Here is a 72,089-nt window from a genome sequence, read left to right as displayed (position 1 = left end):
TATATACACCAATTTCGAGCTTATACACCTGTAACCAATCATCCTGTATAATGAGATAGATATATGTTCGCGATTTTACGTCATACACAGAAGTAATACAAACATACACCCACAAGACGTTCAAAGCAATTGTCAAAACACTTGTTATCACAAGTTCATTGATATATTTTTTTTATTTACATTAAAGCCAATAATTCTTTTCGTTAGATATATTACGAACGTGTGTTTGTATAGGACGGTGTGATAGGGTGACGATTCGATGAAAAGTTTGTATTAGATTCTTATACGTCTGGGATCATTGCACACCGAACTGAATACTAAGTACCATTTACCTTACATTTTTAGTAGTTTCATTTAATAAATACTTCCTAAACAACCTTGCGAGCAGTGGTAATCCAGGACTGGGACTCGAGATCATAGATCACGGGTTCATTACAATCTTATATGATTCACACTTTACGCATTAATTATACAAGAATTCCACTGCTCACAAAAAAGTTGCGTGACGGTGGTGTTTAGCGTCTTCCATATACCCTAGTTTCTCTGTGATCGCCCTGCCTGCCAATCGTGGCGATTATGGTATATCTGAAGAAAAAGGAATTATTTTTTTATATATGAGCAGCCCAAGGTAATCAGCTCAAGCCGGGTCTCCGCCCATAGCCGAGGAGTTTAAAGCCTTCGCCCAATATCTTTCTAAAATAAACCTCTAAGAGGTATTTTGGCCACCAAAATCCGCGCAGCCTTTGGTCCACCGGAGCGTTTTAAATCTACCTTCCCATATCCACGTTACTTTACACAACCCAACATCTGGCTCCATAATCGCTGAGTAGTCCTGGCTTCACATACAACATCATAAGCACATTCATTACATTACAACTCACACGAGTATGGCCTGACTTCGTGCGGAAGTCTTCTGTGAACTAGTGGAATGAACTTTTTTTTTTATTTTTAGTTTCACTTTCTGTGAACTCATTTCGACGAAGCTGGAACAGCCTGCAACGCTTATCAGCGCCGACTACAACAGAAAGAAAGAGAGATAGAGATAGTCTATTTATAATGTTGGTTTTTTGGTCTTTGGTTTAATTTTTTAATTGTTTTGTATTTGTATGTCATTGTAGGTGTAATAAATGTTTGTCTAATCTTATTTTATATTTTTAAGATGGACCCTTCATACCCCTATCTATTGAGGGATAGGGACTTTGTTTTATTTAATATTTTTTTCATGTAATATTTTTATTTTGAATGAAAGAAACAGTACGACAGATAAGATGATACAGAAGAAAGAGAAGAATGATAATAATAAAAAATATGAATAAATTACTAGAAATAAAAAGTCCCTGTCTCACACGAGACAGGGGAACGAGAGGTCCCCAACAGCGGGGACCACAAAAAAAAAATATTTTTATTTTCGCGCTCTTCTATCGTTCCTCCTATGATCTATCATTCCTATATTTTCTTTCTTTCTACAATTCATTTTTCTTTCCCTTTCATTCGATACCATTCTTTCTTCTCCTTATACCTTAACTATTAAAATTTCTTTGTTTTTATTCTATATCATATTTTTGATCTATTCTAGGTATACATTTTTATATGTATTATTTTATTTAATTGCCTATTTTCACACTTTTAGCTATAATAAAGACAAACATAGTATGTATCGAATACGAGCCCTCGACCTGTCATAAGTCTTGCTCAGCTAGCAGTAGACGAAGGCGGAACCAATTTTCGTCGAAAAGCAATAATTCGCACGCATCACAGTGTTTACAAGGGCGGCCTGTGAAATTAATAGCATGACACACCATCTTAAGTATCAAATGTCAATTACAGTATTGGATATCTATTTTGTTTTATCTGAAATAACACAGAGCTTTGTTATGGTTATTATCACTTATAATTCTGACAATTACATTTACTAACATTACATTCACATAACAGCTAATATTCGCTGGTGTTTATTTTAATTTTATTTTAATTTATGGAAGATAAACAGTAACAAAAGGCAGTAAAAATCACAAAGTTATAAATATAAAATTAGTTACAATTGTTACCTTATAACTATCTCACTAAGAACATATTATAAATCAAAATCAAACAATAATAAAACAAAACAAAAACATTACAAAACAGGGATCAATAATCCAGCGCATTCTGCAGAACAGATAGTAATAATTACGAGTCACTGTAAGCTGTCATATTCCAATGAGGTTTAAATTGTATTGTATATATATAATAATTTCGAATGTGATTATCTTTTAAAAGATACAAGAGGGCAAGAGAATATACCAATATCACTAATATATGAATCGTGGAAGCTAAATAAATAAGATGATTGTATGATGAATCAGATGAAAAATCCTTGCACAGCAGAGAGAAAAGACTCCACTAACCTTTTCGACAGTCACCCTGAAAAGGTGGAAGACCAGACTCATTGGCAGCAGCGAGGTACGACGTGACGTGATGGGCGTTGCTCGTTCTTTTCAGCAGTAAGGAAATAACACACGGATATCAAGGATTTCGCGAATGATTAGTCAGGATAGTTTACAATACAATCACTTTTAGCACTTTTCTACGAAACGTTTTCAACGATGCTATGGCACTGGGAACCACAAGACAACTGTCTCCAATCCAAAACGACAGCTGTCGTATAAAAAATAGTGAAGCTGTTTTATATTTTCCTTGCCACTAAACATTGGGCAAAGGAATGAACAATAATAAAATATATTTGTTGAGATTCTAGAAATGTAACTAAGGGGTGAATTGTAAGCCAGAGGAATGCGAGATATTGTGAAGAAAAGTAGAGAAATGACAGACAGACAGAGTCTGAAATTGTGACAGAAAAAAAGGAGAGTACAAAAACTGTAAAAACCCCTCTTCCTCCCAAGATAGGGCTGAACGAGAGGATCTCAACGGGGGCAATAAAACTTTTAATCATATCAATATCGATATCAATTAATGAAAGGAAAACCGTATGAAAAATTCAACGATTACAGACAATGATAAATAAATAAATCATCATACAGTAAGAAGAAGCGTTTTCTAAATACGAATTATTATATATTAAAATTAATTATTTCTTATATCTATCATGTATTAAAACAGCTCGTCTGTGTCTATTGTAAAATACAACACAGCAACCCAATTTACTGCAAATTTAATGAATTGTCACATTGCAAAATTTTTACCTTACAATTAACCAAAGAATATTAGACAAATATTGATTTATTTTATATTTAAACTAAAATAGGTGATCTTCGCCTCGTTAAATGCTTGTTGAACAAAACGATGCATTTTTTCTGTGAACTGAACTTTCTGTGATCGAAACGTAAAATGAATTTGTTAATAAAATGTAAATTCTTTATTTATTCTTCCAAATCAATTTTCATACTCTTAAAAATCCGCGCCTGATAAAACGCATTTCGCCAACGCTTTTTACAGTCCTAAAAACAGTCGCAATAGCCTTTTTCCGGTACAGCCTTCAAGACCTTCTTCGATTCGGTTTTTATCTCGTCATTCATGTCAAAACGACATTCCTGCATCGGCCTGTTGAGTTTGCTGATTAGCCAGAAGTAGAAGAAGAAGAATATGGTGGTTGTTGAACGTTAACAGTCGAGTTTTTTTAATGGAATAAGGCGTTACCTTGCGGAAGTCCATCCTAAGTAAGAAAAGGACCGATATTTAGCCACTTCCGCACATGCAGTCGTAGTCGTGTAACAAAGTGCACCGCCCGCAAGCCCGCCGATAAATGCGTTTGCGGCAAACAATGCGAATCCAACAACTGCCACCACCAAATCACTCAACACGTGTTTCACCCCTCTACGGGGCATCTTCAGGAGTTATGTTACACCGCTGACTTCATGGGCTTGGACACAAAATATTCTTCAAAATAGATTGGGCTGATCCAAATGAAATTCTAACTTTTAATAAACATACGTCTAGCAAATGTTATAGACACTCCTACTAACCTAGGAACAAATAATTACCTGTACTTACTTTTTAATCACTAGAGACATTAAGATTAATTATTATTTACTATCGTCCCATCAGACTTTGCTAGCAGTTTTTAGTCTGATTTCCAAACTAAGAAATAATTTTACATAAAATATTAAATTTTTCAAAAATCAATTACCTGCCTACTTAATGCCTGTTTTAAATGACAATTTCACTTTAATTTTTGTTCACTGTAGTATATTTCCATACAACACTTTTTGTTGGAAATAAATACTAATGAACTATTTATGTAGGCTTTCATTATGACATAGCCTTGTCAAAGCCAAGAAACCTTCTTAAATAACGAATGTTTATGTTCCATACTGTATACTAATGATCTGAATGCAAATAAAAAAAACCCTAGAACAAGTTCGACAGCATTGGATTTCGCTTCCGGGCCTGACTGCGTTTCACACGCCGCATGTCATACACACAACATCTGGCGAGAAAATATAAAAAGTCTTTTCTCGCCGGAGGCTGTAGAATCATATGGACTTTTGAAAAAGTGTATCAAATCCTATCTATATTAATAGAAATATAACAACTTCTAGCACAGCAACATGTATTGATAATATATTTACAATCTTAGAACTAAACTACAAATATTATTAACAAAATTTAGTTTAGACCGATTATTGAATATGTGCAACGTAAAACCTATCATTGGGCGATCTTTTAGGAAGGTCTATGCTTTGCAGAGGGAGTCTATCGGCTGACATGAATGAATGAATTTTTGTATGAATGTATGAATAAAGTAATTATTTTATGTACAAATAAAGTAATAAATGTATGAATGATGTAAGACTTCTGTGCACAAAAGCAGATTTGCCTGAGAGACCTCGTGACTTTTATGCACTCTATACTACACATGTTAAATAATGGCGCGACTCAAAAGAGCACTAGCGCCATCTATCGTAAACATTCTGTATCATAATATTCTGTACATTATCTAAAATTCTGATTATAGATTAAAAAAAATAACTTTATGCTACATAACACACGCAGAACAGGTACCCGCTGGAGCCTTAAAGTAGAGATTAAGATCATAGACCGGCAAGCGCAGAGTAGGACGTTCTTGCACAACATGGACATACAACCTTGTGAAGATAATCGGAAGTTAAAATTGGAAGCGGTCTAGACACAGGCAGCTTTCAACCTGTCTTATTTAAAATCTATGAGTGAGGCCTATGTCCAGCGGTGGACATCCTATGGCTAAAATGATGATGATGTAGTCTGTGATGTTCTTTCTACTTTTACTTTCCCGTAACCGTGAATAACTGAAGCGACAGAGAATGTTTTATCTTGTAAAAAAATAATTTTAGGTAAACCATATACTCAGGTTTTAATTGTCGTGTTAGTTTTAGGCCATATATAGCTTTTCGTCATGTTTATCACTTCCTTAACTGAATAAGACATTCCTATTAAAATGTGTCTGATGAACGAGAGCGTAGTAAAAAACACTCGAATAATTAACATTAATTAGATTTGTTTAATGAACACTTGCGTCGGTGTTTATAAACACTGAGCGAAACTTCCAGAAAATTATAATTTCCACTGAAATAGTATTCGTAGCAACATAATTAAAACATTCGTTGAAATATTTGTGACCGACCAGCCGCCATCGAAGCGGAAAATCCACTTCGACGAGAATTCGTTCTGCTTAATTTTTAATTACATCATATTTGAAATTATTTTCTCTCGTTTGTGCCCTTGTAGTGTTTTCTAAAAATATTTTTTTAAAAAAATATTTACCCAAATTCTAAATTTAACTAAGCGATAAATTTACTAGTTCATTTAAATATCACCTAACGTTTATTCTGAAAACAAAAACCTTTTTTGACATTCCCGTTGAAGATCTCAAGAACTACTCTGAAATTCTTTTCTTAATTTACACAAGTGATCATTATGTCAGCCAATACACGCGGACTGCAAGGCATAAGCTTTCCTGAAACATCACCACAAAGACCGGTCTAATACTACTCGCATCCAACCACATCCCGTAGTTTAATATAGTTTCTTAAGCAATTACATGTACTCCATAAAATATTTATAAAACTATTTTTGAACAGGAGAAATGTTTTTACATTTTTTTCTTTTTAAAAAATCGAAATTTATAACACGATACATTTTTAAATGTTATAAGGAATCTATAATATATACTAGCTGATCGCGGAAACGTTGCTTTGCAAAAAAATAAAGTTTTTTAACAAATAAAAATAAGGGTTGACCGTAGAGGGGTGAAAATTTAGGGCTGTATGTATTTTTGTATGCTGTATCATCAAAAATAAAAACAAAAAAAATTGTATAAAAAATAAAATAAAAAATTTAGGGGTAGACCACCCTATCACTATACTCCTATCACTTAGGGGTATATAAAATAGATAGTAGCCGATTCTCAGATCTAATGTATACGCGTATAAAATTTGGTAAAAATCGGTCAAGACGTTTCCGAGGAGTACGGTAACTAACATTGTGACATGGAAATTTTATATATTAGATAACCTTTTTAGATCTGTAGATTTATTTTTAAAGTAATTTTTTAGCTTTTTTTTTCTTTTCAACCGATGGACACTAGGTGCAAGGCATAAACCTCCTCCGAATATCGCCACGATGACTTGCCCTGTCCGCATTATTACCCATTCTCCCTTTTAACCTTTATAAGCCTTTATTTCAACGTTATCCTCTGAACATCTTATGTAATATGTAATAGCATATCTAGATATAAAAAACCAGTATGTTATACTCAATCAATATAATTAAAACAGTTTATTTTTATACAAACATATCATGGTACACTTGCTTAAAAAGAGACAGACGATTGAAGAGTGCCTTCTCACATTACTACGGGTACGAAACAATGAGTATGTGAAGTAAGAAAAGGACCAATATTTAGCCACATACGCATTTATCAGCGGGCTGGCGGGCGGTGCATTTTATTGCACGACTACTACTGCATGTGCGGAAGTGGCTAAATATTGGTCCTTTTCTTACTTAGGATGGACTTCCGCGAAGTAACGCCTGATTCCATTAAATAATGAGTATGTGGTCTTCTGTGGTCATACCTATACGCCTTGTTGCATTGTACTCAAAGGCGAAAGACAAATTTGTGTTACTAGTCATGATCTGTGGTACAGGAACGTGTTTCTCTACTTCTAGCCTGGTTTGGAAGCTTCCAGTTCAGACATAGAGAGGGTTTCTTATATCTCTATGATATCGAATTAGGAATGAGATCTCTTGACGAGAGAAAAAAACCTGACATAGTCCAGATGAATAGCATGGTAAAATGATACTGGAAACGAACATAGTAGAAAAGATGACTGCAGGTATCTTATATTCCTGGAGTGGAAAACATGGACAAAGTGGACAGATAATCTTGCGAAGAAAAACCCTCAATGCAATCTGATTCCAACCAAAGCGGAAAATCTTTTGGGCGAGTCTATATCCATCATTGGTTATAAGGTAATACCGTGTTTATTACAAAGCCTTAGTTATTAAAATCTTTCACAGTTTCATGCTTAGAACACTAAATAAGACCACAAAAGACCAATAAATTCAGACTTTACAAGGTTTGTTGACATAATTAAAACCAGGAGAATATCTAATCTAATAGGGATCTCTTCCTTGTTTACAATAAATTTTTTTTGCTTGATTAGAAAACTAAAAACTAGTTACACTATAATAGGAGATTTACACAACAAAAAGAGTCATTTCAAGTTTTTAACGTTATTCAGATTGTGAGGACGTGTAAAAGGATCATAATCCTACATAGAGGAGAGTTACTCAATAAACTTTACAGCATATACAGGATGTGCAACAAAGTGTTACAAGATACATATAGATATATACACATATACTTATATATACATGCATATATATAAATAAGTAAAAAAAATTGAGAAATCAAAAAATCTTTCATGTATTTGCGCCTTAATTCACATGGATTGACACTTTCAACCTATTAGGAAAAGGGAGCGGCCTAGGATTTTTCTGTTGAAAAGATGGGACATGTATAAATATAGAACTAACAAGCTTGGAACAATCATACATGATATCTACCAACTCCTTACGCTTTATGAGGCAATAAATATTCAATTACTAAAGGAATCCGTATAAAACAAATTAAGAACACAGGTATATTATGACATACCTGTGAAGCCTTCTGCTCGCACACAAACCCAATTTATTGCAATTATACATTCCATTGATGTCGGTGATTGCTTCACAAGAAAGTACCTTTCACAAACGCCAACGTACGACGCAATGTATAGGGCGCATTATTGAATAATTTATGAAGGTTGTTTCGTACATTCCTGGTCACTTCGGCTGACGTGGCTTTGACGCGGTAAGTGGTTATTTTTCATCAAGGGAATTATATGACCGATGGTAAAAGCTTTGCCGTGTCGCGGGCCGGTCCCGTCGTATTATACGATTAATACTTGAGCCGTTTCAATCAAAGATTTACTCGTTTCCTTCTCATTTATAAAGGATTCGGATTATAACGTCGCTTATAATTACGAAATTTTAAAAAAAGAACTTCGAATTCGTACGGCCATGAATTCTAATTTCGAAATCCTACTTTAAATTATCTATTTAGTAGTTTTACATTAAAATTTTTATAGAGATCACTTGTACAACTAACGACTAATGTAGCCGAAAGATTCTTGAATTGGTGACTGGCTAATCAGAAAAGAGGAGAACTGCAGAAAGATTAGTTCCTCGGGTTGGCGGGCGGTGCACTTTGTTGCACGACTACGACTGCATGTGCTAAATATTGGTCCTTTTCTTACTTAAAACTAGTAGACAAAGATCTAAATTGAAATACATACTAAATAGGCTATATTACCAAAAAATAACAAAACTTTCGTAGTTCCTAAAACATAATGAACAAAACATATATTATTAAATTTGAATACTTTTATAAAACTTATAATATGTTCTTTTTTATTATAGACGATAACATATAGAATCAATAGAGGAATCTCATATTCTTCTATACCATTATTAAATAAATAAAAACTAGCAAAAAACAGTTTTTTCTATCACAAGATATGTGACTACAAAGTCACATCGCAATGGTCACTTTAAGCCTGTAAACGCGGCGTGGGTCACACATATACATACAGTCAAGGTCGCGAAATCACTGGGCGCTGGTAGCCCAAGAGGCATCTATCAGCTGACCAATTTTTTACCATAACTGTTAATTACATTGGAACAATGCAATAAGTATATAATAATATCAGATTCATTCATTTACATGTCAGCATTCCGCCCACTATACAGCATGCCTGCCCTAAAGTTCGTCATGTGACTCTACTGTACTGTTTCGATGATGCTGGTACCGTTAGCCTTAAGGCTTTTACAAGTTCGTCTGACGTGAGTTCACGGAGCAGTAGAGTCCGTAAACAAACTGAAACATTCGTATTTCAGAGCCTAACGTCACGCGACTTTCCTCAACCTCGATAATGTCGGGGATCCACATAGTGGGAGAACCAGCATTCCGACTCAAATGGTCGGAAAAAAATTCGAGTTACGCCCGTGATTGATACCTCTGTGAATCTCTTCATTCAATATCATTTACAACTGATAATACATAATATTAAAATAGTTAGTAACATAAATAATAAATTCGTTAAAATATCTTTTATTTGAAATTGAGATTAATCTTGTTATATCTATAACTGAAATTAATGAAATCAAACTTGATCATAACTTTTGATTACCGTCACATTTTCAGTTTCGTGACTAACTTCGAAATTTATGACCTGAAAATTTATTTCTATTGATTAAACCTTTTTAAATTTATCAGTTTTCTTAATCAATTGGTAATAGCATAGCAATACAATTTTTAAAGATAGAACACAGATGTTTTCTAACTATTCTTAAATATACTGGATGATTTGTTATAGGTGTTTAAAGGAATAAACGTATAACACATTTGTCAACAAAAATCATTAAAGCTTTTATATGTATATTTAATCCTGTTGAAAGTGATCACATTGAAAGATATTAAATCAATTTATTTTTTCTATTGCACTGCAACAGGCAAGTGACTTCTGTTATTACAAAGTCTGCTTAGGTAGATAGTGAGCAATAATTAAATTTTATTTAAGTTATTTATTATTTCTGAAACTATTGATTTTTGTTTTTGGCACTTTGGCATTGACTCTGTTTGGCACTAATCGGTGTACGTAACTCCTGAAGATGCCCCGTGGAGGGGTGAAACACGTGTTGAGTGGTTTGGCGGTGGCGGTTGTGTGATTCGCATTGTTTGCCGCATACGCATTTATCAGCGGGCTGGCGGGCGGTGCACTTTATTGCACGACTACCACTGCATGTGCGGAAGTGGCTATTGATTTTTGTATAAGGTGTACCATGCATTAATTGACAGCAAATGAACTATGTGTTCACTTATTTTAAGTTTTAAAAACCAATAACCTGATACATTACAAAGTAAAACAATAGAGCAGCGGTTGTCCAGTGGAGGACTTAGACTTACATTCATAAGGCGCAGGTTCGATTCCCGGAAATACAATATTCACACTTTGTGTATTAATTATATGGGATTTCATTGCTCATAAACAAGTTTTCAGAGGATAAGCAACTTTTTTCTCTGTATACCATATAATACCACACTACGGTCAAACGATATATCCTCCCTATTGATATGTTTGGGAGAAGACTATTCATTGCAATAGGCGTCGATAGCTTACGGAAGGCTCACCAACGGTCTTATGCAGGTGATCACTGGGTACGGTTGCTTCGGTGATTACCTATGTAGGTTGGATGCGAGGCGACGGTGAACTGCTTCCACTGCGGTGGGGCCGCCCAGGATCCCGCCTCGCATACGCTCGCGGACTGCCCGGCGTGGCAGTCAAAGCGGCGGATCCTGGCGGACGAGATCGGACAGGACCTTTCCTTGCCAGCAGTCGTGTCGATGTCGCGATGCTGAGCTGGTCATCGGCATGGAGGGCCCTGGACTCTTTCTGCGAGACTGTCATGGTCCAGAAGGAGATGGCTGAACGGGATCGGCGGGGACAGATATCGCTCGGAGACGACGCCGTCAGCGCAAGGACGCGCCTCGCTACGACCCCACCGTTGAATGGTGTTCCCCTACCATAAACCTAGGGTCCCTAAACTCCCACTCGCTTCGGCGACTCTGAGGCGGACGATGGTTCGACGTGGTCTCGAACCATCGTGATAGCACCACGAGGGTCTGGGGGTAATGTGAACCATAAACGCATACCCCTGGACGGGCTATCTAAAATTGCACGGAGCGAGGGAAGACCGCGTGGAGATACCGTGATCCCCCGTATAGAGCAGTGGGCGATCACCGGGGGGGTTTTAGTGGGTAGGAATCCCACATACCCCTGTTCTCCCTCCAAAGGCAGGGCATCTTGAACGTCCGGAAGATTTCACTCCCGAAACCAAAAAAAAGCGTCGATAGCCTACAACGACGACAATGACGCAAATAGGACAAATATCCACTAGGTGGATAGGTGATGTTGTTAAGGTGCTAGTAAGACGCTAGATTTAGATTGCTTTCAATAGGTCCTACTGGAAATCTATGGGAGAGACCTATGTCCAGCTGTGGACGTAATGCGGTAATAGTGTATTGTTATAATAATTATTGTCGACACAATTAGTAACCCCCCCCCCCCCACTAACTAGGTACGACGACGTAGTAAGGTCGCGGGAAGTCGGTGGATTTCGGCGCAAGACCAATTGTTGTGACGGTGTGACGGTGTTGGACGGAGGACTGTGACTTGAAGTTGGTGTGTACCGGATGACATGGTGAAGATGAAGAACTGGTAGTGAATTACATCTAAGCATCTAAATCCAACCATACCAATAGCATAACATGCAAAAGTTAATTATTAAAAGATTAAATAATAAATACTCACCTACTCCACTGGCTTAGTGACCCAAAGTGAGTCTTGGCCTCCGAAACGAGAGACTTCCACTTTCCTCTATCTTGCGCCATCGTCTGTCATTGGTTGACATTCAATTCGCGCAAATCTGCCTCAACGCGATCGATCCAGCGATAGCTGGGTCTACCCACTTGTCTTCGACCCCTCGGTTTTTCCAGGTACGCTACCTTCACCCTCCGATCTGATCCCATTCGCTCCAAGTGACCAAACCAGCGGATTCGTTGAGCTTTATATTCGCCAATGATATTTGGCTGTGGTACTAAAGTCTCAATTTCGGCATTCTTTCGGAGCCTCCAAGATCTTTCTCGCTGGTCCCAAGATCTTCCGCTGGATTTTGCGTTCCGTCACTAGCAGTTTTTGTTCTTCTTTCAAAGTTAACTGTTACGAAACCGAAGAGAGAAATAAAATAAATAATATTAATTTTATTTGTACGATGTTCCAATATCGAGTAAAAATGGAGATTCTTCTCGTGGTTCTCCGACGGCCCTCAAGCGACCGCAGAGTGCGGCATAGTCGAGGGATACCGCAGGAATTGCCGACCACAAATCGATATTATAATATTATGTTTACAATTTCTTAGTCCGTCGTTGAAAATTCCACTTACATATCAACGTGGATTAAAATATACGATAAAAATAAGTGTATACATTACATTATATATCTGACATATGATTACATTTTCCTTGAATATCTAATAATAAATGAAAAAAAAAACTAAAATAATATAATAATAGGAGTTTAATATTGACATGTTTGGTATGAAATCACTATAAAATAAAATACCGTAATTTGTTCAATGATTATTTTTTTTATAAGACGCTCACTGCCCATATGGTATTTGTAGATTCCGGGGGTACGATATGACAAAACAATTTGTTTGAAGTTATGCAGCTAGCTAATCTAGTTTTTGTCTCTTTGTGCAGTTTTATCGAAATTTAAACGAACTAAAAATTTACACTGGGTGATCGTACCTCAATTACAACGAAGACGCACATACGTTGAGGAACTGTGCCTGTGTAGGTGTAAAATATAGTGAATGAGGTGTAATGTAAGTTGTGCGAAGCGAGGACTACTCGTCTCCATAGCTCAGGGGTTAGACTGGTCTTGTAACAGAGCGCAGAGTGCGCCTATACTATAACCTTTTTTAAAGTAGTAAAGTTCGAAGGCTCCCGGAGAAGCCTTGGCTCGGACCACCACATGGTACTATTTTACCGGAAATGGAGATCGCTTCATTGAACGTCCCATGGAGTGACTAATGGCCTCATGATTGTTTTAACATAACATTATGTATGATTGTTGTAGGTATTAAGACTTTAAAATGGAAAATATATAGCTAGTTTCTGAGAAAAAGTCTAAAAGCTATCAACCACCCTGTATGTGCCAACTCAAGTATAGTCTTTCTTCACGGCTGTGTCCACACTCTGATGAAACGAACGAAAGTACCACGTAAAGCCTATTGAATTGGCAAGCTGTGGCAATGGTCAAGCCACGTAGCGCGCAGAAGAGATGACCCCTGGGGCATTTATTGTCTGGAGTTCAGACCATGAACTTACAAGTGCAAGGCGGAACATCCACTCACAAGAAGAACTTTTGTTAAAAAAGATTTTGTTAACGTTATCGGAAGACACTAGAAGCAGGCCTTTTCAAACGTATAAAGAAAATTTGTAAAACATAAGGTTGACCGGAAAGTAATGTCGCTTTCTTAAGTTAAATTCACACGACTACATTTTTAACGAGTTTTTATTTATAACAATATATTTGCCTTCGTTATCAACAAACCTTTGCCATCTAGTTTACAAATTTTAATACCGTAGCGGTAAAAATCAATAGATTTATCTATATAATATGTCGGCAGAAATGATATTACTTTTCAGTCCTATAGATTATTAAGAAAATTCATCTGGAATGTTCTAGACTTCTCTAATCAGGACTCCAAGCTTTATATAAAATTAAAAAAAATAGTAAATTTATGTTTTAGGATGATTCTTGCGATAAATAAATGAAAAGTTTACACTGCTACAATTTTTCATAACATATCATTCTGTTGTTTTGCCTCAGATTGACTAACCTTGTGTCAATAAAATAAAGAAATATTTCTCAGTCCGTCCGGTCACGCACTCCCTAACCCAATTGTCGCATAGAGATGCAGGTCACTCGTAAATATCACGCGTACGTGTATAGATACTCTCAAATGTACATATTTCCGATTCAATAAAATACCAGAAATTTTCAGAATCAAAGGTCAGTATGAATTTTCTTTGTGTTATGTCAACATGTCACTACTAAAAATTAAATGTAGATTAATGTACAAGATGATTAGATGCGGCAAAAGGTTTAAGGAACTATTATAAATCATTTGTACGAATTCAACTTAAACTTTTCAGATTTATTACACATATATTCATAAAGTGATCACTTTGAAATATATCACCTTAATTTATTATTTTTTCTATAAGAACTCGACATAGGGTCTACAATAATAGATAGTAAATAATGATTAATTTTATATGTATTAATCTAAAATATCTTTAAAATACTACAATGTTTGAATACGAAAGTCTTTAAAAAAATTTGTGTTGTACGATGGGCCATATAAGTAGGTTCAAGGTTACTAAGAAAGCATTAGAGTGGGCTATACTTGAAGTTTTATTGCGAGATCGAATCAGAAATCAAAAAGATCCACAGAAGAACAAAGATCACTGACTTAGCTCAAAAAATTTCTTGTCTGAAAAGGCAGTGGGCACGCACATCGCTCGCGCAACCGATGGTCGTTGGAGCAGAAAGTTTCTCAAGTAGCGACCTCGAGCCGGTAGACGTGACGTAGTTAGGGCGTGATTGGGCCCCGGCTAGGTAGACCGGCTACATAGTTAAGGTAGCAAAGTCGCTGAATGCAGGCAGTAGAGGACTTGTCACCGTTACGACCTTTGGTAAAAGCCTACGCGTTTCAGCAGACGTCCATCGACTGGAAAGAAGAAGAATCTGAACTTTGAAAACACATTTTCTATTTTCTTATTGATTTTTAATAGCTTGTAATGTACATTTAATAATATAACCAAGCACTCTATTTGTAAAAATAAATCATAATTTTAATTATTGTAAGTAAAATTTCAAAACAGAATATTTCAGGTTGCGAACACAAACCAGATATCTAAATGATTTGGTTGTAATATAGGACCCCAGCCCGTATCTATATAAAGGCCGTCGATCGACGAAAGCTTTTAACAGATGAGATCAGACACCTTGTGTCGACTCGACGCCCGCCAAGGTGTATTCAATAGGATATTGGCAGGGTTTGCGTATGTCCATTATTGCTTATAAATTATTTCTTCCACTTCACAAACTTCTGTAACATTGGAGAACTAAAATTATACAGAGAACTGATATCAGTATTTTGAAATGTAATATCCGTAGTTGTTGGTTGAATATTCTTGCGATATTTGTAAAACCCGATCAGTGGTAGCATAGCGATAGGACGTAGGAAAGAGACTTAGACGTGGGTCGTTTTTGTATGATTCACACTTTGTGCATTAATTACATAAGATGTCCTCTGCTTACAAATAAGTTTCCAGAAGATGAACAACAGCGTCCTCTGCACACTACAATAGCAGTGCAATCACAATGTAAATTATATTGCAGGGGTGGCCAAACTACGGCTCGCGTGCCACATGCAGTTCTTTGAACGATTACTTTTAGCCCCGATTGATTGTTGAATTATTTCAATATTAAAATTTATACTATCCATGTCAACTTCTGATAAATCGAAACAAATTACTGATGTGAATAATTAATATTCCACCATAGAATTATCGTAATTCATGTACTTTACTTACATTAAATAACTGAAATCTTAAGTGTTATTGGAGTGCTGTCATATACGTGTTGTTTAAATAACTTCAATTAGTGTGATTGTTATTAAAAAGGTTCTTTTACGCATTTTAAATGCGTATTCAACTGGGGCTCGCAAAAAATTTCAAATCTCAGCCAACACTAGACCACCATTCACACTCACTGTTGAAATTAATAAACGTGGGCTTCCACGGATTTAGATACCTTATAGATGACTTATTTCCGCTCCCTTGTACGAAATCACTTCCATAAAATAACCTGAAATCGAGAGGCAAATTTTACATAAATATACGGATATGTGCGCGATCTGTACTCGATAGATTCAAAAACCATATATCCAATCATTAGGTATACTTCCGGAAGGATTTTTGAGATATCAAAACCGCCTTTTTGTTAGGATTTTGAATAAGATACATGACCTAGTTAAATATAAAATAGAATAATTACTCTTCTATGGCCAACTGTGTAGGGCATCATAATAAGACGTTTCAGCCCAAAGACTCCTAATTCCAGACATAGTCTTCCCCCAAAGATATCTACAGCTGAATATACTCATCACAATACACTCTTATGTAATGTCTTTTAAATATCTTGTATTAATTTAAGAAGTTCATTAAACAAAAACTTGTAAGAAAGTTCAATTACAGTGTAAAGGATTTTTTAATAATAATAGAATTTGAGAATGATCTAATTACAGTATTAACAATATCGTAAAAGTGATCACAAAAAACGCGACTGAGTTTACTGTGGGCTCTTCTCATATCAGGGCGCGAAGTTTATTAAAAAAAACTAATCAGAAAGTTCAATTACAGTGTAAAGAATTTTTTTTAATGATAATAGAGTTTGAGAATCATCTAACTACAGTAATAACGACACCGTAAAAGTGATCACAAAAAATCCGACTGAGTTTACTATGGGCTCTTCTTATATCGGAGCACGTTTGGAACTCTCGTTGTTTTAAGTTGGAGGATGTCACTAAGGGTAGTTCAAAACAATCTTCACTCTAAATTATCTTATGTCCTATATGATTAAATAAATAAATTAATAAAAATCTTGACTCCCCCTCAAAGGACAGGGTCTTTTGAACAGACGATTTTATTATTAAAGTCCTTAAAGTCCTTTCTTAAATATTGTAGTTAATTCCAATAATAGTGCTACTATCGTTCTATATAACTACTTTTGAATGTTACAAAAATACTTTGTAACAACGGGTATACTTTGAGCACCTCAACAAGTATTGTACAACTTTTAAGGCTTAGCCCGTAATCTTACCGGGTCGATGGCTCCCTGTTAACTGACCGGGTACATTTTAATGATACCGAAAGAAATTATTGACGTCGAATTTATGAAGGAAAATAATAAATTTTACTTCGACCTCAACTGTTCTGTCTTACATTGTGGTCGACACATGATTTCATAAATTATTACTATTATTTAAGATACAGGTGTAGATATAGTAAAGCGTGTTTGTATATGGATACAGTCGCTTACCAGTCCAATTAAGCCCTGCATACCACAAGCATTACAGTATTTTAACTGCCGGAGATCACAGCACAGTTTGCGATAAATAGATATAAAATATTTTTATATGTATATATCTACATTTATTTACATCGTCTTACATATATATCTACTTAAAAACTTACGAAAGAAGCCTTCCGAGCTATTTAAGGCTAAGAGTCGCGAAACTTCTTGAGAAATCGGTTTAAAGAAATTAATATTCTTCTCACAATATATTTGTGATAAAAATTTACAAGTTTACAATTATTATAATAAAAAAGACATCCATATATATTACATTTACAAGGTACCGTGAAAAACTGGCTGTGCCAAAGTTTCGAATGCAAAGAAAAAGTAAAATGCCGCAAAATGTTACTGGACTACCATTTACAAAATTCAAAACGCATAATGAAAATAAATTGTCGAAAACAGCTTATTATTCAATACAAAAGTGTGAATTATATAATATTGTATCCCAGGAATCGAACACGCGACCTACGATCTAAAGCAGAGTTCCCCAAACTTTTTTATGTTGTAGACCCCTTGCCATGTTTTTCCGTATTGGGTAGACCCCCTACTTACCTGATATGGATTTCCTGTAAATTTCTAACTGTAGTGAAGTTTAGTGTTAAAAACTTGTAGTATGTAGTAGTAAAAACACATGTTAATTTATACATTTATTAATTGAATTTAAATTAAAACTACTCAAAATAAAATTTTGTATCTGTTATGTTAAATATACGTAACATTAAATAAACATAAAATAAACTATAAATAAAATAACATAAGCAATAAGTCAATATTTTTAGTGAGAAGGATGAACCTGATGCTTCAATAATAAATTATCAACATTTGGCGTCAATTTTGTAAGGGTTAATCTTAAATCTCCTCGGCTAATGATGTCCAGTCTGTGGACCCCCATTTTCATTTTCACAGTATCAACTGTGCTACCAATTTTCAAAGGTATAATGAAAATATATTTTATTAATATCATTCTTTTAGAAAGTACTCGTTCCGTTAAAAACGTCTTGTGTCGTAAATATTTTGCCTCTGACTTGTCGAATAAATACAATAAATTTTTACAAAAGATTTTAACAATAAACAACTTGTAAGCTTTTGTGATGACGTGTAACTCTCTTTCACCTTCATACAATGGTTTCAAAACTTTCTATTGTATAAACTCAGTGAATTATTAAACTTGTGTCATAGTTACTAAAATTAAATATATAATAAAGAAATAATAAAATTAAATTAGCCGTGGTAGTATTTTAAAATAAAAGAGTGTGCAATATTGAATCTCCTTATATTTGACAGACAGTAAAAATGTCTTCGACGATCTCACACACTGCCGTCCAAAGCTGCAAACAGAATAATCACACTACACATCTCTACACGGGTAGAGCTGTTTCCTACATGCAGCATCATCGTGCTACTGGACTGCAAGCGGCCATTTTGATTTTGATTAGTTGTCGGATCCTTTCGCTCCGTGAACTCAGTTCCGATGAAGCCGTAAAAGCCTCCGGACTAACAGCATCGACATCAACAGAAACAATAATAGTCGGTGATACAAATACCACCGATTCAAGCGATAACTCAGAAATAATACTGTGTCTATATTCTATTGGTTTTGGACAATATTAGCCTTTTAGGGCTTTGGCTTTGGCTTATAAATTTAAAAAAATCTTCTGTAGTTACGACGCCTGACGTAATATATTGACTAATTGATATCTACTCGATTGTCGGAAGAGAACTTTTACTTCAGCACGCGGATCCGAAATTCGAAAGCCAGTAAATTAAACAAATTCATTGTTTGATGCAACGTCTTACGTTTTGTATTAACAAATGGATATCTAATCGATTGTCGGAAGAAAACCTTTACTTCGACACACGGATCTGAAATTCGAGAGCCAATAAATTTAAATAATCATCGTTTGATGCGATGTCTGACGTTTATTATTGACTAATTGATATCTACTCGATTGTCGGAAAAAAACCTTTACTCCGGCACGCGGATCCGAAATTGGAAAGCCAGTAAGTTAAAAAAAATTATCGTTTGATACGCTGTCTAACGTTTATTATTGACTAATTGATATCTACTCGATTGTCGAGTATTGTCCAGGCTCAAAATCCAAAATCCGTGAGTCAAAGAATTAAAAAAAAATCAAAGTTTGATGTGACGTCTGACTTTTATTATTGACTAATTGATATTACTACTCGATTGTCGGAAGAGAACTTTTTCTCCGGGCTCAAGATTTAAAAAAAATTAAAGTTTGACCAATGATTTAAAAAAATTAAAGTTTGATGTGAAGTCTGACGTATTGTATTGACTAATTGATATCTACTATATTGTCGGAAGTGAAGACCTTTTAGCTGAATCGACTTCAGAGTTAGAAGAGGATCGGTTTTAAACCCACTAACAAACATGTTGTAACAAGTTAATTCGTATACCTTTATTGATATTTATTTAAACAATCAAATAACTAGTTAAATTACTTAAAAATATATTTAAATTGATCATATAATGAAGAATAAATTTAATAAAAAATACAGATTATATGTTATGATGTGTACCTATATTGTGAACGAACCGAAATGTTTCCGGACGGCTTCACGTTGAGATAGTTTTATAAAATCTAAAAGCGCGACGGGTAAAGTTTCCGTACCTTAATACTGTACATTTTGCCGCAAGCCGGGGAATGTTTTAACAGTATTTGCGGTATCGACGAACGCTCGGCCGAGTAATAAATTTTTCAAGAGAACGTTCGTTTAAAAGGCAATAATATATGTACATTTATTTCGAAGTTTTTTTTTTTTTTTTAATTTTGTAGACGTTTTTTCAGCCCATAAATGCCAACTGCGAGATATAGGCCTTCCAAAAGGTGTCTATAGAGGGATATACCATAATTACCATACTTGACACTCTGCTGCACATCTAGAAATTTATTCGTGAACAGTGGAAATCCTATTTATTTAATGCACAAAGTGTGAATTATTTAAGATTGTATCTAAGGTATCGAACCTGTTACCTACGATCGCAAGTATCAGATTTTTATTGACGTAACTTTACATTACACAATTTTATTTACGTAATAATTACACAGGTCAGAAGTGATTATCATCGTGACTATCATCTTTTAGCCATAGAACGTTCACAGCTAGATATAGGCTTCCCCTTCATATTGTCAATAGGTTTAATTGAAAGTGATCACGGTTTCCAACACGCGGTGGTGGTAATATCACTTCACACGAACTCGTGTGTGTGTTACACGGACGAGACTCTAATTCAATCGCAAGATTCGTCGATGGAGCGAATACGGCAACTATCTCAATGATACTGGCTACAATCTGTGGATAACAATATGAAGTAGGAAGAAGGAAGTGATCGCACGTACCGTAATTTTAAAAACTGCACATTGTTAGGGCGTCGTTAAGAATAAACAAGACAGCAATGTTTTTTTTTTAAATAAATTAAGGTTTACTTCAATTTAGTTTTAAATAGTTTACGGTTTATGTTAAGAAATTAGGAGACGTGGTAAACAAGGTAAGACGCATAAATCTGTAAAATTGAATGTAATTGTAAAAACAAAGGCATGGAAGCTAACATCTATATATTGAGTCTAAGTAAGAAAAGGACCAATATTTAACCACTTACGCACATGCGGTAGTAGTCGTGCAACAAAGTGCACCACCCGTCAGCCCGCTGATAAATGCGAATGCGGCAAACAATGCGAATCACACAACTGCCATCGGCGGTGCACGGTGCACTTTATTGCACGACTACCACTGCATGTGCGGAAGTGGCTAAATATTGGTCCTTTTCTTACTTAGGATGGACTTCTGCAAGGTAAAGCCTGATTCCATTAAACATTAAGTCTACTTTATAACAAACAAAAGAAGTTGAAAACTGCCTGCGTTTAGCGCCTTTCGTGTACCCGTGGACATCCTTTAGTGGACTGGCCTGTTGGTGATCTCTGTTTATGGTATATTAACATTCTAATAAGGATTTAATGTCAATATATCTATCGTTAAAAGAAAGTTAAAGGAATATTTTTTGAAGTGTGTAACGGAATTACACTAAATAAATATCCCATCTTCTTTCTTCCATCGGATAGCATTCGTACAATTCTCGGTTGAAATTCCTTTCACCTGCATTAAGGACTTTGCTAATATTTTTATAGTGCTAACAGTCAACTAATTATAACGCAGAAGAGTTCAAGACATGAATGAAAAGGTTTATTCTAGGCAAGCATGTACTATCGTAGATAACGTCATCGCTTAAGATCAGGCGAGAATGAGGTCAAATGATTTACCTATAGAAAAAAAAAATCTAGTAAAATCAAATATTTACTTGTACAAAAGAACGAATTTACTTCTACATGTTGTATGTACAGGTTGCTTTATGCATAAGAAATCTCTTTACATCCATATAGTAAGTTTGCTTTGATATTGATTCAAATGTACATACAAAGTTGTTCAAATAGAGAGATGTACGGTTAATGGAAATCCGGGAACACACTAATTCAAAGCTCTCAATCAATCTGCACGGCGTCTGCAGGTGAGGTACTCTTAAATAGACAAAATAATATGTCAAACGAACACTAGCGTCTACGCTCTGACTGATCAACAAGATATTCCATCGCAAGATCGCAGCGCATGCTATTTGTACCAATATCTTGTATTTACATAGTACACCAAACTTTATATAACGCGGTTCGTATATAAAATAATACACGAATCTTTTTTATAAATATATATTAAGAAAGCGCCTATAGAAACTTATCTATACAGAAACAAAAACACAATGAAAGTAACCTTTAAAAGTTTTTTCGTCAAGTCTGAAAGAAACGTGAAAACTTCTTATCAAGAAGCTTTGTATTATTTATACTAATTTTGTCCATTTTTTTGGTAACAAGAATAATATGTTTTCCTTTTATAAATACTTTTGTAATATGAATTTTATTACTAATAATTTTAAACCGTTTTTGTGTTCCACACATCGCCGCCCCAACCGAATAAAACGATTAGTTGGAAAAACTTTTCAAGAAACACATAAGACAATATTAATTATGTCTCAAAAATTGATACAAATACAGTACCCGGCCATAAATATTGCACATCGATCTATGGAAAGAGACTATCGGCTAATATCGGCTTTATAGAGCACTATCTCTGTCCCACGCTACCTATGTGACGTTTTGTCAGTCGTTGTATTTCGTGCGATAGGGATAACGCTCTACGAAGCCGAAATTAACCAATTGTCTCTTTCCATAGGTCGATGTGCAATATTTATCGCCGGGTGCTTTATAATTATAATCTCTGTATAGTTTGAAACCTAATTATTTCTATTCTTAGCATGCCGAATAAGTGTAAACTTGTTACTCATATCGTGTAACCTTTTTATACTTGTTTGTACTTCACCTTTTTTATTTAAAATTAATAACTTAGCCTATATCCATTATTTTTAGCCAGAAAATTGTAGAAAAAATTGACAAGGTATATTGAAACTCATAGATTGCAAATATTAAATTATAAAAACTCGATAAAAATGTGATTTTGCGATTGTGATTTTATTCGAAGGAGGCGGCGATGGGTGGAACACTGTAAACAAATTTATAAAATTTTTGGTAAAAATTTTAATAATGAAAAAGTTATCTGCAAAACTGAAATGTGTCCTCGTGGTCAGTTATATATCGTACCTTCTAACAGTCTCGTTTCAAGCAGTTATAAGTTATTTCATTATCCGAATTTGTACAAATTCAACCTGTCCGTCAGTGCAGTTTGAAACGTAAACGCCTGAAGGGATGAATTAATTTGAATTCAGCTAATTTCGTGAACGTAAATTAAATTTTTAAGTTGAAATTCGTGCAGCGATTCCGGAAGCCGACGTCTAACGCCAAAGAACGCTCGCTGTGGATGGCAGATACAAAAAGATTAAACGGCTTCTTTGCCCTTCACTGCTCGTGTGGCTGCAAACAATGGAAATTGCTTAACTAAAATTATCATTATTATAAATTAACTTGTTTATTATAACTACAATGCTTTTTGTACTTTGTTTGATGGCAGTATTAGTATAATTTATATTAATTAAATTTAATAAAAAATCTTACATGTAGTTTAAATAACTTATACTTTTTTAGAACAGTGATTCTCAAAGTGGTCTATATCGACCCCAAGGGGTCTATGACAACCTGCAAGGGGTCTACGTTAGCGAAAAAAAAATTAGGGGTCCATGAAATGAAAATGGGGGTCCATGATAGTAGATCTCAACACATACATTGATAGTACCTATTTACTTACATCATACTATCTTATAATATCAAAACATTTAAATTATTAATAAAAGCACCTATGAAGTAAAGAAATTATTGCTTATGTTATTTTATTTATAGTTTATTTTATGTTACGTATATTTTACATAACAGATACCAAAATTTTATTTTTAGCCGTTTAAATTCAATCAATAAATGTATAAATCAACATATGTTTTTACTTTAAGTTTTTAACACTAAACTTCACTACAGTTAGAAATTTACTACTACTTAATATATGAAGTATATATAAAAACATATGTATATATAAATATAGTACCGAGATTTTATTCGTGTCGGAATCAACTTTGGTCGGAATTATTTGTATAAACAAAACAACATAGCATATTAAAGATCATTTTATTTAGTGATTAAATGTGGAATAGATAAATTATTCTGATCGATGCAGCTGTCAAACCAAATTAGATATCTGCAGCGTTCGAACTGACAAACGCGCGAAGTTTAGAGTGAACTGTCAGAAGCATTAAAAAATGTAATAGTCGTCATATTTTTTTAATTATTCAAGTTCGTAAGAGATATTCACAAAGTATTATAAAATTTATAAAAAGTGAATAAATAAATCCAATAAATCGATACAGTCGTTCTATGGTAATTTTTATTATTTATAGGTGTAAAAGCTTTAAAAGGGTATACATGTATATATATATATATGTATAAGTGTAAATATATATATATATATATATAGATATGTGTGTGTGTGTGTAAAAAATGGTCGCGTCACGGTTGCGTGATTGAACTCCTCCGAAACGGCTCAACCGATTTTCGTGAAACTTAGCGCGCATATCGGCCAGGATGGAGAATCGGAAAACATCTATTTTTCATCCCCCTAAATGTTAAAGGTGGTCCACCCTAAATTTTTTATTATTTTAAGACAAAATTTTTGGTTTTTATTTTTTATAATACATTATATAAAAGTACATTATATACAACCCTAAATTTTCATCCCTCTACAATCAACCCGTATTTTTTATTTGTTTTTTAATGTTTTCTAGAAATAACATACATGGAAAATTAACGTTTGCGGGATGAGCTAGTATATATATATATATATATATATATATATAATATGTCAGCAGAAAGCTTTACACCCCTAAATAACAATAGCCAACCAACCTGTATAAAGTGATCACTCTTAAATATACATATACGTACAATATACACTTTTTTACTTTTTTTAAATGGCAGCCCAATAGTAGTAAACAATAATTAATTTGAATGTACAGAATACATAATTTTTAAAACAATTTTATTTACATATATTATGACGTAATTTATAAATCCTCTGCGTACCACATATCACACTGAATCGTCAACCCGCTTGCCAAGCGTAGCGAATATTATATATCTCCAAATATATCTTTGGATGAGATATAAAAAGAAAGGTAATATATGAAAAGTATTTAAAAATACATAACTGTAAGGTTAATGAAATATTTCCTCGTAATGCACTACAACCACAATATTTAGTTTTAAATGATACTCGCATGTTCGAATTCAAATTAGAACGTGAATTTGAATTCGGAAGCCGTCTTATGCTATCGTCTTCTTTGCATCAGGGCTGACATTTGAGCAGAAAATTCGTGTTGGTGGCGTCGTGTGGTAGTTTCCAACTTATCCTTAAATGCATATATAACTGGTGAAATGTAGCAGCTGGTGAACGCAACCGACACAAAGAGTGTGCGTCGGTGCGTGAGACGACACCTAGCTAGTGAACGCGACCGAGGATTCTTCTCCCGGACAATGATGTAAACTGCTGTGGCTGGTGCGTGGGCGCATTGGAATGTTCGTCATAAAAACAAAGATCCGCTGAAACAAATAGCACGCTTCTACGACCCCACGCCACTTGAGATGAGATGTTTCTCGTGTTTATATTTTTTGGTTAAAATTTTTTTTTATATTTATGGACGTTAACTTGCAACGTTACAACATCTAAAGATCCGATATAACTTTATAACGTAGCAATAATTTTTTCGCAAAGTACCACAATCGCTAATTGTCTGAAATAAAAAAATTCAACCTAAAGTAATTTATTACAGACCTGTGCGAGCTACTTGCCGGAGTCAAACGGATTGCATTCGCTTCGTTGCGTCGTCTGCAACTCCCTTACCACGCGGCTACGTCTAATTACGTTTATTTACCTTTTTATCGACTTTAGATTAAAGAAATATTCCAACGATGGATAAAAATCATAGTTTAACCTTTTTAAATGATTTTAATATTCATTACGGCTTCAGTAATATCGAGAAGTAATTACAAAACGTTCTTTAAGATGATACTTCTTTATTTGTTTGTGTATATATGTACGGTATTACAATATTTCTCTTCTTTTCAACCAATGGATGCCCTGTGCATGGCATTGGTCTTCCTCAAAAATCGCTACGATGACTGGTCCTTCGCTGCAGGCAGTTTCTAATTGAGCAGGCGTTACTTTGCAGAAATCTTAAGTAAGAAAGAGACTAATATATAGCTACTTCCTCTATGCAGCAGTAGTCGTGCAATGAAGTACACCGCCGACTAGCCCACCGAGTGACTCGGTGTTTGGCACTAATCGGTGTTACCTTACTCCAGAGGATGCCACATGGAGGGGTGAAACACGTGTTGAGTGAATTAACGGTGTTAGTCGTGTTTCGCATTGTATTCCGCATGTGCATTTATCAGCGGGCTGGCGGGCGGTACACTTCATTGCACGACTACTCCTGCATAGCGGAAGTAGCTACATATTGGTCCCTTTCTTACTTAACTAAGTTGTCGGTCAATCTAGTGAGAGGACAACCTTTGCCGCGTCTGCTGGCTCGAGGTCGCCACTCGAGAACCTTTCAGCCCCAACGGCCATCGGTGGCAAGAGCGATGTCCCCACTTACAACCAATTCAGACGAGCAATTCTTAAGCTACGACAATGTTAGTTTCTTTGCGAATCTCCTCATTTCTGATTTGATCTCGCAACGAGCACAGCCTACTCTGTTGTTCTTTGGGCGACCTTGAGTCTTTTTATAAAGCCCGTCGTTAGGTACCACGTCTCGGATCCATATGTCACCATCGGCAACACACAGTCAAAGACCTTCGTCTTTAAAAATTGCGGTATATTGGTGGAGATATTTCGGAGTTTCCTGAATGCAGACCATGCGAGTTTGTTTCGGCGAGTGATCTCTTTCTCGAAGTTACAGAGCTGATAGTTTGTCCCTGGTATGTAGTCGTCTACAAATTCCAGCGTAGCACCTCCGACAACTACTTGAGTAGACACGACATGGATATTAGACATTACTTTCGTCATATCCATGTTAATTTTTTTTACAATACACTTTACTGTAATGTGTCTTAATCTTTTTTTAAATACAGGGCGAGAATGTGCAGTTTTTATAACGAAATATTTGAACGATTTTCTCCTATCGATATCTTTCGCAGCTCTTATAGAGTATTATAAATCCATCTCTAATAATTCACTGTATTCATAACAGATGTTTAATTGAGTATTTTTAAATACTTTCCTTGAAGATTACGCGCGGGGAAACATTTTAAGAACTCTTTTTTGGTGTTTAAAGTCGTTAATCAGATGTTTCCTCTTAAATACGATGCTTTTTTCTTCGTATTTGTTTTTTTTTATATTATATATTGTAAATTTTAAATATAATGCTACCACAAAAACGTCAAGCAGATAACTAAACACATATACAAATGTATAAGGAATACATTTAATACAGTATATATTAATAAATTAGAGTAAATAACATCCCAAATTTTTTCACCCAAAAAAAAACATTTCCTACGTGAATCATTAGATGAAGAGGCTTTAAAAGTAATAATCAAATAGATAATCTATTTTTAGGAAGTGATTAGTTTCAACAAAAAACAACGTTACAAATCTATTTGCCAAAACAAACTGCCGCCTCCCACGTCGACATGATTCAAACAACAGGAATGCCCTTTCGACCGCCTACACTAAATCACAAATCCTTACCGCCCAGTTGGCTGGAAAATTAGAAGTTAGTTGACACGGTAAACCTTCATCTTAATACATTGCCTTCTGATATGAAAGTTTAGTAGGTCGATATAACAACGTCACTTCTTATAAGTAAATTTGGTTATTTTTTATATTACTTTCGTTATACAGGATGGATAGTTATTTGTGAAAAAGCTTTAAAACTTTTCTCAAACTCGCCGAAAGAGCAACGGTGAAGGCTATGCTCGGAGTTGCGCTGCGAGATTGAATCAGAAATGATAACCGCTGAAGAATCAAGATCATCATCATCAGTTGGCGCGGCATGAGCCTGTAGATGCAACATGGGTAGGTGCCCGACTAAGTGGACTTACGACATACTTAAGGTCGCAGGAAGTTGTTTAATACGGGCAGGTCAAGATCGACCATCGTGGCAATCTTTGAGGGAGGCCTATGCCCAGCTGTGGGCTTCCATCGGCTGATAAGAAAAAAAAGGAGCTATATATACCCCTTTAAAGCTTTTACCTATATCCAATCATCCTGTATGTTCTACTGTATTAGACATATATAAAAAAGTCTAGACACTAACCTTTTCTAAATTAATCAAAACGTAACATAATTAAATATCAAAATGAAACTATTAAAAAAATTTCAATGTAAATGTGTTTGATTAATAACCTATTCAAATAACATGTTGACAACGAGACATAAACCACTAACCGATCTCGTCCCGAGCGGCCCAATTAAGTCTAATTAAAGCATACATAATCAACACAACACACAAGTACGTCTTACACAATATCTTTCTCATTTACGTATATATATATATATATATATATATATATATATATATATATATATATATATATATATATATATATATATATATATATTCTTCTTTACTGCTGCTCCCCAATAAGCTTCCAGAGGATGGACATCAGCGTCCTCTGTGTACCACAATACCCCCCTTGTACATCCCCCCTTAGATATATCTAGGCCTATACCTTGCAGTAGGCGTCAATTGAATAAAACTGCAAATCTATATACAATACTTAAGCAAAATAAAACTTAAATCATATGATATGATATTTTCTACCAATTGCTTGTTCGTAATAAAACATTTATATATTATATTTCCTTTGTAAACTGTACAAAGGTTTGTGAGGAACTTGAAAACTAAGTAAGGTCGAAACTTGTAAATGTTCCAGGTTCCCCACCATGGAATATTTTTTTTCCAGAATCAAACGAAGTCGTCTGTCTACCGTCTACTTTGTGGGCGTGGGATGCCCTTGCCCTGCGCTGTGCTTAAAGGTCCATATTCTCCAGAACATTAATAAAGACGGTAATCTCATTCTTCACGTTATGTGGCCAGCCCAATGCCACTATAGATTTCCACTTCACTCGTACTGATTACACGTTCAATATAATACTGCGTGGTGGTCAATTTCTACACAGTATGCCGAGTTCTTGGAAGTAGGTTATAAGTTCCCTTCATCCTAATTGTACTTGCCTTAACACTTCGTATGTTTATGTACGAAAAATTATACAAAATATAATACTATGAACAAAAAGTAAAGTGGGTTTGATAGTAAAAATTAAATTCTTTATTTATTCTTCCAAATCAATATCATCACCTTTAAAGTTATTTTTATTGACAGCGTTTTTTCCAGTCCTCTAAATAGATCATCTTCGATTAGGTTTTTATTTTCCCAATCACGTCAAAACGGCGTCTCCGCAAGTCTTTTGAATTATTTGAATAGCCAGAAGTAGCACGGAACCAAATCAGGCGAATACGGTGGTTGCGAAACGACATGAGTCGAGGTTTTGACGCTTTTTCTCCAAAAATCGTGCGGTTTTAGCACCAAACGAGACTAGATGTGTTTGAGATACAAAACGTTCTTGAAAATGATATTCCATCATTTGACAAACAGACCCTTGGCTAATGTTATAGACAGTCCTACCAACCTAAGAAAAAAATTACCTGCCTTCATAATGCCTGGGAGATTTAAATGACAAATTCACCTTACTTTTTGATCACAGTATATAACACGAGAATGTCCGGGCCATTTTATATGATTTTTGTGTTTTAGCATTTGGACAATAAGTATTTTAATATAGATATTTAACAATAAAATCAATATTAATAAACAATTAAATCATTAGCTAAAGTATCATTCAAGTCGTACATTTGTTATAAATGGTTACAACAATACGTAATGTTTTCTATGACGCTTTAAAAATAAGGCAAAAAGTTATAATTAAAAGTTGACCGGTCTGTGCTTATCTTGCGTGAGAGTAACAAATTTATACAAATATTATTATAATAAATGCTATTGTACCGATATTACTGTACACAATTCCAAGAGAAATAAAACGTTATCTTTTCCGATAGAGCGGTAATGCAATTAGGATTTAAAATATCACGACATTTCATAATTTAATACACATATATCCATACAAATATATATAAATATAAATTGTATATATATAATAAATATTTGTGTGTGTGCGTGCGTGTGTGTGTGTGTGTGCGTGTGTGTGCGTGCGTGCGTGTGTGTGTGTGTGCGCGTGTGCGTGTGTGTGTGCATGTGTGTGTGCGTGTGTGCGTGTGTGTGCGTGTGTGTGTGTGTGTGTGTGTCATTTGTGTATATTTACTATACAATGACGTTTAGTGGTTCAGCTAGTTGTATACAGGATATTTGGTTATCTATAAAATATTTAAAGGGGAGAAAGTACACTTCAATTACCATCAATTAATGTATAGTACTTCAGATCAGATATAACAAATAACTTAATGATAATGGAACAAGAAAGTGCATTTTAAATTTCGAATTAAATGTAAAAATTAATTATGCATACTTTGTACTACCAGAAGTTATTGGTCTGTCGCAAGAGCATATAGTTTCAGAATTTTTATTGCTAACAAATTAGCTATACATTTGCGTTCTTTGAAGCTTTTACATCAATAACCAATCACCCTGTTTATAAAAGTTTACTTTGCTCTTATTTCTAAGTGAGATCAACTTAAGATAAATACGAATTTTAAATAAAAATAAATTGTTTTCTTATATAAAAATAACTAACAGACTACAAATAATATTCGCCCGATCCAATAAACTCGTTACGTGCTCATTTGCGATCCCTACACAAAAAGGATTCAACGAACAATAATAGATTTAGTAACTGAAGACGGGGGACAAAGTACTGGTTTTTCTTTGAATCATTAGTATACGCTGTAATAAATTGGACTGGATTGATGAAACGATAGACTGTAATACACTAATGATGTTTACATTGCTTTACATAACTACGTGACGAAATTATTTTATTTTTCATGTATTTGTCACATTGCATTCTTTAACACGCTTGCAAAACCAGGTTCTTTTGGCCTGGTTGTCACCTCTCGCTCAGTGCGGGTGCTATAACTTCTGTTGTTCTTGAGCTATAAAAGAGGTAATTGTATATACAAACTTGATGACTATAATGGAATAAAAACAGTACCAAAAAATACATATATTAATTTTCACGATTTTATTAGGAAAACGGCATCAGGTCATAACTGCCTTGTTCGCACTAGCGAAGTTTCTTATACAAGGTCGAGCCGACCTGGTTTAGCACGGTGTGAAAGTGCGCAAAAATCAGTCTAGCGGCGACCGTGTTAACTATTTGTGTAGGAATTTCAAGCGTGTACTCTAGTCTACGTCCTGTGTGTTGATAGATTCACAGAAATAACAAGATAGCCATCTCTCCTACCAGCGTAGCAGGCGCAAGTAGATTTAAGTAGGGACCTATGTACCGTATCCACCCGCACTCTTTCTCAGACCGGTAACTCGCAACATAGTTGTAAATATATATGCTGTTTTATCATATTTTCTTTAAAATATTACTAGATGGCGCTAGTTAGTTAGCCTCATAGACGTAGTACTGATTTACCAACGTTTAGTTCTTTTAAAAACTACTCTGTATGCGTGTATTGCGTGTTCTAAAATATAAATATTTATGTATCACAACAATTGTGTTACTGTCTTCCTAGACCTTGAAGAGAATATTACAATCGTCTGTGCATGACATAGTTTATTTTAAATACTTTTATTTTTATTTAAATCAGAGTAGATTTAAAGTTTTATGAACGAGTACCTTTGCTGTATCATTCTTCGAATTTCTTATGAGAGCTATTCCCACGTGCAACGATAGAGTCCACTAAATATTAAATTGAAAGCGCCCCTACGGATGCAATAATTCAGTTTCCGCGAACTCATTACTACTAAGCTGTAATAGCCCGTAAGGCAATCAGCGTCAACTTCAACAAAAGGAGAAATAAAGTCATTTGTATTCCTTTCAAATGTACTCTCAGCTGCATTAATAGTTTGTCTGATTTTTGAATGCTTAGTTGGAGCAACTTCCTCTTTCTCTACTCTCGGGGTCCGGCAGTTTACTTAAGCTTCTTTCGGGGTTTGGATTATTTGAGAGCTTCACGCAAATGGAAACTTAATTTTTAATTCATCACTCTCCATTATCACGGACTGTTAATTGAGTTTACATTCTCTCGCCATCACCCATCTTCCACAGTACCTCAATTTTAGAATACAATCAAAAGTCATTGTTAGGTTTAATTTAAAACTGGTTCATCTATACGCTTTGCTTCCTGTTAAAACGTAAAAGTATATCAACAATTACGTGTCATAAAGTATAAATAAATCTCTGAAAAGACTTTGGGCACAGAATGTTTTAACTTGTGCGAGGTCTTTTGTATAGGCGCACGCTCCAAACATAACTTACACTGGCGCAGACTACCCTGAAAGAATTCCACCTTGCCTCACTGCCGAATTGTTTTCCAACGTCGTAGGAAACAATATAGATCTACGTGTATCGAAACAACGGTTGAGAATTTAGTGACGCGAATCTAGGATATTTTCCACTTCTATTGAATTCTGAATAAATACCTTTCATTTATCTTAAGTTTTGTTATATTTTTAATATATATAACGTTAGTAAAATCAACTAAATGTTTTGTGGACATAAATAAAAATTAATCCTTGGAGAAACTTGCAGTACAGGATTGCGTTCCATTAAGTGAGCCAGTACGCCAATGCGAAGTCACAATGAGTCACAGTAATCATTTGTTTGCAAAGTTACCTTCGGTTGTGAAGATTTCTTTTCTAATAAACCTAAAACGAATGATGATTTTTTTTCTGCATATGGCATCACTTGACTGACCATTGATATTTCGTCTGTTTCGTCACAAGATCATTTAGTCAAGAATATCCAAGTAATATAAAATATATAAAGCCCTTTGTATAATATCTATGATATCTTTCACATAAAATGAGTTGTCTTTTTATTCATCTTTCAAAAACACTTATCGCTCCAGTCCAATGTAATCAATAAACTGGCTCCTCGAACTTGGTTACAGTAAAATGATCTAGACAAAGACTCTTTAGCCACTGCGATTAAAGCTTTATGAAGCTATAAATGCTAATTTGAAAATATCATTCATACATTATTAAAAAAGTACGCTGAAAATCGGACTGAAAATGTAAAGGAATGAGGAAAATAGAAAGCCGGAAATAGTTATGGATCAAAGAAGAAAAATAAATGAAACTATATTGAATAACTTAGTGAAATCAGACACAGCAAAAAAGAAAGTAAGTTTTATTTGGAAACAAAGAATCTAGGCATCGAAGTAATTGACCTAATTAAAAGAAAGATTTGATACCTGCCGTAGTAGTGATAGCATACTTAGATAAAAATCTAAGAGTCCTAGGAGCTCCAGGAGTACCAACACCCATAAAATAAAGAATAGAAGTAGACAGATGAGAAAGGAAAGTTGATTGCACATGTAAAAACAATAAAAATTAAAATATTAACAATATTCAACTATGTGCTCTTTCATCGACATTTTCACAGTTAGATTAATTTCAAAATAACTGCCTCGCATCTGTAAAAGTTAAAATCAAGATTCCAAACTCGATTACAGACGGAGGTCCGAAGTTGTTCGAAAGAATCCGATAAGTTAAAGACATTAATTGATCGAATTCCGTTTAGACGGGCAATTCGGTGCCGCGTCGAACTAAACTTACCTACCATGTCACTACTTAAATTCCAAACCAGTGAAACTCTATCATTTGGAATTAAAAAAAAAAAAACAATTTCACAATCTTGGAATTTATAAATTTCTACGATCCCGTTGTATATTTCCAGACGATGATAAAAAAAAACCTAAGTTTGTTTTGACTTTTTCAGTTTAGAGTGCGTTCTGAAACCTCAATGTTACGCCTACAGAACGCGTGCAGACGTGCGTGTTGAAAAACTATGTGAAAAAATTAATTGCAAATAAAGTCCCTGTCCCACCATAAATAGGGGTACGAGAGGCCCCCAATAGCGGGGGTCATAAAAAAACCTCAATGTTTTAAGTTAAAAAACGATTACTTAAATTTTTTTCAATTTTTTCAAGTTCAAGATTTTATCTTCCATCAAATTGTGCTCTTCTGGCATTCTTCTTATTACATACACAAAAATCACCTATAAAAAGAATAATAATGAAAATATAAATAATTAGAATAGCACTGGTGATGCAGGTCACGAAGAAGTCTATAAAAAACTAAAATGGGACTATTTCTAGCCCCAAGAGAAATATTGAATGCCTACAGAAGAATAAATAGGAATTCTATCAAGCATTCAGTCTTCTTTACTAAAGATATATAAGAGAGGTCTCTTGTATATCTTTGGAGAGAGATATAAAAGGCCTGGGTAAAAAAAAACAGGCTCTCTCTTTTTTTTAAAAGCCACCAACTTAATATTTGGAAAAGACTAGAGACCTAGAGAAGAGGGAAAAGAAACTTCTCTTTCGAAGGTACTTATATCATATATAATTTACTTGATAGGACCTCTTTAATACATATATATTATTTAATATGTATATTTCCGTAGAAATTTTGTAGCTCTAGCATCACATTGTAAAGTAATAATCTCATGCAAGTAATATATTTCCAACTAACACAGATTAAAAATAAAAAAATTAAGTCAGATAACTGTAAACTGCCAACAGATGGCGCTAGCAGTAGATTGACTCGCACAGTGGTCTGACACACGCTCTGTTGAATCTATAGATGTAAGGCCGGTTTAAAACGAATTAAACCAATCGGTTTAAAACGAAAAAAACCGTTTAAAACCGAAAAAACCCATTTTTTTCGATTTTAAACGTTTAGTGTTGAGGACTATGTTTTTCTTAAATATAAACACATTATCTATTCCAAGCGTAGACATTACCTAGCTAAGTTGAAAAACTATTACCTAGTTAACTATATTGGTTATTTTGAAAAGATTTATCAATCAGTTTCATTCGGTTTAAAACCAAACTCACACACTTGCACTTCTCACGCGGAGAGACGTCAAGATGCAACGTTGCCAGCTCGCCTACTCCACACCACACACACACATACATAGCGTGTTACATGCGGACATGTCAGTGTTGCCAGTATTGTAAAAAAATGTAGAAATTTGGATTCAATATAAAGGTACTCGTACCAAATATGCCAAACATTACTAAATAACTAAAATGTAATGAGCTGTTATAAAATTAGATTATTATGTACCCGACTTTTACTTGAAAGTAATAAAAAAACTGGCTAATCTTACATAGTCCACTCGACAACATGATGATCATACAGTCAAGAAAGTCATGAAAATTTATGAGGCGCCATTATATTTGTAAAACTGACTGACATTTCTGTCTTAAAATTAAATATGGCAACACTTTATTTCTTTTCATGACTTTCTTGAGAGACTGTGTGTGCATAGCAGTCGGCGGTGGCTCTCTGTCGGCAAACTCTTTGAACAGAAATTGAGGAGTGGACCTTTGAGTAGACCTTAACTACTTGGAAATAAAGGTCAAAATTCCTATCCACAATTTCTTTATGATTTAGGTACATATTTTAATCTATTGTATGTAATATTGTTTCTTTATAATTACAGTACTTTATATGCAATATACTTACCTACATAGGTATAAACTGCATAGGTAACTAACACAAGACCAAGTATTGACGATAATGATGTGTAAGAACACTGTTCTTGTATTTTAGTAGGCGAGTTTTAAACCGTTTAAAAAGATTTATTTGGGGTTTTAAACCGCCACTTTTGGTTTTAAACGTTTTAAATCGGCTTTTTTACATCTATAGTTGAATCTGAAATAGCTAACTAATAAGAATCAACGAATACCCGATATGTAGAAGTTATTTTGATTTGAGCTTGCTGTGCTTTTGATCTTAATTATATTGCAAAATTCAGATGCAGTTGTTCTGTTACTCAAATGATCGTGTATCATGCCTCTACTAATTTTCCAGTTTAATGGACGGTAAAGGAAAGGGATTTAGTTTAGTTTGGTTCCCTGCGAATAACTTGATTGTTCTAGCGAATTGATTTGTCTATTAACTGACGTTTTTGTTAACGTTGGTTACCAGAGATCAGATATTAGGATGCAACTTTATAAATGATTGAAGTGATAGCTTAATATTACTTAATCATAACTTAATTTAATATGGATCTAATTTTTCTCGAAATGAAACCCTGCCTTTTGAAGCTGCATGAATGTTACATACTTGTATTGACAGAATTACAGTAGATAGATACCTGTGGGTATATTATCCAAAAGAAATTGTGCTGTATATATATAAATATAAAGTTAACATTCACTTAACATATCCAAGTGTACTTTGTCCGTTTTTTAATGAACGACGTTACTTTAACTTGAACTGCCATTTTTAAATTAAAATTTTCATTGTTATTAAATGGATCTAACCCAATGTAACCAATCGTTAAAATAATATTTCTTTTTTAATTTGAGGTGAGATGAAATAATTTAAGAAATTAGTTTTAGTTCTTTTATACATAATTGAGTAATAAACACTTTTTATTTATTTCAGCAAGACCTTTTGTCGTTTCAACACAACATCCATTTTATATGAACAATTTGTTGTAATTAGTAGTAGTAAAATAGAATTAATCACTAAAGAATGCAGACTTTATTCTTTAACTAAATACATTTAAAAAACTTTTAAGTTAAACGGTTTTTTGATACCCATATTGTGGTGGTTGTGAAAAAATATGTACCTAGTCCGCCATATTGGAACGGCGTCCATCTTGAATTTTAAATTTTGACATAATCATCGTGTTTTACTAGTGTAGCCCTTTCATTTGATACCCATATTGAGGGGGTTAAGGAAAAATACGTAATAATGCCATTTTGTATCGGCGGCCATCTTAGATTTATAATGTTATTGATGTTATTATATTGTATTGTCATCTAAATTAAATGTGTGTACCAAATTTCAGATCAATCTGACAACGGGAAGATGCTTAAATTTCAATTTCTAATTTTGACCCAAGTAAATAAACAAATAAATTCCATAGGGGCGAACTAAATAAAACCGTTTAAAAACGTTGCTGAGTCTGTTTTTTCAACATATATGGTATTCAAGTTTGGTTATTTGCTATTATGGTATACGTTTTTGTATTGACAACAATTCGTAGAATTGATAGTCGTGCCATGCATGTACGCCGTCAAACAATAGTGTGTTTGTATTACTGTAACAATCAAACACATTCTCTCTTCTAGAGATAATAATCGATATTTGTTTGCAAAAGGCAATTTCATTTTAAGTTGAGAAAAGCTATAATCATCTTCATCATTTCAAACATAGGATGTTTACTGACAAAATAAGGCTACTATTCCCCTCTTCCCTTAGGTTTCCAACAGGTCTGATGGAAAGTAGCCTGCAGCAAGCGCCTCCCAAGAACCTGAGCTAGGTGTTCTGTCCGACTTATAAGTATGCTCCGCCAGCCAGTACGTTGACTGATCATCTTCATAACTTAAACAATAGGATGTTAACTGTCGAATTGTGGCTGCTGCTCCACCACCACCCCTTAAAAACTTCCGACAGGACTGTTGGGAAGCAGCCTGCAGCAAGCGCCTCCCAAAAACCTGAACTAGGTGTTCTGTCCGACATGTGAATATGCTCCGCCAGCCGGTCCATCCTCTGGTCATCTTCATAACTTAAACAATAGGATGTTAACTGCCGAATTTAGGCTGCTGCTCCACTCCCACCCCCATAGACTACCATCAGGTCTAGTGGAAAGCAGCCTGTAGCAAGCGCCTCCCAAGAACCTGAACTAGATGTTCTGTCCAACTTGTGAGTATGCTCCGCCAGCCGGTACATCCTCTGGTCATCTTCATAATTTAAACAATGGGATATTAGCTGCCGAATTTAGACTGCTGCTCCACTCCCACCCCCATAGACTACCATCAGGTCTAGTGGAAAGCAGCCTGCAGCAAGCGCCTCCCAAGAACCTAAACTAGGTGTTCTGTCCGACTTGTAAGTATGCTCCGCCAGCCGGTCCATCCTCTGGTCATCTTCATAATTTAAACAATAGGATGTTAACTGTTGAATTTAGGCTGCTGCTCCACTCCCACCCCCATAGACTACCAACAGGTCTAGTGGAAAGTAGCCTGCAGCAAGCGCCTCCCAAGAACCTGAACTAGATGTTCTGTCCAACTTGTGAGTATGCTCCGCCAGCCGGTACATCCTCTGGTCATCTTCATAATTTAAACAATGGGATATTAGCTGCCGAATTTAGACTGCTGCTCCACTCCCACCCCCATAGACTACCATCAGGTCTAGTGGAAAGCAGCCTGCAGCAAGCGCCTCCCAAGAACCTAAACTAGGTGTTCTGTCCGACTTGTAAGTATGCTCCGCCAGCCGGTCCATCCTCTGGTCATCTTCATAATTTAAACAATAGGATGTTAACTGTTGAATTTAGGCTGCTGCTCCACTCCCACCCCCATAGACTACCAACAGGTCTAGTGGAAAGTAGCCTGCAGCAAGCGCCTCCCAAGAACCTGAACTAGATGTTCTGTCCAACTTGTGAGTATGCTCCGCCAGCCGGTACATCCTCTGGTCATCTTCATAATTTAAACAATGGGATATTAGCTGCCGAATTTAGACTGCTGCTCCACTCCCACCCCCATAGACTACCATCAGGTCTAGTGGAAAGCAGCCTGCAGCAAGCGCCTCCCAAGAACCTAAACTAGGTGTTCTGTCCGACTTGTAAGTATGCTCCGCCAGCCGGTCCATCCTCTGGTCATCTTCATAATTTAAACAATAGGATGTTAACTGTTGAATTTAGGCTGCTGCTCCACTCCCACCCCCATAGACTACCAACAGGTCTAGTGGAAAGTAGCCTGCAGCAAGCGCCTCCCAAGAACCTGAACTAGATGTTCTGTCCAACTTGTGAGTATGCTCCGCCAGCCGGTACATCCTCTGGTCATCTTCATAATTTAAACAATGGGATATTAGCTGCCGAATTTAGACTGCTGCTCCACTCCCACCCCCATAGACTACCATCAGGTCTAGTGGAAAGCAGCCTGCAGCAAGCGCCTCCCAAGAACCTGAGCTAGATGTTCTGTCCGACTTGTGAGTATGCTCCGCCAGCCGGTCCATCCTCTGGTCATCTTCATAATTTAAACAATGGGATGTTAACTGCCGAATTTAGGCTGCTGCTCCACTCCCACCCCCATAGACTTCCAATAGGGCTGGTGAAAAGCAGCCTGTAGCAAGCGCCTTCCGAGAATCTTAAGAAAGGACTAAGTCTCTGTCCAACTTGAAGGCATGCTGCGCTTGTCGTTTCATGGACTCCACTTCAGAAACTTAAGGCCTTAGCGGTCCTCTTTTGCATGCTTTGTAGCCTGTTTCCTGTCATTCTCTTAACTTATCAATCCACTGTTGTAGCCTGTCTACTTGCACTCAACTTACCAATCCACTGTACTATGTTGATTGTTGATATATTAATACAATTCTATTCTAAAATTAATAAAAAAAAATTCTACTGCACAATTTCGCAAAGCGCATCTACTATGTAAACAAGACAAATACGCTAAGGAGACGAAAGTACATAGCGAGCCACTTTTCAATTTGTTTTACGCGCCCGCATTTAATGGAAGTTTTAAAAATGGAACCGTCGGTGCAGGTGCCTGGAACTCCGCGTCGCGAGCTACCATTTACTTTCTACCCGCATTCGAAAAAGTCGGTAAACATCGGATTATCTATATATAAATACGTCTGCGTGTCCGTTTGATTGTTTTAAAAAATATTATTGTTGTATAAAGACATATTTTGATACCTTATCCTTAAAAATTATTTAGATTTGTCTTTGTGTATAATTAAAGATGAACTGACGTCACAAACAAGGATAAATAATAACACCTGATTATTAAAAAGTTAATAAACTTTAATTTTAAATAAAAAGTAATTTTGTGGGCATAAACAACACTGTACTGATGCCATAGAATCAATTATTTTGTCAGGGTCATTGTTAGACTGTTGTATATATGACCCCTGTTTTTGGGGACCTCTTGTTCCACCTGCCATATGTGGGGTAACAGAGATGTTACATTTCTGGTAAGTGAGTTTCTCAAGTTTATATTTTTATTTACATACTCCTTACTTCCTTAACAATATCTTATTATATCCCTTCCTTTCGTCCTTCACATTTTCTTTCTTCACTCATTTGCAAATCTTTTTCCACACGTCGTATTTCTTCGCTTATCTGCATACCCTGATCACAATTTTACATTACATATTTTAACGACTCCTATTTAAATAATATTTTATTAGTTTCACAGTTAAAGTTAAAAAAAAATATTTTCATTTTTCATTAACTTTTTTTGAAAATTTTTATTTCTTTGTCTGTATTGATTTTCAAATGATTTTTTCAGTTTTGTTTATTTTTCGCGAATCTTACCGACCCTTAACATCTAGAGTTGAGTCTTATTTCTATTAAATTGTGGTCTGCACTACATTTTTTACTGTTGGTTGAACGTAAGAAGATTCCTTGTGAATGTGTTAGATTGGAAGTTTGTTATAGTAATTAAAAATATGTTAGTTATGTCAGCAAAGCTGATGTCAATCTTTAAAATTGAGTAATTTACTACTTTAGTGAATAACTCTGAATTGCTCAACTATAACTGCAATTATCTAGTGTCTATTAATTTTAAAAAAGAACTCTAAATACGTGATTTTTATTACCTTTTATACATACGTATATTGGATATATCATATTAACAATATTTACATTATAAATGAAATGTACATCCAGTAAAGGAACAAGAAATAGAACGGGTATCTACAAGAACTGGCACTATGAAAATACTGCGTAATTGTCAACATTAACATTACATATAATTTTTTGATGATTTTTCTTTTTATTGCACACTTCATAAAAAAATGTTTGATATCTCTGAAACCATTGATTTTCGGATAGGGTCTTCCCGAATTAAATATTAAACCATTTAAAACTTTTATTTACAATCAAAGGCACACCGATGTATTGTACTTTTTTTATCCTCATGCAACATTAACATTACATATAATTTTTTAATGATATTTCTCTTTATTGCACACGTCATAAAAAATGTTTGATATCTCTGAAACCATTGATTTTCGGATAGGGTCTTTCCGATTTAAATATTAAACCATTTAAAACTTTTATTTACAAACACCCTGTGTCATATCTCGAACTTACCCCGTAAGGGCACACCGATGTAGTGTACTTTTTATTTGTATCCTCGTGTTTACAGTTAAGAATAAAGAAAAATATTAAACACAGTGCAGTTCTGTCTCCAAAACAATGCGGTGTTTATAATTATGTACAAATCCCGACAGTGCATGTAAGAACTGCTAATACGGGCCACGAGCCGGAAAACATTTTCTGGCAAATAACTATTCGCGTCTCTTGGCAAACTTCACCGAGTCCATTACACATACCTTCACACGACACATTGCCAACTCTGAGGTGTGTTTGTTTAGTTTTAACATGAATGGACATGACATGCGATTGTGAATGATATTCTATAACAATTATAACATCTCTTCTAAAACACCGCAATGTCTGAAGACGTAGGTCTTTGACCAAGGTTTATCAGTGATGACATACAAATCCAAGAGGTGGTCGCTTATAATGACCCTATACGGCTCAATAGAGAAGGCTGTGTCCAAAGATTCCCTACTAAACCGTATTAGAAATGAAGCAATCCGCAGGAAATCGAAAATCACCGATGTAATTTGAAGAATTGCTCGTCTGAAGGCAGCGGGTACTTCGCTCGTACATCAGCCGTTCGGGCCGAAAGGGTAGACTCTCCATTAGATGGATCGATGACATAGTTATGGCTGTTGATGGATGGAGGCAGAAGGAAACTTAATAATGTTACTGATTACTCATCAGCCAGACAAGGTTCGCGCCTCTGAGTCTGAGTCAAAATAACAAGGTTCTCTTGACCCAAGGCATTCTATGAATCGTCCCTAAACAATTTAAGAGCTATGCGATCTCCGAATATGTTTAAACTGTAATATATTCCCGACTCCGGACTCCTTATAAAGTTTTTGAATTTCGCTACCTTAATATAGGCTTAAGGCCAACCACTCACTTCCATTTGGACCCTCAAATCTATAACTGCCACTGGGGATAAGCTGGGTCAAAAATAACTGATCAATTTCCGTATATATTTATTATTTCTAAAACCATTGATTTTTAAATACATTATAAAACAGCAAATGAGTTATACAATTACTTATTTAATATCTTTATACCTATAACCAATCACCCTGTATATTGATATATTACTCGTAGATTAAGACAATGAGTGCAAATGTGATATTATGTAATGTCAAATATTTAAAGATAAAGTGTAATTTAAACCTTAAATGTATGACTATTATTTATACTTTAAAAAAAATATTCATCTTGCAGATAAGTACAATAAAATGCAGGGCAAAAAAAAATTAAAATGTAAATAATATTTTTTAAACTTACTTCATAAAACCTTATGTTGCATGTATACAACACTATGGATTTACTCTCATTTTACGTTTAAGTGGTATGTTGCAGTTTTACATAATTATGCATTTAAGGGTTAAAAACATGTCTGTATATACCTAATAGAAATCGGGTATCATAAAATGTATTGAGTTGGCCGTTTATCATGTCATCTAACTTCTAATTTTCCAGTTAACTGGTCGGTAAGGCTTTGTGATTTACTGCGCTGATTGTATCGCGAAATAAAATGTATCAAGTCACTGTGACAACGGGAAAACATTATTGCCTTCGCCTTTCGATTTTTTCGTGATCTTAAGATTGGTGTATGTATTAATTTTTGTACCATAACATAATAATCTTTACAATTTAGTTTTATTTAATTTTAATAATCATTATTCTTCTTATTAGTCTTTTCAAGTGAGAGATGGCCAATACTAGGCATAGAACTGCCATAAACATCACCAGGAAAACCGGTGTTGCTCGCGTGCCATACTCGCCCCGCTTCGGTGCGGGGATTGTGAATTCGCGTATGCCTAGCACGATCTTCCTATCCCTGGTCCCCGAAGTAGACTTCTCCAGACGAATAGTCCTCGCTTCACACACGACATCACACGCACATTCATCACTTCACCTGGTAAAGCCTACGTTCGTGCGAAAACCTTCGGTTAACTGGTGAAACGAACTAGTTTTTTTGTACAGTTCGTGGACCACTCTATTTTCGCAAACTCATTTCGACGAAGCTGTAACTGCCAGCACGGCTATTGGCAGAGACTTTATAGTATCGAGTTAAATAGATTATCTTTTTATTAACAATCTTTCTTATCGAGTGATTACTTAATTTCTTTTGCCACCCTAGCCGATGCACTTGTGTACCAATTTGCTTACATTTCAATGACTGTCTTTAGTGGGTGAAGTACAATACAATAGCGTAGAAATTTCACCAGAAAAGTAAACACACGATTATCTTAAGTTTTGCAAAAGACGCTGAACATAAACAGCTTCCAAACGCCCTTTTTAAAAATCTAGGATTGTTCTGATAATTGAGAAAGCCAATGATGTGCAGTCGACGTCTGATGATGGCGGTGATTCTATCATCTTAATTACGTAATATTTATCAACGTCCCTATCATCGTCTTCACCTCCAATACTTTTCCAAAGTCAACCGTTACTATCACTGCAGCCGTATTAACATCATCGCAATCATCTTTACCTTCATCATGATTATTCTTATCATTTCCATTACGATCAAAATCATTATCAATAATAACATAGGTTCTTGGTGATAAGATTTAATTCTTTAGCTAGCTTTTAAGATATTCTATTCATTTTTTGCTCTTGTACATACATCTAGTGGATATAGACGGCTGAGAAGGACCTTTCTATAATTAATATGTAATATTAATTTATAGGCCAGTACTTTAATCAAAGTATTGTTTATTCGAATAGGCACTTTGGAATCGTCTATCAACAAAAAATGTCGACAATGTTGTCATTATAGAAAGCTACCCACAGTTCAGAAAATTCTGCTGATAAGAGCCGACAAGATATTCAATAGTTTTTATTTACAAATATAGTTTTATAAAGAGTGCTTGACAATAATTAGCTTCCTGAGTGAGCATCAACAACATATAATTGCACTCATTAACATCAGTATAGCATTCTTGAAAACAATAACTTACTTTTGTTCAATAATATATTGGTTCTAAATGTCTCCAGTGGCAGATCTAAAATTGACTGTGGAATTTTACTGTACATACATACATATATATATATATATATATATATATATATATATATATATATATATATGATGCATGTGCTATAAACGATTTATTTAACTTTTGAAGACGAAAACAAGAAGTTAGTTGAGTTACACTAAAATCAAGTCGACTTATATATCCTGTTACATCATATTATAAAATAAAAAAGTTTATTTAATAAATATTTCAAGTACGCGTTAAAAAGGTTAATGAGCATTTTTGTATGTTTATGATTCTATATATATGCAAAAAAGATGTAAGGCTTTAGAAATACTTCACTTCATCAAGAAAATATAAGGTGTTTTTTCTTTAAATTTTTTCATATATATGCGAATTAATTTTCATTGAAAACGAAGACATGCGTAGGTGAGTGCGTGAAATATTCTAACTTTTACGCACCGTACAATGTATTTAATATGAAATGGCGGACAAAAAAATTTAATAAAGGAACCTTATAAGTGTGCTACATTGGAATATAGACATTTATGACGAATGACGAATGGAAATGTGTTCCTATATCGCGTATGATATCTAAGCAATACAAAAGTATTCAGTTGAAGCTTCCGCGTTTCTTCTTTTATTAATCTACAACAGAGTTTCCCAAACTTTTTTGTGTCGTAGACCTCTTGCTATGTTTTTCCGTGTTGGGTAGACTCCCTACTTACCTGATTTTGATTTTCTGTAAATTTTTAATTGTAGTGAAGTTTAGTGTTAAAAATTTAAAGTAAAAACACTAATTTATACATTTATTAATTGAATTTAAATTAAAACTACTCAAAATAACATTTTGTATCTGTTATGGAAAATTTGATATTATAAGATAGTATGATGTAAGAAATAGGTACTATCAGTGTATGTGTTGAGATCCACTATCGTGGACCCCCATTTTCATTTCAAGGACCCCCAAATTTTTTTTCGCTGACGTAGACCCCTTGCAGGTTGTCATAGACCCCTAGGGGTCGATATAGACTACTTTGGGAATCACTGATCTACAGTCACAAGTAATATACATCTGAATATTTTATCTCGTTTACTAGGCATTTTGTTATATTTCATCATTTCAGCAATAGAACGTCTTCTGCAGAACATAGACCTCCTTCATAGATTTCCAATATGACTGGTTGATCTGCATCCAGTTCATTTTGACAACCTTAACAAGGTCATGTCTCCATCTTGTGGTCGAACGTACTGTAAGTTATTATTATTTATTACATAATAATTCATGTAAACTAAATCAACCAAACTTACTCTTTGCAAGATCATTGATATTTTGTATAATCTTAGTTTAATTCTTCTGGACTTGAACATTGTATTTATTTAATATTTAATTTTCTTTATTGTACACTTTAGGATACATTTAAATAATTTCATAATAATATACAAAAGAGTACAAAGAGCGGTCTTATCACAAGGCCATCTCTTACAGACAACCATAGTATGGAAAAGGTAGAATTACTAATAATGGGTGGTTGATGGGTGGGTGTACAAAACATACATATTTACAAACAAACATACATAAATACACCGAGACATACACACTTAAACATACATACATATGTATATAATGTATTTATAATAAATAAGGAAAAATACATATTGTAAATATAGTACAAAATAGTTTTCTTTTTACGCTAAAAAGAAGAATTAATCTTTCAGTTCCAAGGACATGTTATCGTAGTCGATGCCTTACAATGGGCATATATTGGCTAAAAAGAATAGTTCCAAAGACTTGATACTAAATTGAGGTTATCGACTGTTAACAGATTTAACCATAAAATTTTGGATGTAAATTATTTACGTTACTTTGGACTTCATCAATTGTGATCTCTTAAGGTAGTCCGAAGGCGTTAGATGTAGGCTGCTTTTATAAGTTTCAAGAGTGGATACCACTAGCAAGCGCACAGTGGCACCTGCATCCAGAAGGTGGAAAGATACACATCGGTTCTGTTTAAAATCTGTAGAGAACGCCTATGTCTAGTTGTGAACATCCTACGAGTAAGATGATGATGATAACAGTGATCACTTGGGTAAGTCAAAAGAAAATTGCTCAAAGAGTACAGTTTAATCAAATCAACTTGAAATATTAAATAGCAAATTTGTTAATCTAATATATAAAATTTCCATGTCATAATGTTAGTTACCATACTCCTCCGATACAGCTTGACCGATTTTTACTAAATTTTATATGCCTATTCAATAGGTTTGAGCATCGGCTACTATCTATTTTCCATATCCCTAAGTGATAAGGGTGGTCCACCCCTAAATTTTTTAATTTTATTTTTTCAGTATACAAAAATACATATATGTATTATATACAAAAATACATATATATATAATACAATCAACCCTTATTTTGTATTTGTTAATTAAAAACTATTTTTTTTTTGGAAAGCAACCTTTGCGGGATCAGCTAGTATCTTTATATATTTTAAAATTCACGCATAATTATAAATAATTTCAAAATCATATTATCATAATTTTAAAATATACAAGTCATAGAGTTTAAAATCGTTAATTACTAACTATGATAAAACTATTATAGTCTAAAGCTCTGGTAAAATCCGCAAAAGTTCAATTTCAGATAAATAAGAATTCGAATTCACCTAGAGCGTAGCTCAGTGACGTGACAATTTTAATTACCCAAGTCTGGTGAGTGCCTCGCGCGCTTCTATAGTCGTGGATGGTCGGAATTCGTTCAATTAGTCTTTGGAACTTGACAGATTCTTTCGTTAAATTCCGCAGTGTAAACGATTTTAGAATGGAGCGTTTGGATTCTGCTGATTTATAAAAAAAAAATAATGCACTCAGTTTGAAATTGGAAACATAAAGGAATATAAATCGTCGTCATAATTCAGCCTACGTATACCCACTGCAAGGCATGGGCAACGGTCCTGCGCTTCCCGTATCCATTGACTCTTCCCGACATTAAGTATGTTGACGGTCCACTCGTTGGGATCCACCCTGGTATACCGGCTCGTGATCGCCACTAGAGAACCTTTTCAGTTCCAAAAGCCATCAGTTGCACGAGCGATGAGCCCCACCCACTTACACTTCTTCGAGCTACGTCGGTGATATTGGTTCTTCTGCGAACGTCCTCATTTCTGATTTAACCTCGAAGCGTAACTCCGAGCGCAGCCTTCTCCATTGTTCTCTGGCTGACAATGATCCCTTGTGTAAGGTCTACCAACGCGGTGTCAACCGGCTCTTGTTCGCCACTCGAGAAAATTCAAAAGAGCGTTGTGCTCCACCCACTGGCACTTCTTCGTTCTACGTCGGTGATATTGGTTCTTCTGCAAATGTCCTCATTTCTGATTCAACCTCGAAGCGTAACTCCGGGCGTAGCCTTCTTCATTGCTCTCTGGTTGACATTGATCCTTCGTGTAAGGTCTACCAACGCGGTGTCAACCGGCTCTTGATCGTCACTCGAGAAAGTTTAGAGAAGCAATATACTCCACTTACTGTTGTTAGACAAGAATTTTTTTGGCTGTATACGGGCAGTACAACTCCGGTCGCGGCGATCTTTACAAGCGAGTTGTACCTTGCAGTGCATCTATTAACAAAATTAAATATTAAGTTTAATATTACGCAATAACTGAAACTAGATTTACGTAACATATGTTTTATTATATGTTTATTACATTGAAACTTCTAGAGATAAGGTAGTGACGTCATCTGTACCGAACTTATTAGTACACATATTGCAAATTAAGTGAATATCAATATGAAAAATAAAGTTATTCGTTTCTTTAGGTGCGCATATACTTATCAAATATATATATTTATATAAATATATATATATATATATATATATATATATATATATATATATATATACATAATTTCAATCAATGTTTATTTACGGAAAATTTTTTTGCTCATAAAAAATCCTGTTCGCCTATTTCACTAGAAAAGTTATAAATTTCAATATGGATTACGTACGCGCATACGGATATGAATTTATCTATATTCAACCCTACAATTCTTTTGTTTAAGAATCCTTTGTTTATCAATGAGAATTGCAAATGGCCTGGACGGAAAGTGCAAAAGTCGTATACGCCCCACACGGCATGGTATGTAATACAAATATAGTTTTATAAAGAGTGGTTGACAATAATTAACTTCCTGATTGAGCATTAACAACATTTAATTACACTCATTAACATCAGTATAGTATAATTCTCACACATTAACATCATTAACATTTTTGGATAGAATATATAAATATACTCTTTTTCAATATTGGTTTTAAATCCCTCCACTGGCATATCTGAAATTAATTGTCGAATTTATTGTACATACTTATACCATGTATCATAAAAGGGAGAAATTCCCAAAGAACACATATTAATAAGTTAATATGCATTGTACTTTTTATTGGAAAGATTAATGAGAATAATGAATAGAAATCTATGAAGGAATGAAAAATCTGGTTCAATAGATTCAAACAGGATATCTATGAATATAAAATTATTGCAGTCATTGCATGAATAATAGGCGAGGGTGGATCTGCATGCACTTATGTCCCCCTTAAATCAATGACGCGACCCTGTTTTTTATTTCAAGTGTAGGTTTAACTATGTATAATTATTGTATTGTATAGACAAGTATTTAGATTTATATATGTATTTTATATGGACAATCCTGTCATCATTTCATAGGACATGCACTAGTGGAGATAGGCTTACCTCATAGATTTACAATTGTTTAGATATACACTCAGCTTCTTGTTACACTTAACAATGCCAAGGCGGTTTTATGGCCACTGTTTTTGGAAGAATCTCCTCAATCCCCAGTCTGAGTACATACTGACATAAATTTCTTAATAAGTTTTTGACTTAATAATTATACTTTCATCGTTATCTTTTGTTTTCTCAATAACTTCATCGTTCTTTTATTCGTAACATAATCTATCATTTCTTTCCATACTTTATTTTCCTTTCTTACTTCACCTCCGGAATACTACTTCTCACATTTTTATTTTTGCTACATTTTTATATTTACTTCTGTTTATTTTTGCATTCCCGTTTTAATTATCCTATTTTAAGACGTATTTATTTTAATCACGTCACTTATAAACTTCTTGCAGTACTCTAAAATGTGACATCTTTCTTCTCTTATTCTTTCTTCTATTTTATTTATTTTAATTACGTTACTTATAAACTTTTTGAAGTACTCTAAGATGTGACATCTTTCTTCGTCTTCTATTAACATGGCGTTATTTACCTCCTCTGTTCTTTCTTGCAACTGAAATTGACAATAAATTCGTTCTGTGCCAAATACGGGACAGCCGGTGATCACGTGTGTCACGATCTTGTCCACCGCTGGGTCACAGATGCACGGAAGACTATCCTAACGTGTAAACCCCATGCAAGTATGTAATAATGCATGAATGCAATAATGCAGCGAATCCCCCGTGCCCAATGAACATCTCGACCATGCATTAGGCTGTATTATCTATTGTCTCATGTGAAGTTTTTGCTGTTAGCTTTGTGGCTTTTACAGCTTCATCGGAAACGAGTTCACGGTACGGAGGGGTCCGTGAACTATATAAAATTACAGGATTCGAGTTTCCGAACCCGTGTCAGTACTCAGCGTGAGGATGAGGAAGTCACACTGGTAGTGGCCGCGAGATAGTATCAGCGCGGCTCACCCAGCCAGCCCTCGAGGACACAAACCCAGCGCGACCCAGTCGGCCGGCAGAACTCACAGCTAGCGCGCCTAAGTAAGTACCTTTGTCTAGTGAGTGTTACTGATAGTGTACTGAATGAAGAATTAAGCGTGGAGGGCTGTAGCGGTTATATGTTTTGCGCGCGTTTTATATAGTCTGCTCAACGCCACATCGACTTGCTAATCCGCTGAGCTGTATAGATACTTTCTTTCGTTTCTCATTTCTAATTTGATCTCGTAAAGAAATTACATGTGTAGGCTTACCAATGAGACAGTACCATCGAGATATATAAACTAACGAGTCAGTACGGTATAAAAAGGTCCCGTGTTTAAATTGCTATAGGCAGCTTTGTTTCACAATCTGTGATGATATCTCAAGGAAATACTCGTACTTATACTATCACCTGCAATTACCTACCACAAAAAGTAACCGTATTACATAGATATTTTTACTATTGCTACAAAAATTAATAAAACCCTTGCCTCAAATATACGCAATACATCTAAAGAACGTATTTTTCGTTCGGAATAAGTTTCACGACATTTGTTAGTTTTTGCGAGCGCTGTCCGCATACCCTTGTCTCGACAGATGTAGCGATGATTCGGACGCAAAACATACAAAACTTCGCGGGGAAGGCCCCAATATTGTCTAATTTTCTTTTCTTTCCTTTTTTAAAGCTATATATGTCCGCGTTGTCCCTATCTTGATCGATTGCTGATATATATTCTGTTATTTTCAACGTTTCTATACAAATATAGTTGTACATGTGATCACTGTTTGTAAAGCATTCATTTGTTTGGATCATAAATACTTCAGAGCTGAACAGGACTGAAAAATGGGACCTAGTTTACTTTATTTTGCTCACTAAGGAAATTTAATAAACTAGTTATATGATATAGGCCTACATGTACAACAACAGGTCATCTCAAGTGTACCCCAATAGCACTATTTACTCTGGGGTAAATATCCCGAAACGGAGAAACACTGTACCTAGAATCACATCCAAGCCTATAATCAATTTCTTATTAGCCAAGGCTATAGTACAGAAGCAGATTCAAGGATGCTAGCTGTTCACGAGGTTCATGGGTTGAAGAACGGGGCGGTCATCGTCGTACATGGAGCAACAGACACCTCGGGCTGTATAACAGTGTACATCATGCGGAAGCAGCAATATCACGTCTCTCATGCGTGTATTTTGCGGACAAGACTCAAAATGCAATCCCAAGATTCATCGATATGACAACTATCGCACAGATACTGGCGTACAACCTGATGATGGCTATATGAAGTAAAACGAAGAAGTGCCCGCTCGAAGCGTAATTTAAAAATTGGACATTGTTAGGGCGTCGTTACAAATAAACAAGACACCAAATTTTTAAGCCAATGATAATAATGAAATGACTTCGACTTAGTTTTAAATAGTTTAGAATTTAAGTTAGTAACATTTTAAAACACTTTGTAAACACCGTAACATGCGAAAACGTGAGCAAAAAATGTAATTATAAAAACAAAGGCACGTACGTGAATGTCTATTAAATATATATTTTACTTATATTAAAAAATGCATTACATAAATAACATGAACGTATGTATAGATCAAAATCCTACATAGAAGCTTAGAGAAGTTCTTGCGACCTAAAAATTTCTTTATTGTAAATTCCAGACCCAAACAAAATCGTTTATGTGTTTACGGTTCAATACACATGTATTGAAACTAAAAATGTCAAATTCAATTTCATCGACAAATTCATTCAACCTATGCGGAGTACGCAACTAAAACAGATTTTTTCGATAGTTTCTCTGCCCATAAGGAACAAAGTGGCTTAATATTCCTTTGCCAAAAAGATGGAACATACACACACACGCACACACACATATATATGTATATATATATATATATATCTGGAGTACGAAACAAAAATTATTCTGTTTAAAAAGTTATACAGTTTCTGTGACCATAAGGAACAAAGTGGCTTAATATACCTTTGCTATATGTGTGTGTGTGTATGTGTATGTATGTATATTAACAGTATACAAAACTATTTAATTAATATTGAAATAGTCTAGGAGACGATTGGGTGAATCTGTAAGGATACTGAAATGATAAAGACGATAACTATATTTTACTAGTAAATCCGATGATTTTGATGAGTGTTTTGTAATAAGAAATGATCCCAAAAGGTGTAGGAATTCGTCATAGGATCCCATATAGTTTAATGACTCCTTACACATATGACATCTTGGGAATCTCTCAAAACGACGCGTTTTTTTTTTAAAAAATACAATGATGTACAACCAATTATAGATTGATTTCCCCATTTTATGGTGACAATTGAGTATGTATCTCCATAACAAAACATATTTCTAGAATCAATTTTTTTTGTTGTTGGAGTTGTTGTTTTTGGAGTTTATCTTTAAAATTATGAACATTACAAAAATAAAATGATAACATAATAAATAAATAGTACTGTATAAAACCGTAAAGATATGAAATCGGTAAAGCTTTAAACAATAGTGTGGAAAGCAGGCAATGAATGACTATGTAAAAATAAATATAGGTTGACATAAATATTTAATAATGAGAAATTAGAATAGTCTAGTCTAGTTAGAGAAGATCCTAGAACTAGACAGATTATAAAAAAAATAATAATGTAAACAACCTTATCATAAAAAAGAGTCTCTGCTAGATACAGTATACGTGAGAAAAAAAACCTAGTCGTCTTTCGTCGACTGTAATAAGATCATTTGTCCCTGGTCAACTTATTCACGACGCTTGTCGGTCTAACATATATAGTATCAACAGGAATCGAATCTGCAATACTTCATCGATTGAAAGTATTAACTACTAAACAGCCATTGTTAGTGTAAAAAAATTTAATCAAAATACTAAAGCACCCGAAACGAAGTATTCCGCTCTTAAACAGTTCCATCAGAGCGAATGAAAAAAAAATTGAAATTCCCGCGTTAAAAATGCCCGCGCAAAATGTAAATTCGTACGATGATTTATTCGTCTGCTGCGGGTCCCGCGAGCATAAACAATTTTATTAAAATTCCCTTCGGTAGGTTTGATTTTTTTTCCACGAAATCGACTCGTGTTAAATTCATGCACTAAAAAACGGTCATGGATTTATTTGTATTTTTTTAATGCGCGAAATTTTTTTTAATAATTTACGAAGAAAACAGAAATCAAGTGGGGCCACAAAGACTGCGATTTCTTTAGAAGTTCGAATCAGGAAGTTTCTAGATGATCGAAACCAGCATAGCCCTTTGGTAATTTGAAAAGGCAGTAGGCAGGGAACATAGCGCGCAGAACTGACAGCCGCTAGACTTTTAAGGTTTTAGAAGACTACAGACCGGCAATCGCAGTGTCGGACGTATATATTTTTGTGTCGAAATAAAACAATAACACTTATAATGATAAAACTCTTAATCGCCAGAGTTGAGGAGAGGTTTCCAGGGTAGTATTAGAATTACAAAAACGAGTTAATGCCAAACACATTCCGCACTTTGCCTCCTCAAGACTACGAAATCTGTAAATACTATACTCGTACTATACATCCAGACCGACTAAAAAACTCACAATCCATAATTTAAGTAAATGAAGACACATAAATATAATATCATATGATGACGTCAACTTTTAAATAAATTTACACTTTAGCAAGCTTTGTTTCAACAACGTCGAAATAATTATATTTTTCTTATTACATTTATTTAATTTATTTATTTAATTTGTGTATGTTTTTATTTAGTTATTTAATTTGTTTATTTATTTTTAACTAATCTTCGGAAAACTTACAGCCTGTATAAATAACAATAAAATAGTATAAATTTAAAAAGGTCATTTAATAATTTTCACAAAAATATAAAAAAACCTATTAAAAATTACATAGTCGATTTCGTAAACATATAATTCTGTTTAAAAGTACAAATCTTTCTACATTTTTTTTAATTTCGCCAATATGGACTTACTAATAAATAAACAAAAGTAAGTGTAAAATAAACAAATGATAAATAATAAAAGTAAAAATTAGTCGTTAGCAGTTTAGACTTCGATCTTATTATATATAATTATATACTTAGATTTTGTCTCATTTTTTGAAATCAGCACCCGAAAACATAAAAATATACATATTTTATTTATGTTATTATAACATATACATTATTTCAAATCAAAATCCAAGCTAAATTTGTCAACATGGCACTGTTTTACCACAATTTTATTATTTGCAATTATTTATTTTTCATCTTCTACATTTTACTGTACATCAACTCGACTTGAATGCATTCGTGTAGGTAAACCAAAAGAGAAGGTTTACTTTCGACTTAAGTTACATATTCGGTGGAATTTTAACGTTTCGTAATTTCTAGGAACTTTAAAGTTATAGATCTTACTAAATAAGCTAACACATTGGTAGTTCAGCGGTAGAGAGTTAACACTTGTGATCGTAGATCGCGGATTCGATTCCCGGGTTACAATCTTATATATTTCACACATTGTGCGTTAATTATATGGGAGTGTCATTTCTCATAAATAGGTTTCCAGGGGATAGGCGACAGCGTCTTCTGCGTAACATAGTACGACGCTGTGATTGCCAACCCGCCTACCTACCGTTACATAGCGGAAGTAGCTATATATTAGTCCTTTTCTTAATTACTATTATGGTATATCCTCCCAAATATATCTTTGGGGAAAGCATATGTCTTGCAGTGGATGTATATAAGCTAAAACGTATATATATATATATATATATATATATATATATATATATATATAGAGAGAGAGAGAGAGAGAGAGAGAGAGAGATATTTGTTTTCAATATTACCTTCACAATAACATTTGATTGATAAAGTTCACAGATCGCCTATATCACTACTCATAACTTTAACGAACTTTCTAATCTAACAAACGTTACACAAAACTTATCACTCCATTGTAAATTCAGTGGAACTTTGGAAGCTGCAAAGCCGAAGATTATGGAATTTACGGTGAGAGTAGAGCTTTGAACTTAATTTAGACCTATCTTTGTTTATTTTTAGTTACTTTCTCTTTATAGAACACCTTTTATAATCATAATTAAGTTTTAATGCTACAGTAAGTGTTTATATAGTGTGCATTTCTTTTATTTATATAAGGTATTATATGTATATGTATGTACACCCAAAATTGCACTCTCCTTCATGAATCTCATCTCCATCCAAAGGTTGTCTGGTAGAGATCGCCTCGAGCGATAAGACCACCTCTTGTACCTCTATATAAATTATGCATTTTTTTTAAGTATTATACATGTCATTTTATTATATTTACTTTTAATTATTTATATATAGTGTTATTGTGTATAATAATGTGTAAATATATAAATGATCTTATCTATACACAGCAGTGGATGTCTTACAGTTTAAATGGTGATGATAATAGTTAATTTTTGAGATATTTTAATTTTAATATGTATTTCGGAAAACAGCATTAATGGCGAAGATATCTATGATATACAATAAAGTATGAATAAGTAAATAAGTGAAATCGGAATACATTCAAGGTCTGTACCTTGAATGTATTTATACATGTATTATAGCCGTAACAGGCAGGATTCTGAAAAAGTACTGTGCAGACCTCTCGTACAACCCCTGTCTTGGGTTCACAAGGACAACTTCTTCTTAATCATTTATTCACATTATTTTTTTTTATCTCTCTCTCTTCTCATATCCTTCTTAGTACCTCTTAATCATTCTTGTTTCATTCCTCACAATATTTTTCGTTCCTATCCATTCCTGTGTATTTTAACCTCCGTTATTATCCTCACCGTTCCTTCTAGATGATTTTACATTTTGTCACATTCTGATTTCTTGTTTTAAATGTTTTAACTTATGTCTATAAAATAGTATTATCAATCATTGCCTTTATTACATTTTGTAACTTCTTTTTTTTTTCAATTTTTACTGCGTTATATTGCCTTATAAAGTTTTATTTACTTCTTTCTGGCTATATCTGAATATTGACCAATCAGAGTAGAGGGCTTATATTCAGATATCTGGTAGTAACATACCCTGAACAAAAAACGGGTCCATAGCTTCGTTCTTCCAAAACATAACCAAGCCAAAGTTAAGTAAGCCTCACTTGGTTTCCTAAGTAGTTGGATGTAGACAATTCATCTTCCTCATTTCAGGCCCGAGTTCACTTCTGGAAATAAAACTATCCCAGAGATTTCTCATAGTATCAGTAAGAAGCGACCTGAATCCCATGTCTATTTTTTTCCAGTAAATAAAAACATATCAAGGGAACCGCAAAGTAATGTCACTTTCTTAAGTTAAACTATCACGACTATATCTTTAGGTATAAAGGTATAATATAGATGGATAAGTTACATTTACTCTTTGAGTAATGGTAATGTTTCAAACTGGGATTTCAGAGATGCAATCTTTTATAATACAACGTTGTGCATCAATTATATATGATTATATTAACTTTTCATCCTCATCTAACTATAGTTTTAGGCTTTAATACTCGTATTAGGGGGACCAGAAAGTAATGTTCTTGAGTTAAATTCACACGACTACATTTTTTTATTTCTAATCAACAATATATTCGCCTTCGTTATCAACAATCTTTTTCCATCTAGTATATAAGTTTTCAATGCTAGAGCGGTGAAAATCTATCGATTTTTCTGTTTAATATTTTGACAGGAACGACATTACTTTCCGGTCCCTCTGATTTTATTGCTATAGGTCTTACTAAAAATTATGCTCTTGGAAAACGTATATAATAGTGGATGCGGACAACGCAAAACAAAAGCAAAGTTATCTTCTGAGGACGCCTGTGCCTATAAAAACAGTTTCAAGGGTGAATAGGGAAATAAAAAAAAATGTAATTTATTTAAAATGTTCCTTTTTATTATCCACGTCTCTACGTATAGCAGCACTAGATAAATATTTCTTAATAAAATAAAAAAATGGCAGCAAGTTCGATAGATTTTCGTTGACCATTTACTTTCACGGGTGCGAACGTAAAAGTCTAGAACTTGCAGACTATTCTTCCTGCATTTCCCCCTTCCTCTCAGCCGCCCCAACCCGTGCCCGCCCTGGCTGTTTGCCGCCTGAACTTTCGCGAAATGCGGAGCCTTTAAAATAAATTAATGGTGCTAGTCAAGGAGCGACTATTCCATATTAAGGAGTTTTTCAACAATAACTTTGTTTTTCAAAACAAAAAAAAGATTTCTTTTATTAGAAAAAGTTTTAAAAAGGTATATTATCCAGATTTTCTACAATGATATACAGTACGACAATCTTTTATATTACAATATTGATGTAATTACACAGAAAAAATACTGAATGTGATATCACAAATTTGACAAAATTTTCTGTATGTACGTGAATATTTGCAATACCCATGAACTGTCTTTTTAGACTGACTCCTGCTATATCGATTTTAAGATAATTTCCTTGTTTTTTATCATGTTCGTTTAGCATAGCAGCTAAATCTTCTATTTTCACGTGAAGTTAAGGAAATTCATGTGTCACTTGATCCATTGTAAAGTAGAACGACCTCTGGATCTTGAGCCTTTCACTCGACTGAATAAAGCATACAAACATTCATTCTCCAAGCCCGCCTCAGTCACATGAGATCAAATGAAAACAATAGAAGTAATGCGAAGTAAAAACCTTCCCTCATTAAAGGCATCCCATCTCTTTGTCTCGCGTGGTTTAAAAATTGCAACACAATCCTTTTGTATGATACGGTGCACTGTAAATATATATTTTTAAGCGGGAAAACTACACTAGAAGCATATAGGTGAACAATTTCGACATAGTAAAGGTTGTCAAATATCTCCCTTCCGCCTTTTTGTCTTTTGAATTTCGCGGCTATGTACAAAGCGCTACAGAGCTCGTATCTGGCAATACTATACATAATTTGAAAGGTCTTGACATAACCTACAAAACGACGCTATGCATGATTAGTTTGGATATTGCGTTCAACAGTTATAGACGTGTAAACATGGAGTTCACTAACGCCGAAATTCGCGCTATTTTAAAGTTTTCCTTCGTTAAAGGCAAATCCGCTAGAGAAACGTTCCGTGAGATTAATGGTGTTTTGGGGGATGGTACTCTATCACTTCGAACCGCGGAGGAATGGTTTCGACGATTCAGAGCCGGCGAAAACGACACCATGGATAAGCCAGCCGGCGGAAGACCTGTGACGACAAATACTGATCAAATCATGGACTACATCGAGTTAAACCGGCATGTGGCATCTCGTGACATCGCCCAGGAGATGGGAGTTAGTCACCAAACCATTTTAAACCATCTGCAGAAGGCTGGATACAAAAATAAGCTTGATGTTTGGGTGCCGCATGATTTGACGCAAAAAACCTTCTGGACCGAATCAACGCCTGCGATATGCTGCTGAAACTGAACGAACTCGACCCATTCTTGAAGCGGATGGTGACTGGCGACGAAAAATGGATCACATACGACAACATCAAGCGAAAACGGTCGTGGTCGAAGGCCGGTGAATCGTCCCAAACAGTGGCCAAGCCGGGATTGACGGCCAGGAAGGTTTTGCTGTGTGTTTGGTGGGATTGGAAGGGAATCATCCACTATGAGCTGCTCCCATATGGCCAGACGCTTAATTCTACCATCTACTGCGAACAACTGGACCGCTTGAAGCAGGCGATCGACCAGAAGCGTCCAGAATTGGCCAACAGGAAGGGTGTAGTGTTCCACCAGGACAACGCCAGACCACACACTTCGTTGATGACTCGTCAGAAGCTACGGGAGCTCGGATGGGAGGTTTTATCACATCCACCATATAGCCCGGACATAGCGCCAAGTGATTACCACCTGTTCCTGTCCATGGCGAACGCCCTTGGTGGTGTAAAGTTGAACTCAAAAGAGGTTTGTGAAAAGTGGCTGTCCGAGTTCTTCGCAAATAAGGAGGGGGGCTTCTACGAGGGAGGTATTATGAAGTTGCCGTCTAGATGGAAATAGATTATCGAACAAAACGGCGCATATTTGAACTAAATCCGATCACTGTAACACTTTTTATAAAGCATTGAATAAAGAGCAAAAAAGCGGAAGGGAGATATTTGACAACCGAGAGCATTAGGAACATTTGTCGTTGTTAAAGAAAAACAAGCAAACCTATACGCGTTAAGCAGGTTGTTGGAAACTACAACTCATACGCATTTGCTCCTCATTGGCGGTTTCCAAATTCAAAAACTCGTTCGAATTTAGATTCGGAAGAATAATATTTTTTTTGAACAATGACTTTTGCTGTAGTGGCCAGCATTACGAAGCGTTCTTAAATGAACGCTACATTTTCGGCATTAAACTAAATTATTTATTTAAAATTCTTTATTATACACGCTGTAATACATTTAAATAGTTTTATAATTATAAACAATAAAGTATAATGGGCGGTCTTATCATACAAGGCAATGTCTTACAAACAACCATGGTATGGAAATAGTAGAAGTATTAATAATAGAGAGTTTACGTGTATAAAATATACATATATACAAAAATACATACATATGTATATAGTATATATACTTATAATAAATAAGTTATAATACATATTACGTTAAATACAGTGATTAAATAAAATAATAAATAATTAGAAATAGCTCTTAACGAATGTTTTGAAAGTCAAGACACTCATTAGATTCTCGAAGAAAATTAAATTTTAATAAGATATAATTCGCTTACGCTTAGACATTGGAATGTGTGTGGTAAAGTTTCAAAACAATTGTACTGTAATGGAAAAAAGCGTTGTCGCATTTTTACTAACTATTTATTGTTCAAATTTATTGTGAAGCTGTACAAATATGGTCTTTTCTCCAAGTTAAAAATTATAATTATTGACAAGACAATTTTTTAAATATTTTTTGCTTAGTTAAAGTCATCGTATAATTTTGTTGGTAATTTATTTGCATTTCGGATCACATTGGCATACAGGCGGTCTAAAAAGGGACCAGCAATTAGAATCTAAAATATTATTGTTTAATATCCCTGTGGATAAAGACGATAGCTTATCAATAAATTACGGTAAAGAAAAATCATTTCACGAGGTGTAGTACACCGCCCGCCAGTTAAATCACTAGGTGGCAGTTGTGTAATTCGCATTGTTTGGCGCATGCGCATTTATCAGCGGGCTGGCGGGCCGTGCACTTTGTTTCACGACTACCACTGCATATGCGGAAGTGGCTAAATTTTGGTCCTTTTCTTATTATAAGCTCTTCTCAGATAACCGTTTAGAACCCTTCTAGCTATGTATATATGCGTAGGTATGTCTGCTCTGATATATAAATAATAACTTTATTACTTCGTACAAAATTCATTTCATATTTTAATATAAAATGTATAATTTTAGTTATTTTCTTTGTGGTATATTTCGTGTCATATACACAATTTAAATACCAGAAGCGAAGTAAAATAATTTGTACTGTAATTGAATCATGTAACATTAAATTGTTGACTTAATCGAGTTATCAAAACTTTCTGTACCAAAATGTTCAAATGAAATGTCTGTGTGTTTTACACATACTCTTTAAATAGCTTTATAGAAATCACACTATGGTAATAATTTGAACACATCCTCCAGGATATTTCTATATTTAATGAAAATGTAGTTTTAGTTGCATTTTGAAATATTGTACATACCTTGTCCCTTTCTATCACAATGTCTTCTACTCTTTATCATTTATTACATTCCTTTCTTCCGTCTTCTCTCATTCTTCACCTCAGTCCTTAATATTACAGCTATGCTAATTTACATTTTGGTTATGTTTATGTCTTTTCTTTATTTTTACAATTGTACTCTTACACTATTTTCTTAAACTAGTTCAATGCCGCTATATAATAATATTTGCCTAATACTACTCGCTTTAATTATCTTGTATTATTGTATGAGGTAGGCTAGGTCTTATTACTACTCACTGTTTTGTACCTTGTCCCTTTCAGAATCTTTTGCCTGTTCTTCACATGTCAATTCTTCTTAAGACACTTATCATCCGAACAAGTGATTACATCTCATCATCGGGGCTCAACTTGACCACAATAAAAAATGTGTTCATTGTATGTTGAATAAAGAATTTTTGAATTTGAATTTGATCACTGTGTGTGCGGACTGGCTGGTTTTATTCGATTGGTGCCGGACGCTGTTGACTCAGGGCTCAGGGATTTCGAATACGCGAAATCCGCTAGCTAATGAATTAAAAAAAAATCTACGTCTAATGCGACGCATGATGCATTGTATTGACTAATTGTTATCTAATGGAATTCTTCTATTTTGCGGAAGTCCATCCTGAGTAAGAAAACGACCAATATATAGCTACTTCCGCCAATGCAGTAGTAGTCGTGCAATAAAATGCACCGCCCGCCAGCCCGCTGATAAATGCGTATGCGGAAAACAATGCGAATTACATAACTACCACCACTCTGTGTTTGGCACTAATCGGTGTAACATTACTCATGAGAATGCCCCGTGGAGGGGTGAAACACGTGTTGAGTGATTTGACGGTGGTAGTTGCGGGCTGGCGGGCAGTGCACTTTATTGCATGACTACTACTACATTGACGGAAATAGCTATATATTTCTCCTTTTCTTACTGACTAATTGTTATCTGCGTTGTAGGAAGTGTGTACCTTTTCTCCGAAGACTTGGGTTGGCCAGTCAGCTTGATGCAGACAGCGCAAGACTGGTAGCCGTGGCAATCTTTTGACTATGACAGCCCATTTGATGAAGACTGTTGCGACAAGATACGTAATCTCGTGTGCGTCTTGTCAATCAATTTATTAAATTTAATTTTGTGAAGAAAAAAATTCTGTACAATGTTTCATGGCCACAACGGGTTGTACAAGTCATATTATGTCCACTAGACCTCCATCAAGACATCTATTCCGGCGTTGATTAATTTCTCCCTACTTCGCTATCTACGGCCAACTGCCGTCAACTGCGACGGTACGTAAAAGGACAGTTTCATTAACTAGACTTGTCCAGTTCTAAACAGAATGTACAGTTTGTGTGATTAAATTTAAACTTTAAGCTATACGTATGAATTTAAATTTGGAATACACTTCTGTAATTCGATTTTTGTGTCTTTTTTGTCTCATACGAATTTCAAAATTTCATATATATACATCTCAAATATGTGGTTTAGACCAGTATTTTTCAGTCTTTTATGTACCATGCGCCAACTAAGACTTTCTAAAAATCTTACGCCCCCTATGTAACAAATGTTTTTTTTATATTCGAGCGAAATAGTTATACTCGTGTCGAGTCTACTTTTGAATTGCCACATAACAATCAAATTGCCCCCTGTGGGGCGTGGGCCCCACGTTGGGAAACATTGTTCTAGAATATTTTTAAATGAAAATTTATAGTATTTAATTTGCTTTTTATTTGTGCTTTCCATAAATATTTCAAAATTGGAACATATAGTTAATAAAAAAAAATGTTTTAATATGATGATTAGGAACTTGTATTTTTTGCTTCCGATACATTTACAAGCTTCTAAAGAAACATCAGTCATTGCAATAAATATTCACCGATAACGTATTAGTTAAAAAAGTCGAATTCAATGATAATACATTTATTGCACATAATACACACAAAGACTAAATTAAAAAAAAAAACAAATTAAATATTAAACTGAGTTAATAATACTTCAAAATAATATTAAAACATGAAAAAAATGCAAAGATTGCATAATATTTTATTAAAGAGTGCATTTTGAATGACATATAGTAAATGCATTGTTTTATAATAAATTAACAATTCTAATATTTTTTTATCTGCTACTTTTGTTGATAACGCCATCTATTTTTATCACATGAAACTATCGATTGGTAAATCCCCGTTTCAATTATCTTAAGTGAGAATATTTTATCAAGGTTTTTTTTTTAAATAAATGTATGCTCCAATTCAATTTATTAAATTTTAATTTCATAAGGAAATCTTGTCTTTACGACATTAAGAAAGTCCATAAACTAAGACATCACAAGATCATATGGTCAATAATGGACATTAACAACGCGTGCTGACGCTCCACCCGATAGAATACATGACTCATCTCATAGACAGAGATGCGTCTTAATCTAGTCAGTGAATCTAGAGTAGAGGTTGCATTGGTACTAAGTTACGCCTGTGTTTTTTAGAGTTTTTTAATTAGGTTTAAAAGGCCTCTGTTTTTAGGGTCCTTCCGTTACCCCTACCTTAAACCTATAACAGGGACTTTCTAGAAATAATTAAAAAAGCAATTCACCAAAACCAAAGCTAAATGAGATTAATAAAAATGTAAATAAAAAATAAGTAATAATGATAATAACTCTTAGTAAATTGTTAATAAATAAAATTACAAAGCAATGAATGCATTATGCAATATATGCAAATTGCAAATAATAACATTATGCAATGAATGTAAAACAAAAAGAATGTAAATAAACAGAAATAAAATGATAAGTGCTAATGTGTAACGAGAGAGGAATGGAAGGTCACAAAGCGAAAGAGAAATGTGGAATGAACACCGAATGAAAGATCATAAGATGCATAAATGAAGAGTAAGAAAATAAAAAAGACTGTGAAAAATTAAATGTAAACAAAATTCCCAGTCCCACGCCAGATAGGGGGCACGAGAGGCTCCCAATAGCGGGGGCCATTAAAAAAAAACTGGGACTTTCTGTGCAATCATTTTTTCATTTGATTTTTATTAGCATTCTATCCTCTTTCAAACATTACATTCTTTCCTTAGATATCTTTGGGGGAAGTTTAAGGCTTGCTGTAAGCATATATAAGCTAACACGACCGTGAGGTACAAGAAAAACAGTTTTAGCTATTTAAATCTGTTAAAAAAGAACACATTAGAAAATTAGAAAATAAAGACTTTACTCAACCAACCGAAGTATGCGAAGGGTTTTTTAATAACGCCCGGTCCAACTAAGTAAAATATAAAAAGCCTGCGTCTAATATTACAGATAGATAAAAGCCTAACCATGAGAGAATTGCCTCTGAAAATAGTACGATAAAAAGATAATTTAAAAAAAACTTGACAACTATAGTATGATTGTTAAACTGGTATCAAATTTCACAGTCACGGAGACAAAGAAAAAAGGAAATTAATTTAAAATATTCCATTACGCATTATAAAATACACAAGATTAAAAATTAAAAGGTCCGGTTCTTTGTGGCAGCAATAAAAGAAATATTAACTGCGTAGCTTCAGATTTCACTTCAATCTAAAGTTTCAGGGGGGGAAACGTCAAGCTGCGAAGACTAATTGAAGGAATTCCGACTTTTCTCCTACAACAAGCTTTCGTGGAAATTCCTTAGACTTATCTAATTAAAATTGTCAGCTTCTTGAGCTTTACGCTTGTACCTTTATCTCAGGTAGAAATGAACCACTTCTGTAATACAAACATGATCCTATTAAAGATAATTTAAGTTATATATACATAATAATTGTTTGACCACGATCTCGTAGACGCAACTCGAATAGATGAAATATATATATTTATAATAAAGTTTATTCCTGCGATAATACTGTAATAAGATTTATTTCAAGTATTTGTCTAATAACACATGCACATTGCTCGTGCATCTGATTGCCTTTGGGTCCGGAAAAGAACTTAAGTGGCGACCAGGAGCCGAAGTTATGACGTAGGTAAAGTGTGGCGTTACCGTTACAATCTTTAAAAGGCTTCCCTTCCATTGAGCATCTTTCGGCTGAAAAGTAAAAGAAATGCAGTAACTTTATCAATACCTCACATATCCAACTTCGTTCATTCCTCTTTTTCTGTTTAAAGAGTACGAATTTATAATAAACCCAGCCGTTGAATACAGAGCTAAGAAACCGTTATATATTAAAAAAAAGGTTACAGAACTATTCGCGGAAAAATCAGCATAATAATCAATATTATACTTTTATATAATATAGTACTGTATATTTGAATGTTGAACAACCAAGAGATGTAAATAAAACATGTTAATTTTATTTTATGGAACAGAAACTTTGTCTCTCAGTTCTGGCGTCATTAGCAGGTTCAGTAACTTAACAAATCATGGAGGGAGTCCAGACTATTGGCAAGTTGGAGAGGCAGTGCGCTAGAACCTTAAGGTTCTAGAGAGGAGACCAGGGAGTGGCAAACTTAGCGTAGGATGAGATGACCTTGGTTAGATCGTCGAAAAATGCCGAATTTTATTTACAGGTGCAGACCGCTACAGATCTTATATTAGGGGGACCGGAAAGTTCGCTTTCTTGAGTTAAATTCACACGACTATATTATTAACCAGTTTTTATTTATAATCAACAATATATTCATCTTCGTTAACAACAACCTTTTGCAAGCTAGTATACAAATTTTGAATGCTGGAGCGGTAAGAATCAACAACATTTTCTGTAAAATATGTCGACAAAAACAACTTTATATTCCGGTCCCCCTGTTATATTATTAAATAATGGTATAACCCTATGCCCAGCTGTGGTCATCTTGCGGGTGATACGACGATGATGATGTTGATGATGGGAATACTCACGAATTCGTCCCTGAATCTATTGCAGCGAAGTGATCTGAAAATGGTAGAGATAAGTAGAGTTTGTAAAAGCCATGTAACACTTCCTACGTTGAGGAGTATTCTCCCTATTCAACGATATAAAAATTTAAATAAGCGGTATTACTAAATAGCTAAATAAATCAAACAGTTCAATTTATCATCCTGGCGTTAAAATCAGGGAGGAGATAATAGCCTCCCTGATAGGCGGAAAGGAAACTAGGGAAGAATTCCTCTCATGCTGCAAGAAAATAATTAAAAAAATTATACAGAAAAATAAAATTTTAAATAGACAATAAGAAAAAAGGTGATATAATGTAACTTAAATGTGATATAGAGTGTGATAAAAATGTAAATGAAAGAAAAAAGATAAAATGTAACAAGTAATGAGGGAGGAATGAAAGGACACAGAGCAAAAGTGAAAGAAAGCAGAATTGTGGCATAAAAGAATAGAATGAATTATGTGAAGAATGAAAGTAGAGAATGAAAATAAAAAATTATGTGAAAAAAATTAAATTGCCAATAAAGACCCTGTCCCACCTAAGATAGGGGTACGAGAGGCCCCCAATAGCGGGGGCCATTTGAAAAAAAAAATAGTTCAATTTATAAACTAACCTTAAGGAATCTCCTAAGTTTTTCTCTCAATGCATCATTAATTTATTTTAAAGGCCCGCATTTCTCGAAAGTTCGGGTTAACTTAGTTTGCGGAAAAACAGGGGGAAGGAGACCACCACAACAAGTTCCAAACTCTCTGCGCCTGCAACCGGGAAAGTAAATGTTCAGCGAAAACGAACTTTTGTTTTGATTTTTTAACTAAATTATTTATAACTTCAATCGGTATTTAATTTGGCACGGATATTATATTTTTAGCAATCATAAGAAGATATCTTGTTATTACTTTTTTATTAATTTAATTAAATTTTAAATCATCACGAAGTATAAATGTCACACATATACACAATTACCTATATATATTATATCATTGTTTTTTTCGAATAGACTGTAACAAGGGCTTTCTATCGTCAAACAATATAAAGTGTCAGAATTCTTAGCCCCACAGGAAGCTATCACCGACTCGTAAGGCAGTCCTGCTAAGAGCCGGCGAAAAACTCAACAATTGCTCTTTACAAATATAGTTTTATAAAGAGTGCGCGACAACAATCAGTTCCCCGAGTGAGCATCAACAACGTTGATTTCCACGAATTAACATCAGTATCGTATTCTTGGATGGAATAATATACTTTTTTCATTAATAGTTTTTTATTTTGGTGTCAAATCTCCCCAGTGGCAGATCTGAAATTGATTTTGGAATTTTATTGTATATATATGATATTTATATCTTATGTAATAAATTACTTACACATTATTACATTGTTTTTCTTAATAAATTTAGATGTTTTTGTTGACTAACAAAACATTACTTTAAATGGCAAATGTACTGTGAAAATAATAAACTAATTAATATATTATTATTACTAAAGAAAATAATAAACGTCAAGTTATGAAAAAAATTCAATGTAGGAATAAAGCAAATAAAGAAATAAAAATAAAGCAAAATAGAACGAAAATGCAAACCTGCAAAATTGAAATAAGTGTGTGAAATAAATGTGAATAAGTTGTGAAGAAAAAAATGAATGAATAAATGACATTGAGAAGAAAAAAGACGAAAACGAAAAAAAATATGATTTAAAAAATATTTTGTAAAAATAGTCCGTGTGTGCCCTAGACAGGGGAACTACGAAAGGCCTCCAAAAACGGGGACTATAAAAAATGTTTGAAAGCTTAAGGCTGAAAAACCTCCGAGCGTTCCCTAGCGACACCGACATCTGTTACTTAAACGATAAAATCACAAATCTGTTACAGTAAAAATACCATGCATCTTGCTACAGCATCTTGTCATGACATAATAAATAAAAAACACAATCGGTGTTAACCACTCTATATATATATATATATATATAAAAAATGTTAAAACTTTGTAGATACTGAAATTATTCCATTATTATAGAAAAAGGATATGTATGGATATGTATGTAGTGTATGGAGAGTACAGTATGGAGAGACTTGTTGTACAGGTTAGTTTTTGTAACAGAATATTTGAACAATTGCCTACCATGGAAAAATTTCACAGCTCTTGTAGATTCTTTAAAACCCCATATTTATATTTTACTGAATGCATAGCAGATTAATAATTTTGATTGCGTATTTTTAAGCACACAGCCTTGAAGTAGAATGTGCGCGAAGATGTTTTCTCATACGTGCAATCGTCTTTCTCTTCAATCTTATTTTTATTTAATGTCGTCTGATATTTCTGCAATGTTGTATAAAGTAAATTTTTAATGTTGTGCTCCTATAAAGGAACATGTAACAGAACCATTATATATACGGTAACTTTAAATGTAATTTTAATTTACGTGTACTGCTGGTGTACTTAGATAAATAGATAAGGTAGAGTTTTGGCGTTAAATTTAATAGCTGAAATAATGATGATGATGTATGCTATAGAAAAAAAAACAGAAATTTACAATTAAATAATTTTAAAGTTGATCTAATACTACTATAAGAATTTTGAAGATAGTCTAGGCATGTTGTGGATATGTTAATGCTTCATAAACAAGCTTTTTCCATGTTTGCTAGCCAGCTAAGTATTCGGTTTTTCGATGACCTAATAATATAACACATATTTCTTGTTAATTAAACTGTTGTTTTTCTCATTAATTGCAAATTAATTGATTTTATATATTCCCTTTAAAGATTAACACTTACTTCCGAGTGAATGATTAAAAATTTATGCACCACGCGACAATTTTTTTAATAATATTCACCGGTTCAATAACAGAATTGCCTCCTCTCGCTCATAATTTTACGTTTCATAATACGTGCGATAAGGATGGAATAGTTAACAATGGCTTTAAAAAAGACCAAAATATCAAGCATCTCAACAATGGGAACGCGGGAGCTTTTTTAATCGGAACAATTAATCATTCGCATAAAAGAGTTGTCACTCTGTATAAACTTAAAGCGAATTAAAAAAAATCGCTTCTATGGACCCGTTCAGCGGAATATAATATTTAACACGTTCACTGCGGCTTGAGGCCGATTCAGCCTCATGGTAGACTTTGCACTGGTGCGGCGCGTAAAACTCGTGTTTTCTCTCTAGTGCGGCGCCTGTTTACACTCAACCGTATGAGATATGACAAAAACAAATATAGCTTTCTTTATGTCTGCGAAGCATTTACTCAATATTGTAAAAAAAATGATTGAAACATGAGGCAGAAAAGGCCTCAACCGCACTACTAGGAAGTTCAGCTTGAGGCTGATTCGACCTCAGCCGCACCAGCTGAAAGTTCTTCAAAATTGGGCCCGCAGTGAACGTGTTAAAAATTACTTGTGTACTAAAGCCCTCCAACAATAAGACAAATGTCGTCTCTACACATGTTTTGTGCTTGTAGAGTCATCGGCCCAATTTATATTTTTTAGCTTTTTTCATTCTTTCGTACAAATAATACGTGGATTAACGGGCGAGTAACATTCGTATAATACCTTTAATATTATACTTTGATCTATAATTTAATACAATCAAATTAATAATATTTCTTTTAAATACAATAAAAATTTGTAACGATCTCCGCAACGCCAGAAAAGCAATACCAACCCTACGGACTGCCTTAAATTCTTCCATTCCTTGGTCGCCATCTTAAAAAGTGTTGCCAAATATTTTCCCAGTGTATATCATGTAAATAACACTATTGAACTACTAATAAAACTATTCTAATATAAATATTTTAAGTCTGAAAATTTGAAATTGGAGATAGATGGCGCTAGTAGTCTATTGCCTCGCACTAACATTTGATGAGGGTAGTTGTACAAAAATCAAAACCTTTGCTACCGATAAAAACTCATATTAAGTAAAAGCGTTGCTTGAATATACACCAATACCTCACTTTGCGTCGTGGTTACGTTCCAAAAAACACGACGCAAATTAAAATGCCGCAAAGTGAATTAAGATTTTTTATAGCAAATCATGTAAACATCGAAGATAGGTTCCAGGGTCACGAAAATACTACTTTTAAAAAAGAAAATTGAACAAAGTAAACATTTGAAAAAAAAAGAAACAAAAATAATATAACTCTGCCAATAAATAAATTGGAATAATATTTACCTTTTTTGTAACCAGAAACAACACGTAAAAATTTATATAAATTTATTGTTCTCTTTTAAAATAAGCACAACGCACTACTTCATTGAAACTAAATTCTTAAAATTAGCAAAACAAAGTGAAAATAAAACTGTATTAAAATTGCGTAGATTTTTAGTTAGAAAGGGAATCCCCGAGTATTCATGGCATGGCGCAATTAGAAACAAAAAATTAAAAAAAATTAAAGACTCGATCCCAAAACAACGCAACCTCGAAAGTCTAACAACGCACAGTGAAAATTGGTACTAATTAAGCACCGACGCAACTTCGAAAAAAACGCAAAACGTAACGACGCAAAGCGAGGTATTGGTGTATTCCACCACCTCTTTTCCCAGCGCTAACACCTTCCGAAGTGGTAGTAATGCTGTCCAAGCAACCCACCGACTGGAGATTCGCGCCTTTGAGTAGGAATGTTTAACTCGTTAGTCTAAAACATGGTTGCGCAGACTTATTAAGACAAGGGGCCACTCGGGCAAATCATGAACTGATGGCGAGCCAGCCGCCAGAAGTATAGGTAATTAAAGTCAATAAAGAATTGATAATAACTATAATTCAATAGTTTTCAAATGTACGAGAGTATTATTTTTGCTGTCGGCAGACCACCAGTATTCGACCGGCGGGCCACGGTCTATGTATCCATAGTCTAAGCCGAGGAGCACCAGGTCATTTTATGTAGAGCCTACCTAAGCGATCTGAAAGCGCGACAGCATCTCGTTCCGGTTAAACAATAAAGTATTGGAGCAAAACCGAGGTCTCCCGAGAGAGACCTCACGTCTTACGGCCCATTAAAAAAGGTTTAGGTCAGGTGCTATGCGCGCCTTGCCTCGTCGAACCCGCGAAAATAGAAAAAACTATTTTGGCAGCAGTTGTAATTCTGACCAATAAATGTAGTGAACAATTCGTACTGAAGAGTCGACACACGTACATATTTATGTGTGTGTATGCGTGCGTGCCTGTGTGTGTGTGTGCGTGCATGCGTGTGTGCGTGCGTGCGCGTGTGCGTGTGTGCGTGGGTGCGTGGGTGCGTGTGTGCGTATTTGCGTGTGTGCGTTTGTGCGTGCGTGCGTGTGTGCGTGTGTGTGTGTGTGTGTGTGTATGTGTTTATACATAAATATTCTGATAGTAGCAAAAGATTTAACCCTAATTCGCGAACATTCACCAGTCACCAGGCTGAGCGTAAATCATCCGCAAGACACTGACACGCTGAAGTTACCTCACAGGGGCCTTAACCTGTAAAGACATAAGGTGGAAAATCTAATGAAACCTTCCAAGCTGAGACTGCCGAGGTAGACGAACTCCTTCACCACTACTCTACCACTGGGGACTCAATGAAACATTTTACTATTAATAATAACATAAATAGCGTAGTGTAGGTATTATTTAATAAACAGATGATTTGTTGTCAAGAAATAATTGCTTTCTACAAAAAAATATACTTTTATTAAACATATCGTATTTAACAGGGAAATAGAAATAAATTAATAAATATATAAATAAACAACTCAACAGTCCTGTCGGTTAAATAGATTATATAAATCAATTAAATCCGGACAAGATGCGGCCGGGATGCTGGGACCGAAAACTCATTTCTGCGACAGCCAGCCCATTTGAGACAACATGCCCCCGGGCTGTGACGTTTATTTGCGTTCATATTCTAATAATCTCAGCCGAATTCAAACTACTCGGCTATAGAGATCTTTTAAAGTAATATATACTTACTAAAAATTCTTTTATGAAATTTAAAGACGCATAAACGAAAATTTCGTAAAGTAAATATCTTGACAATACATAGAAAAATATAGCTCACTTGTATAAGAAAACAAACTAACAAATTATATGTAATTAAGAAAAAGACCTATATTTACATGCAGTGGTAGTCGTGCAACAAAGTGCACCGCCCACCAGCCTGCTGATGCGATGCGAATTACACAACTGCCACCGTTAAATCACTCAACACGTGTTTAAGTCCTCCACGGGACATCTACAGGAGTTATGTTACACCGATTAGTGTCAAACACAGAGTGAGTTTGGCACTTTGTTGCACGACTACCACTGCATGTGCGGAAGTGGCTAAATATTGGTCCTTTTTTCACTTAGAATGGATTTCCGCATGGTAATGCCTGATTCCATTAAATTATATGTAAGCCTGCTACAGTTTCCTTTGCACTTTAGTAGCTCTTTTGTGGCAACGTGTACAATATTACAATAAATATGTAATAAATTAAAAAAGTTTATTAAATAAACTTCCTATATCCAGCTGATAGACAGCCACTACAAGGCATAGGTCTACAAAAGATCGCTATTATGATGGGTCTCGAGCTACACCCATCTAGCGACTTACAGCGACCCTATGTCTAGGCCTTATGAGGAACTACCCACACATCTACCTGCTCGTGATCGCTACTATAGAAACTTTCAACCCCGACACAGTTACGTAAGGCGGGGTCGAGCGAGACCTCAATGCCATATTCATAAATAAAAACTCAAATAGCATTTGTAATTATTATATATATTTACTAGAAATAACA

The sequence above is a fragment of the Battus philenor genome, unplaced genomic scaffold (assembly GCF_028537555.1).
Source record: "Battus philenor isolate CCGP_79_NKW_IND1 unplaced genomic scaffold, ilBatPhil1.0.hap1 SCAF_7, whole genome shotgun sequence".
NCBI lineage: Eukaryota > Metazoa > Arthropoda > Insecta > Lepidoptera > Papilionidae > Battus > Battus philenor.
This window is presented reverse-complemented; position numbering follows the sequence as displayed.